At 41.1% G+C, this 72089-nt stretch overlaps 11 protein-coding genes across 11 annotated transcripts; 5 read left to right on the plus strand and 6 right to left on the minus strand.

Annotated features, from left to right (window-relative positions):
- Positions 1-1110: 1110 nt before the first annotated feature.
- On the minus strand, positions 1111-1308 carry F5147DRAFT_529415 (uncharacterized protein; the record flags this gene model as incomplete). The annotated part of the gene is made up of 1 exon (XM_041430055.1): positions 1111-1308. A coding segment is annotated over one exon (198 nt), but the record flags the coding sequence as incomplete, so codon positions are not given.
- A 526-nt stretch (positions 1309-1834) lies between these two features.
- Positions 1835-2628, plus strand: F5147DRAFT_655499 (uncharacterized protein; the record flags this gene model as incomplete). Its single annotated transcript, XM_041433983.1, has 4 exons — positions 1835-1878; positions 1996-2290; positions 2355-2428; positions 2490-2628. The coding sequence occupies 4 exons, from the start codon at positions 1835-1837 to the stop codon at positions 2626-2628; spliced, it is 552 nt and encodes a 183-aa protein (XP_041289656.1).
- A 3628-nt stretch (positions 2629-6256) lies between these two features.
- On the plus strand, positions 6257-8480 carry F5147DRAFT_655500 (uncharacterized protein; the record flags this gene model as incomplete). Its single annotated transcript, XM_041433984.1, has 9 exons — positions 6257-6332; positions 6383-6546; positions 6882-7167; positions 7228-7725; positions 7846-7903; positions 7926-8043; positions 8071-8181; positions 8265-8372; positions 8406-8480. The coding sequence occupies 9 exons, from the start codon at positions 6257-6259 to the stop codon at positions 8478-8480; spliced, it is 1494 nt and encodes a 497-aa protein (XP_041289657.1).
- Positions 8481-10362: 1882 nt separating this feature from the next.
- F5147DRAFT_776919 (uncharacterized protein) lies at positions 10363-10820 on the minus strand (the record flags this gene model as incomplete). The annotated part of the gene is made up of 3 exons (XM_041441913.1): positions 10363-10401; positions 10454-10507; positions 10560-10820. The coding sequence occupies 3 exons, from the start codon at positions 10818-10820 to the stop codon at positions 10363-10365; spliced, it is 354 nt and encodes a 117-aa protein (XP_041289658.1).
- Positions 10821-12090: 1270 nt separating this feature from the next.
- Positions 12091-12463, plus strand: F5147DRAFT_581995 (uncharacterized protein; the record flags this gene model as incomplete). The annotated part of the gene is made up of 3 exons (XM_041431626.1): positions 12091-12174; positions 12229-12321; positions 12368-12463. Coding segments are annotated over 3 exons (273 nt in total), but the record flags the coding sequence as incomplete, so codon positions are not given.
- A 2635-nt stretch (positions 12464-15098) lies between these two features.
- Positions 15099-15863, plus strand: F5147DRAFT_581931 (uncharacterized protein; the record flags this gene model as incomplete). Its single annotated transcript, XM_041431622.1, has 1 exon — positions 15099-15863. A coding segment is annotated over one exon (765 nt), but the record flags the coding sequence as incomplete, so codon positions are not given.
- A 2377-nt stretch (positions 15864-18240) lies between these two features.
- On the minus strand, positions 18241-20957 carry F5147DRAFT_655502 (uncharacterized protein; the record flags this gene model as incomplete). The annotated part of the gene is made up of 10 exons (XM_041433985.1): positions 18241-18389; positions 18418-18547; positions 18581-18742; positions 18794-18942; positions 19092-19428; positions 19528-19940; positions 19969-20322; positions 20387-20465; positions 20581-20662; positions 20827-20957. The coding sequence occupies 10 exons, from the start codon at positions 20955-20957 to the stop codon at positions 18241-18243; spliced, it is 1986 nt and encodes a 661-aa protein (XP_041289661.1).
- A 2968-nt stretch (positions 20958-23925) lies between these two features.
- On the minus strand, positions 23926-24330 carry F5147DRAFT_581929 (uncharacterized protein; the record flags this gene model as incomplete). Its single annotated transcript, XM_041431621.1, has 1 exon — positions 23926-24330. A coding segment is annotated over one exon (405 nt), but the record flags the coding sequence as incomplete, so codon positions are not given.
- Positions 24331-46092: 21762 nt separating this feature from the next.
- F5147DRAFT_776926 (uncharacterized protein) lies at positions 46093-46776 on the minus strand (the record flags this gene model as incomplete). Its single annotated transcript, XM_041441914.1, has 1 exon — positions 46093-46776. One exon carries the CDS (start codon positions 46774-46776, stop codon positions 46093-46095), a length of 684 nt encoding a protein of 227 aa, XP_041289663.1.
- A 6666-nt stretch (positions 46777-53442) lies between these two features.
- Positions 53443-54387, minus strand: F5147DRAFT_776927 (uncharacterized protein; the record flags this gene model as incomplete). Its single annotated transcript, XM_041441915.1, has 2 exons — positions 53443-54042; positions 54106-54387. 2 exons carry the CDS (start codon positions 54385-54387, stop codon positions 53443-53445), a joined length of 882 nt encoding a protein of 293 aa, XP_041289664.1.
- An 11077-nt stretch (positions 54388-65464) lies between these two features.
- F5147DRAFT_581944 (uncharacterized protein) lies at positions 65465-65824 on the plus strand (the record flags this gene model as incomplete). The annotated part of the gene is made up of 1 exon (XM_041431624.1): positions 65465-65824. A coding segment is annotated over one exon (360 nt), but the record flags the coding sequence as incomplete, so codon positions are not given.
- Positions 65825-72089: the final 6265 nt, after the last annotated feature.

Here is a 72089-nt window from a genome sequence, read left to right on the forward strand (position 1 = left end):
CATCACCCCTCCTCCTCCTTCCTTACCTTCGCCCTCTACCCCCGCTGAACCAGAGGGTGATATTGGCATGGAAATTGACTCGCTCATTGCTGAGTCCAAGCAGATGGACCTGGAGGCAGAGGCTCGTCATCACGGGTTCATGGCCGAAGAGCTCTTTGGTAGTGTCATCCTTCTAGGACTATTAACTGTTGTTAACATTACTCTCATCGTCCTCCTAGCAGCTATGGGTACCATGAATATTGAAGCCACACATGCGCCTCAGGCTTAATAGTCCCCTACCGCAGATTACCAGATGGTCCTCTTTAGAGGACCTGGAGGGCGTATGTAGCATTCCTAAAAGCCTTCATCGTTACAAGGCAACATTTCTCCATAGTTTCTCTCATTTTCTTTAGTGTTCCTTACTCTACAGTATATAAGGCTCTCTTTATCTACTGGTAGAGTAGTTGATCTTACCCCCCCAAATAACATTTAGTTTGGACAGTTTTCTCATCTGAAATAAGTCTATTCAACTATCGACTCTATAGTGTGAACATATTTGTATACACCACAAAAAGAGTACATACACATAGAGTAACAAGTGTCCACCATAGGGCCCTGCCCCACAGGACAATAAACGAGGATCCAAAAAAAAAGACGAAGGTGCACTGGAGCAGAGGATGGTTTTCATTCATATTAGTGTGTAGTTCTACAACCTCATATTGCTGTCATTTGATACATGTTCACAAGTTGTTGATCGGCGATCCTCTTTCTTACTGTTGTAATTTTTTTTTGCACTCTAGCTATAACCTATCTCATTTTCATATGCTCTGTTCTATCGTTGTCCACTAGAATGTCCACCAAAGTTCTACAGAAAGGCAGATGACATACTTGAATAACCATACAGGCAAAGAACAGGTAATAATGTTGACAAATCATGAGGCAGGTAAGCCAGCAGTTACCTCACTGGTGAGGACAATGGCGGGCAGAGCAAGAAGGCAATGACTACATTTGTCCTAATTGTGTGGGACTCTGGGTGGTTTCCAGCATCAATGCGCCAGGAGGGAACTTGTAGTTTTTTCCACTTGATCCTGGACTAATATTACTTATTTTTTAATGTCATACTGCTAATCCTTTATATACCATAAGCTCTGCAACCAACTGTCTCTGTTTTGCATCTCCTCCATCTGTGTTGTTATCAATAGGTTTATGTGCCTCACTTATATCCTCATTCTCCTCTGCACCTGTATGTGCCGCAGAAAATATACTACCTGCTCTTGCTCTGTCAACATCAATAACCAAATTATGAATAATGATGGCAATTGTAATCCATCAACAAGCCTTGATATGATCTCTATTGCAGTTGATAGTGACTCAAAGGCCACACAGGCACTGGAATGTCCTTTGTTTCTGGATGAAGTGACACAGGCTATTTATGGATAGGAATAGTGTAGTGGTAGTCCATGATGTAAAGATTAGAGGAAGTATTGCCAATCTGTTTTGTACTTGCTTGGGATTATACAGAAGGGACACTGAAACACTCAGTGTGACTCTAAGGGAGATCTCCATCAGATTATGCATCATCTTACTGGAGAATCACTTACCAGTTATGGTCTAAGATCAGCTTTGTCCACAGGATATAATAACATGAGGTGCAAGGTGAACCTTACGTAGAGATGTTGCTGTGGGAAGGAATAAGTGGCAGATTGGGGTTTGGAGGTTGTAGATGAGAAGTAGATGAAGTCTAAGGCTATGTATGGACAGTGTAATATAATATTCGATATTCAACATTCGCTGTCATGTGACAATATCACATTCATCCGGATGATCCCAGATTCCTCATCTACTAGTTCCTATCATGATCATCAGCCTCAATGGGGGACACAGGGGGGAAATATATGGGTAAATCTACTCGAAAGGTTATTACGTTGCATCATCCCACTCGAAAAGTTATTGCATCGAATCATACCACCACTATGTCTATCAGCATGGCTCTGTATCATCTACTCGTTCCCTCAGATCACAGGGACCTATCCACAACAAAGATACACTATCAAGATCAGATAGAACTCGTAAAGCTCCTGTGCATTGGACACACGATGAAGAAGCAAGATTCCTCCAGTACCTCCTCACACATAAGGCCCAGGCTGGGGACACCATGAGCTTCAAAAAGTCGACCTTTCGAGGAGCTGCTGACGATATTGGTCAAGTGTTTCCTAATCAGCGTGGAGGGGAAAAGACTGCAAATGTCTGCAAGACAAAGTGGACCAACATAAGCACAATCACCATCATCCATTGCCAGCCGCAGCTTACTGTAACTATGTCTTGATAGCTAAAGGCTTCTTACAACACCATTATCAACATCAAGAAAACATTAGGCTTTTCATGGAGTAATGAGCTTGGAGCAGGAATTATGGACGCACATGGGGACATTTAGGAGAAATATGTCAAGGTAAGTCAGCGCACCCATTTTTAACTAAACTGTCATTAAATTACCTGCAATACTACAACAGTCCCACTGTGAAACCATTCAAGACTAAGGGATTCTCGCACTTCGACACAATCAACCAGATCATGCCCCATGGGCCAAGCACTGCAAAAGGGATGCCCCCTCCACTGTATCTCCAACTCCCGCTGCAAATAATACCATGAATTTAATGCAGCTCACATCTGCTACTGATGAGATCAACATACATCAAGCATCTCCACTGGCCCAGGCATCCATGAAGCCTCCATCCTTGGGCTCACACTCCCAGCCACCTGCCAGTGGGCAGATTGTATCATCCACTTTTTCCTCTACTATGGGCAACTCGGGGCTGACAAGTGTCAGCCGGGCTAAGCGCAAATTTAGCGCACTGCCAAATGAAGGAGAATGGCAATCACAGAAGCAGTCCTACAGTCTGTAATTCAATGAGTATGATACTGCCTAGTCTTACATTGGTGCCGGTACTGCAAGTCCAAGCTGAGGTCGTTCTTCTAAGTAATCTGCCCACATGGCAGCCGCAAAGCACACAGGGCCAATGGTAAGCGTGCCTGGATATCCATGCCATACTCTGGAGGGAGTTATAAGATGCACCATTGGCATTTGACCACCCCAAATATGTGTTCGATTACGTTGCGCAGTGAAGCATGGTGAAGGTTGAAAAGTTCTTTAGCATTCTGTGGGCTTGAATACATGTCAAATGCAAGATAACAAATGAAAGAAAAAACTGATGTGAGAGATGCCTGACACCATTCTTTGAGGTGGTAGCGCACACCCCAATATGGAACCAATAATGAGTCACAGGTGCATCTGCAAGCAGGTATCTTCCTCCTGGTATCCGCTGGTCATGTTGGCGTGCATCATTCCAAAGCGCTGCATCAACAGATGAGCCATCACAGCCACAAAGTGAATAAATGAACAAAGAATCAAAATCACATATAAAAAGGCAATTCTGAGAAATATAACCCTTCCGGTTACGCATAAAGGCCTGATCAGCGAGTGTTGTAAATGCGCAGATGTGTGTACCATCGACTGTGCCAATACATTTGTCAAAAAAATGAAAGCGGGGGTCATTTTGTATCGACAAAGGGATGGGGGAATTAGTCGTCAGAAATTTAACTTGGGAGGAGTAGAAAGGGTCGTTTGAGAAGAACATCAGCATGTGCTTGAAGTATCTACATATATAATAAAAATTAGTATATACTAATGGGCTCAGAGTTTTGGAGAGGAAGACTTTACCTTGAGATTGTATTAGAAGAGCGTTGGAAATGCTCACTGATATGGCGGGTTGAGAGACCAGTCACCTCTGCGATGTCATGGGCCCGATATGTTTGCTTTGTTGGTGCGAAATCATGTCAAATACGCCATTCAATGTATGCGATTCAGGGAGAGGGCCAACAAAATCAATCCCAACCATTTCCCAAGGACGTGTTGGGACTTCGAGAGGCTCGAGAAGGCCGTATGGACGTCATTGGCCTGGACCATGTCATTCTTCCTTCCCATCAGGTTCTGAGTGTTCTCATCGGGAGTATCCGGCAATGCCTCCGAGATTGCCTGGTTCTTTGGGTCCACCTGGGCAATGACATCTAAAGTCATGTGACTTTGTGGGCATTTGTTTGTTTTAGAATCTGTCTGCTTCTTCTTCTTCTGTCTGTCGTCATTCACTAACCCACCCTCCAGTGACTCTGCTGGGGCCGGGCCCAGTTTCAGAGTTACTTTCCTGATCTTAGGTGCAGGTGCGTCCTCAAATTGATTGGTTAACTGATGGCTCCTTTGACAGTGTCACTGCCAGGCACAGCAGCCATGTCTGGCGCTACCACCACTTCTGACTGCACGGTCTCTTTGCCACCACACCGGCCATTGTTTATGCTGTTCTCACTTATGTGTTGTCAAGCAATGCGTGCGGACCATTGCACCAAGGAACAAAGGAGTTCTGGTGTACACTGGCGCCATGACAAAGTGTAAGAGTAACAAATTAGGTATGTCATCCTCTTCCACACTAACATATTCACTCACTGACCTTACAGTACCCTTAGGTTCATTGCTATACATTCTCGACAGCGCATCGGCCAGTACGTTGTCCGCTCCAGGAAGGTATGTGATTTCAAAATTGAACTCACTAAGCGCTCCTAACCAGCGTGTCTGTCTAGGCAAGAGCTTGGACTGGGTGGATATCAGGGTGCCAGTTATGGCCCTGGGAAGGTCGATGGCTTTCTGTCGAACGTTACAGTGAGTCTCAACGCAAGCTTTCACGAGATCGAACACTCGCTGATCAGTTGGATTCCAGGACCATTTAGTGGTATGCGCAGCCACTTTGGATAGGTGCTGCATATCCACCCACACCCCTTCGCATCCTGCGGCCAGGTATCCAACAGAACCGATAAACTGCATCAAGAGTTCTTTAGAGGTGGGTGTTTTCCAGTTAACGACTTTGTCAACCTTATGTGGGTCTAATCGGATTCCAGCGTTGTTGATGATGTGACTAATATGCAGAGCTCTTTCTTGAAGAGTTGCATTAAGGTAAAACTGGTGCTTGTGCAAAGTGTCTATAACAATCTTAACATGTTTGACATGATCTTCCGCAGTGTCAGAATATATCATGATATTGTCAAGATATGTGTCCAGAATGGTTTCAATATCGGGCAATGGAGACGTGAGTTTCTGAGTGTTCTTATTTTGCTGACGAGTGTCTAACATGGTGCGTAACTTTAGTGACCCATCCTTTGTAGTTTTCTTCATCATGATCATGTTAAGATGGGAGTGAAGTGGGCCGCTTCTAGAGGCTACTGAGAGACCAGAAGAGATCAGACTAGAGTCCAGAGTAAGTTGCCTATCTATTGAATGCTATAGTGAAGTTGTACAGTACCTAGAGTCCAGAGTAAGTTGCCAAAGAGGCAGTAAGCACTGGACTCTGGGATATGGGCGACGTATGGTAAACAAATGTAAACAGACAAGCCACAATCAAAGGGTAAGTAATAACTCGACCTAGGGACGTCCTAGGGAGATCAGGAAGTCATGGAAATAGGTAGCAAAGTGTAAGGAATGATACCATAAATGAAATGGCAAGGTTAGATACATAAAAGACATAGAAATGTGTACTGTAGAGGTGAATAATCATATAACTAACAGAAGCTCCTTGTATTCTGGACTTGTTTTGAAGGAGTTTAACTGTGCTGCTCAGCTGCACAGAATACCCGTAGAGGTGTTGAGCAGACGAAGGGGGGCATTGCTGAGTTTAATTCAAACTGCTCTTCGAATAGTGTCTTCTGCTTCCAATGGACAGACATAGTGTTGACGCAGATCTGCAGAACAAGATGGGCATTTCGAGATGAGGTAGTAATGTTCCATGGCTTACCTCCCGTCTTGGGTCTGATTCTATACTTCAAATATAGTTTAGCGGCTGTATGTCTCCCATTCTCAGTGGTTACATATGTAGGTTACAGTTGTTGTTATTAAGCGTCAGAACCCAAACCACTTCGGGATTCTCCGGCAGACTTGCATCACTCACTACATAAGTTTCGAAACCTTATTTTGTTGTTACAGTGAAGTAGAATGTTATTTAGATTTAAGTTGATGTGTGATATTTTATCTATCTATTTTACTTGAGAAGAGTGGAATGAACTGATATACTGATCCACACAGTGTATTTTTCCACATTGTTGGAGCCAAGTACTGGGTATGTTAATTGTCCAAGCTGTCCACTCACTCCTGACTGACTGTGGGAACAAAGTGGAATTGACTACAAATAGGCCCCGTCACAGAGAATGACTTTCTGTCTCCTTTCCTACCATCTTGAAGATGGTGAAGACGTTCGTCTCTACCGAAGCAGAAGTCAACATGGGGTCAGAAGAGGAAATAGACTATTTTGATGAAGGTGAGTCCTTGCATGGTGTAATAACCTGTGTGTCATTTTTACCTGTACAGATGACAAGGCCTTTGTAGTGTCTGACGAGGCTTGTGACAATGATCTCGATCGGACTTCTGGCAATCATTGGGCATCGGCATCGTCGGACCCTCTGAAAGATGTGGCAGCATGGCGCATCCTGAAGGAATTCCTCGATACTGATATGAGTTTTGGCGAAATGCAGGTGAGACTTGTGGCGCACCTGGGTTCGTGATATCATGAAGAGGACTGGGCAAAGCAAAGAATTTATTGTTATCAGGCGAGACCGACAACAACTTGTCCTGGTCTAATGTTTGCAAGGTAATTGAATGTCATATGATGCTACCAGCAGAATTCGGAGGACGTTCGAGTTAATTGAACCTTCAGCCTGGATGGGCTTGGCAAGACACGGTGGATAGCCTCTATGACAGATGCATTACCAATGACACCACGTCGTCATGAGTCCTTGCACTGACACCATCATCAACATCGCCATCAATTCCCTCGACAAGCGAGCTTGCACATCGCATCATCATGCAGTTTATTCGTGACGAGATTGGCTCTTTCCATGCATATGACCTTCTGGAGGTTGAATTCTCAGATGATCCAACGTCATCGGCTCACTGGGAATCTGTTTTGGACGCCATCGTGGAGGCTGAGACTCCTGAGGAAAAACAACAGGTCTTTACCAAGCTAACATCGACACCATCAGCAGCCTCAGATCTGCCTCCTCAAAGAGTTGGAGCCGTTGAAGAGCTGACATCAATTAAGCAAGATGTCGTAACGTCAACGCCTGACCTCCCCACATGGGTTGTAATGGTACCCCGTAAGTTAGTATCTCCGATAAATGTGTTGTGTCTCACTGCGAATTTCATGTCTTTCTTAGCCATGGAAGATTTCAAGGTCTACACACATTCTACCCTTCCAGGCCGTCTGTGTGTCAAGGTGGAGAACACCTATGTTATCAGGAACGCTTGGCCTTCCTCCCATGTCAACTGCTTTTTCGACATTGTCTTTCTCCCTCTGGAAGATCAGTCCTCCGTCAAACATAGCATGTCAATCCCTGGCTGGTATCACCCCATACGTGGGCCGTATAGATTTGACGTGGGCCTCGCACACTCTTATAGCAAGCAAGCTGATGCTCTCAGAGTGTTATTTCCGTTTAGAGCCCACGCAGAACGAGGTATTGGGAAGGACCCCCACGTGCCATGCCTTCACAATTCTCCCAATAGTGTTTTAACCTCTGCGGGTCGAGGGAAGACCTACATGCATGGCCTTCTGGCGCTTGACCTGCGCAGAACCGCAGTTGTGGAGATCCCACTTCCCATCCCAGAGAGCATTAGACTCCATAAGGAGTCAGGATGCAACCCCGCATTTGTGCAATGTACATTGCATGCACATGCTGCCCAACACTGGATAGAAGGTGATTTAGTGAGAGTTAGAGCGGGGGAAACAGTCGGATGCACAGCTAAGATTGACTGTGTTGACATGAGCACCTATTCAGTATCAGTGCACATGCAGGAATCAGTGCATGTGGAGAATCTTCCTCTTCAACCTCTAATGTTCTCCCTATCTGATCTGGAGAGGAAATTCCGCGTGGGGGATAACTATAGTAGCACCACAACTCAAGGGGAAAACGGGAATGGTTGTCCAAGTTGACGACAACACTGTTGTTGTACTTGACCAGTCTTCTGAATCAGAAGTAAGTTGTCCGATGAAAGGGGACCAGGTTGTTGTAACTGAGGGCATTTATGCCTGTGAATTCGGAGAAATCAATGAGGTTGATCCCATGATGCAGACAGTTGCATTCTTCTCGTTTTCACAACAGAAGACCATAACGGTGTCGATAAGCTCAACAGCTTTCACCCCTAATCCCGCCCGCCACCCTTCAATATACTCATGAGCATGGATACAATGTTGTAGCCAGTGATGTTGTTCAAGTGGTCAGAGGTGCTCTCTGCATCGGGCACGGTACTGCAGGTTGATTTGGGTGAGAAAACATTGACATTCAAAGACACGCTCCACACCGAGGTTAGTCTCTGTCAATCTCATTCATGCATGCAGTTCAATGTTATGATTATAGTTCTGCCTATATTGCTTATGTTGCGAGAATCGGCGGGTGCGGGGATCATGAGCTGATGCAGCACCTTGTTGGTAAGGAGGTCTTTATAATACAAGGTGCTATGAAATCCTACTGAGGTACCTTGCAATCGCTCTCCTGGGAGTGATTTATTTACATCATAGTCTTGATATTTCTGAAGTTCGTCTCATAAGACTTCATTGATGCCCTGATAGCCCACTTTAGTTCCTGGATTTTGTACTCCTTCAAGAAGTCTGTGAGGGAGTGTGTGCATGGGGAAGGTCTCACATTCAGATTGAACCATGTCTTGATAGTGCTTGATTTTATCTGAGATGACATTGTTGTGAGTGGTGCAACTGGATTAGTAGCGTCCTGGACTTCAAACCGAGTAGGCCATGCGGTCTTGTACCTGCAGTCTTGTACTGTATTGATTTAACCACTCACAACAATTAGTGATTGCATTGTATCATTGTAATTGTAAATCAAGTAATCTCACCATCTATTAAAAGTGTTGTGTATGTTCGTTCTCCAGTCTCCATGGTAATGATTGGACAATTGACCAATTGTTGTATCATAAGGGCCTGATAGACAGATGGTTAGCTAACCTTACATTAATTGCAGATATAATGGACCTATTCAAGTCATAATCCCGATAGTCTCCTTTAGGCAAATCAATTAAAGACAGTCGTTCCTTCTGCCATTGGAGGTCTGCTTTTGATGTACAGGACAAAATGACTTAGGGTACATTTTCATTCTATGTCTTATTGTTATTTTATTCTAAATCGTCTCATGTAGGGTTGAAATTTGAGTTGCAGCATGACGCAAGTCTGTTAAGAACGTGCTCAAGGGTCGGATCTAAAGGGCTTGGCTTCAGCTCGTGCGCTGCGCCCCTTACCCAAGTGGAATTCCGGTGGACGTTCAGGAACGAGGGATAAGACTAATCCAGACAATGTCCGAACTAGAAAGGAAACAGCAGAGGACTACCAGAGGTAGAGGCGGAGGTGAGAAGTCTATAGGAGTCGATCCTAAGACTAACGGAGGACGACGAGAGGAGAAACTCAAGTCGGACAGAGGAGGGAATGAGCAGAGTCTAAGATAATATTCGAACTGAAGAAGTACAAAGATTCTACAGGGTTTATATACTACTGAGGACTTAACGGAGAATCAGTCAGTGCAGTCCGAAGCTATGTGAGGCTGTGGACGAAGTGTATAGAAAAGTCAAACACTAGTCTATCGGAAAATAGTAAATGAAGACAGAAATGAGAACATAGTAAAATAAAGGCGGAAATGAAATGAGGTATGGAAAATGAGTATAGACTAACTTGAGAAGGAACATACAAAGGGATAAGGCACGGAAGATAGACGCGGGTCGGATCTGGATGTCCGGATGTCCGGAGATGTTTGGATATAATGCAGGATATGACAGAAGACTACATACCGTGCCTGGGTCTGATCCGGGAACAGGAGTAGGTACGATCGTACATGGCTGCTCTGAATCACTACTTGAATAGGAAAAGCTTGAGCAACCTAAATTCTTGATGAGCTGGAATAAAGAGGCCAGATCCACACCAGGGGGTGCGTCAAAACATATGACTGACGAGATAGGTTTATTCTGAACACCTATCAAGGACTCCAAGAAAATCTTGAGCACTCTCACATTACGGTCACCAGCACCAAGGAGGTCGCAATGCAGGAACTGAGGGGGACAGGAAGATGTCGTTCAAGAGTACAGCAGAAGGGCTAGGCAGGTTTGGGCGTTGACCCGCAGCCATGTCTGCTCGATGGATAAGCCTACGGAATGAAATTATAGGGGCGCAGCAAGGTCCCTTGAGAGGCGGGACACTTGGACGATTGACTGCAGATCGACCACAGGCAGATATGCAAAGATCATCAAAACAAGTTCGTTTGGAAAAGGCCAATGTGAAATTATCAGGGGAACAATTACTTGTCCACTAAAGGATGCTGCAGGAGAGAACCCCCCTGTAAAAGACAGGTATGAATAAAGGAATGTAGAGCATTGGAGCTGGCCTACATGTAAAAGGACGTGATCTGTGCTGCTTTGATTATCTGCAGCTGTTAAGTGAGCCTATAAACGAAAATGAGGGATGTGAGAAAGACTAGTAAAAGGTTGCACTCACAGTAATGTCAGCAATCACATATGAGTGGCAGAGAGCACGTGTCCTAAAGTGGGAGCCGTGTGAGGTCACCTCACTTGCTTTGTATTTCAAACACACAGCAGAGACTCTTTGCTTCTTCTCGAAAGGCAGAGTGGAGGTATCAAGAAAATCGTCCGTGGCCTTCCGTTTTGAAATTACTGGGTCCAACAATGATTGGAGTTTTGCATGTGAAATGACATGCATGGGTAAAACAGAGTGCGTAAAAGTCTTCGTGGTATCCATTGTTGCAGGCGTGAGTGATGGGGCACAAGACAAATTATATGATGTATTTATCTCGCAGACATTCGCCCACTCGCAACCGAATGATAAGATAAGCATGCAAGAACAACTGAGCAGATGGATGCAGTATGTCATGAAGGTATGGCTAAGAAATATCAAGTCAAATGGTCAAACAATAATACCATAGGTTGACTCACCAGTCCAAGTTCTAGATTCAATGAGAAGTCAAACAATAAGCCATCCTAAATGATTTATCAGCGTGCCAAGTACAGAAAAATTGAATCACCAGCTTTGCTTGAAGAAGTCAAACGGATCCCGGGGACAAGCTCAAGTCTAAACTCCTATCCCAAGTAGCGCTCGAACCCTGATTCAGCCTCCACAACAGCGTTGTTGAGTGAACATACAAATAATCTCTTATGTTCGGCGCAGACCAACACCCTATGAGTGTATTAATGTGCCTACAACATTACTACTGAGTGCACTACGACTTAAACAACAATTGCAATTGCTATACATTAAGCTTGAAGCTTGAAGTATCTAAGTTTAGTCTAAACAACTCATGGAAAATTCGAAGGAAAACTCAGCTAAGTAGTGAATCAAATTCAGTCAAAACTCCAACAGAAATATCCGATACGCCATTGTAAAGATACCACTCAGCTGTTTCGGACACCTCTGGCGGAGTCTAATTCTCATATTCACTACTTAAGCTCCAAACCTTGGTCCTAAATTTTCCCTTTCACATCATCTCCGTATACTAACTATATACTCGCCCCCAATCAATACATTGTATACTTTGTTTATATATATGAATTCTTCAATAATCTCCTAACACTAGTTAATGTTGGAGATTTTTGTTATTTAGAGGTCTTGTGATTCCCATTAATGTTCTTTTGCAATCGATATTATTGTGCTCTGTCGTTATGACATTTTGCAAACCAAAAGCATAAGTACAAGCAGTTAGTCTGATACTGCAATACTCTGATCTGCGCCCAGCTGGTCAAATAATATAATCATGTCCTTATGATGTGACTGGTAAGCTCTCAATTGCTCGCTCAACAAGTTGGTCTGAATATGCCCAAAGCCGCTCACTTTCGGTATTATTGCCACTTCAAGCCACTTACAATTCACTGCAACTTTCCCCCTGAGCGCACTTATACTCCTTTTCCTTTAACACAACACAGACTCGGCGACACCGGACGTCCCACAAAACACATCATCGGCAGCTCAGTCACTCATTCCCACCTCTCTGCCAGTGAAAATTCCGAAACCCTGAGGAGACATTTCCCATATCAAGAGGGGAGGATATAATTTATCTGAGGCACTTGGCTGGCCTTCTTCGGATTATGAAGAAACTCATGTGTGTCCTTATGCATGTCACACTACAATCTGATTTACTAATATTCAAATGCAGACATTTGTGGTGCAACTCGCCCACGAACATCTTAACATTAGCAAGTCCTTGAGTTCACAAACAAAGGCCGGTTTGACTATTGTATATGCAGAAGTAGGTATCCGTCTTGTCGATAATTTTTGTCACTCATATTTATTAGGCAAAGAAACAGTATCATGTCCTTGATCGTCATGAGGATAATTGGGTTGTTGGTGATATGCTCCGTATCTTCTTGAAAAACAGTCATAGTCGTTAGGAGTAACAGTTGACACTATTGTACAGTACACGTTCTAGGGCTCAAATCTCATCAGTCTGGAACTGCCCTGTCATTGTGACAGGGTATTCTTTTCCTACATTAGAATGGCGCGCTGGAAGGTCTGTAAACTCACTAATCTTATAGATGGTCCCTGGAGCTGATACTTTTGTGCTTAATGTAGGACATCAGCCTGCGCGTCATTATGTTGAGTATAAGATAATTGACTGCGTCCAAAATTCATTGTGTCTTGTATTGCGACTTATGAAATCAATATGACAATTAGCAATGGCATTCCATTGTAATCATAAAGCAAGTACTCTCGCCCTCTATTCCAACCCATTAAGAATGTTGACGTACATTCTTCAGTCTCCATGGTAATGATTGGACAATTGACTAATTGTTTCACACTATGCAATCTGTTTGACTGTCAGGACGGTACATGGTTAAATACGGGCAACTATTCTGATATCCTAAAGTTGATCATGAATGTAAGTTTCAACTTTAGTTAGGACCTTGCCATGTCCACTGACACCAAGTTAGTTTTCTAGCAAATACAGTGATCCCACGGTCCTTTGTACAGGACCGCTCTATTGTACAATTCAATTTCCTCGATGAGTTCCTCATCAACTCCTTGTAAATCTTGTATCATCATGTTCAGAATATATCCTGCTATTTGATAATACCAAAAAATACAGTACTCAAATTTAGAAAATCATCAGAATCTGCAAAATATCACTCTGGAGCAATATGTTTGAATTTCTCGAGCATCAAAACCTCACCATTGCATATAGTTTCACCCCTTCCAATTCATCTGCAAACAATTAGAAGTAGTGGAGATGATTTTAGTTAAAGTTTCATTGGTGCAACACGTTGTGATCCATGAGTGATGGTCCAATTTTGTTAGCCAGACTAAGCATGGACACGAGGTGTCCTCAGTTTGACTCAGTCTCACTCAACATCTACTTTTCACTGCCAGTATTCAATATACCTTCAAATCACACATATAGTCTTCCAACATGGTTGGGAGGCCAAAATCATTGATGAAGAAGGCACAGGTCACACGTGAGGAGAAAGACAAAGTCATGGCTCATGCTGTGGCTAAGTACCAAGCTGAACTTGCAAAACTGAGCTCAGAGAAGAAACAAGGCCTTCGGAAAGTGTGCATGGATGTTCAGAAGGAGTACCTCAAGGAGACGGGACGAGTTATCAGTTTAAATCATAATACTTTGGCCAATCTTGCCAAGGGAGGAGTTCGGCTTAGTGAATTCAATAGCTCGACGAAAAGTTGGCTCACACTTGCAGAAACAGACAAAGTTCTCGAATATGTTGTGGAAATGGCTAGACCAGGCTTTCCCCTTAGCCACAAGCGGCTCAAGGAGCATGTTGATGAAGTATGTCAAGCTTGACTTGGAGATTCATTCCTGGAGTCTGGAGTGGGAAAAAACTGGACTCAGCGTTTCGTCGAGAAGCACTCTGACCATCTACGAGCTTACCGAGCACATTCACTTGATGGTGCTCGTGGCCGTGCTGTGAACCCAACAACTAACAAGGCATGGTTCGAAATGTTGAAGGATGTCCTGGAGAGTGGAGATGATGACAAACCTATGGCACCAGAGTGTATTTGGGGTGTTGACAAGACTGGAATTCAACCAGGAGGAGGGAGCTCACAAGAACGAGCACTTGGTGGAGCTGGAACACAGGTTCAATATCAGCAGCGAAATGGAAATCGTGAAAACATTACTGTTTTGGTCACAATCTGTGCAGATGGGAGTACAATTGCACCAGCAGTGATCTTCAAAGGAAAAGCATATCAATCAAAGTGGAACGAAAACAATCCACTCAAAGCATTGTGAGTCCAACTCATGTGTTGTCTCGTACCTTATATAACATTGTTCCTCATAGTATTGGTTATTCGAAGAAGGGCTGGACTGACGGCGAGATTGGTGCACTCTGGATCAAGCAATTTGATGAGCAGACACGCAACAAAGCTAATGGTCATACTCGCCTACTTCTTGTTGATGGGCATAATTCTCACTACACTCGTGCATTCCTGGAGTATGCTTGACAGCACCGAATTCACATCCTCTGCTATCCTGCACACAGTACCCACATCTATCAGGGCCTGGATGTTGCAGTGTTTGGTGTCCTTAAACAGTATTGGTCAGAAGAACGTGACAAATGGGAGCGCGAGAACGGAGAGAAAGTGACAAAGAGCAACTTCCTTGTGATCTATGGTGCTGCCCATGTTCGTGCACTCACACCAGAAACAATTAGATCTGCATTCCGAAAAACCGGTGTATGGCCTTTCAATCCTAAAGTTGTCACAGACGAAATGTTGGCTCCTGCTCGTGAATCATCTAAACAGGGACACTTCCCAATCACTCCCGCATCACCAGTTTGAGCCATTTTACAGTTGTTTAAAGACCTGCAACCAAGGGCAGACACTCGTAATTGTGGTATGGAACTTGGTACAATTGCTGAAGAAGATGGTAGTAGTAATGACGAGACAACTCCAGGTAATTCTCACTGTTCAAAGATCGGATCAATAACTTATCAATCAGCAGATGAGAACACTTACGATAACAATAATCCTTCTCAGATTGATGGTAGAACCATCCACAACATCTTCGCATGACTCGAAGAAACATCTGCACGATTCCTCATATCATCATCTCCCATCAAATCAAGTACAAGGTTGCCTACCATGCCACTAGCAATAATCTCACCTGTCAAACACGCACTGAAATCGAGGTTGCACTGCAACATGTCCTTGAAGTCAACAAGGGAGAAAAAGCTCGAAGAAGAAGTGAAAAATCTCACCAAGCAGGTCACAATGCTCAAAGAGCATGTAAGCGCCCTTCAAGCAACTGTAATCCTCCAGGGATGCTACTGTGATCGAGTTCATAATCATCTCGAGACGCAAGAGAAGAAAGGCTGTAGGGACAGTGACAATATTAAGTTAAACGGAGATGGTATGCCAAGGCTACTTACCAGTGACGAGGTCTTCAAGCAAGTCCTGCAATACCAGGAGCATCAGCAGGCCAAAGCAGCCGAGAAGGAAACAAGGAAAGCAGCACGGGAGGCACGAACACGCGAGATGGAGGTGTGGATGCAAGAGGATGAGGTGAGAAAAAGCCGAAACAAGGCCAAGACTGAGCAGTGGAAGGTTGCTGTCAAAGAGTGGGAGGCCGAGCGAGTGCTTGCAAAGCAAGAGAGACGAAAACTGCAGTGGAAGAAGCCTGTTCGTGGATCAATTGAGAAGCCTTGCCCTAAGCCAAAGAATCCAAGGAAAATTGGTGGAAATATTGACGAGGAGGATGGGCAAGATCAAGGAGAGTATATTGACATTCACGAAGGGTCGATTGGTGATGACAGCGAGTGCGAGGATGATGATGAATAGGACAAACAGTGAAATGTGACACTTGTGACATATTGTAACAGGGTTCGTCACACTGCTGTACAAACGAGTCAGGAATGGGAGAAAATGGCTTGCTCAACTGTGCGAAGTGCCGCCAACTGTACAGGGCTAAAAATGCTGTAAAAACTTGGTATAAGGCAGATCAAAACCTATTCTGTCAGAGGTACCAGACCATTTTCTCTATATTGAAGATTTTCTAATTTTACACTCATTTCTTCATTTTCCTGTCCAAAGGAGCAGTTGATCACTGTATGCTCTCACTTGCCACACACAGGCAGTCAATGCATTGGCTATGAGTATGCATGGAGCATTGCTCCTTACTGGAGGTGATCAGCCATATCCTTGGCTTAACTTGTACTAACTGTGGGGACAGGCAACAATAGTTGAATAGTTGTATGGAGTCTTGTGTCCAGTGAAATGATCCAATTTTTTTTTGCACCAGCAGCAGGTTATATCAGCGCCATTATTTGGGTGGATATTGACGACCGTGGGGAATCAGCCTTTGCATTTGAGGCTTTAGATGGCAACATCCAAATATATGAAAGATCTAATGATGTAAGTGCGATAGGGGTAGCATTTTGGCTCCTGCTGACAATATTCGCATAAGGTGTTATTTGAATTCCGAAGCACTACCATTGGCCACTGTTTGGAACTTGACACCAGATAGTAAGTTGCCTGCCTATCAATCCACCATTCATGATGTTAATTGTTTTGTCAGAAACTCTCACGTCCATCATCTCGCAGCCCAATAAGCAGCCGTTGTTAGTTATATGATCATTCACCTCTACAGTATGCATTTCTATGTCTTTTATGTATCTAACCTTGCCATTTCATTTATGGTATCATTCCTTACACTTTGCTACCTATTTCCATGACTTCCTGATCTCCCTAGGACGTCCCTAGGTCGAGTTATTACTTACCCTTTGATTGTGGCTTGTCTGTTTACATTTGTTTACCATATGTTGCCCATATCCCAGAGTCCGTGCTTCCTGCCTCTTTGGCAACTTACTCTGGACTCTAGGTACTGTACAACTTCACTACACCATTCAATAGATAGGCAACTTACTCTGGACTCTAGTCTGATCTCTCCTGGTCTCTCAGTAGCCTCTAGAAGCGGCCCACTTCATTCCCATCTCAACAGCCATATATTGCGTGCACCATACACTTTTACGACAATGGAGCTTCTCTCCTAGTGTCGTTTCTCGAAAGCGGTGAAATGTCAGTTTACCATCGTGTTCTTGTTGTTACTCTAACCTTTCTGCAGATTCTGTTATTCTATTGAGCCTTGGTATTTAAAGTGGCATAAGAAGGTCCAAGGTAGAATGTAAGTTGGGGTTTCATTCCATGTGTATATTATTGACGTGTACGCTTTAGCGGTAATACCACCCTCGAGGGCAATTTTCTCCTTGTGAGCAATCTCAAGGACAGAGTGGATAAATACGCTGTTCCTACACTCCAGCGCGTACAATCTTACAGCCATGTCATACAGCAGTTGAGGCGATCACATTATTCCTGTCGTGGTAAATCATCTGAACTTGGTATTTGTCATGCTAAATAGGAGTTAGTCATACGAAGGGCGCAATGGGTGCACTGTTGTTACTGGCAGTTGCTTCAATGGACATAGTAGGTGTGAAGGTCTGGGAGGAGGGCGAATTGGTATGGTGTTTCCATACTGATTATGGTGATACCTAATTACTTCAGGCTTGGTTTGAGGACGACACGACACCCTCCTCACTCTCTGCAGGAACTTCACCGACCATACAGCTCATTCGGTTTGCTATTATCTGTGTGCTCGTGAATGTTGTCATGCATGCTCTCCACTCAGGGACATTGTCAAAATATTCCCTGGCATTTAAAGACAGTATAGTCCGTGCTATCCAAACTCCGTAGAAGCACACTATTTGACTTCAATTTCTATTTATAATGCATTATCAGTATATAGCCATGTTTACAATATGTACTACCTCCTATCCACAAAGCCTTGTGAGGAGTCCATATCGAACTTCACTATGGGCATAACATCACAGAGTAAAACTGAAGCCCCACTAAGTGCTGAACCGACAGCTCCACAAATTTTTGACAAAAATATAGGCCAGTATGGGCTCTCCCCCCTGTGCCCTCTTCATGCTCATGCTCATTGCCTTCATTTGCCTGGGTCAAGTGTCTAATGCTCGTCGAACTTGCATAAACAGCAGTAAGGTGGATTCATATTACAAATGGAGGGCATGTGGCCTTGTAACAAAGGCAATTGCAAAGAAACAACTTGTAGGAAGAAAATGTGCTTGTATTGTGAGGTAGAGTAAAGGACAGCTACAAGGCAGCAAGTAGTCTTGCCATCGTTGGGTTAATCTTCATCCTTTCACAACAGAGCCAACTCGGACAGTAATGGTGAGGTTGGACGAAGTTTCTCCAGAGGAAGGGACTCATCAGCACCCTCATGAGAAATCCATGCATTGAGGACTTCCTCGATCTCCTCATGAGTAATGCCACTGCACTTCAGATCTGCGTCTGCATCAAGAAATTTGTAGTGCCATACCTGAACGAGTGAGATCCTTGAGCCCGCCAAAGTAAGTTGTTGTAAGGTTCATCAATTCCTTCTTGCACCATGGAACGAGCACCAGCCCTGACTTATATGCAGCGGCAGCAGCGCCCATGTCCTCAACAGCCTCACCCCATCATTTGGGGTCTATTTGTCTGACCATCGGCCCATCAAATGTGGTAATGAAGTTGATCAAAATGTAGAACAGAGATTCTAGGTCATCGCTGGCAGTGTGTTCAATCATCGCACTTCCCCTGCCATTGGCTCTGTCAATTGCAGTTGCTGCATAGAGAAGGCGGATGGACATGTATGGCACAGTACCCTTCAGACAATATCAGCGACCTGAATCATATTGACTTCGATGGTGACTCACAGTACCCCATGAACGAACACTAGTGTTACTTTCCGTAATGATTTGAGCTTGGTCAAAATCGATGTAGTAGCCGCATCCATCAAAGATAATGAAATTGTTGGGGCTGAGGTCTCCATGTAGGATATTCCTTTTCATCATTGCCTTGTGCGCTGAAAATAAGTGATTAGTGCTTATTGGACACACTCAAAGACAGAAACCTACCGACTACGAAGTCATGAACTTATTGGCTCTCGTTTGGTTGAGTATGTTGATAGTGGCTCTCCACATGGTGTCAAAAGCAAGCGCCAGTGATATTTACAGCAAAACCCCAGGCTGAATGTCCCATGGAGATTATGGATCCACAATGTGGAGTCAGGCTGTCCCTCATACTCAACATCCCAAGCATCCATGAGAGTAACTACATTAGGAATGCCCCACACTATCTCAAGAACTCTTTCTTCATGATCTTTCTTTGCCTTATCCACCCAACAATCCTTCAGTGCATAGTCGCATCCATGCCGATCCTGAACACGATAACAAATAGTTCCGCAAGAGAAAAGACCCTGGCTCCTCCACAAGATGGAGATGATCAATAATCTTTCCTTCTTCTTATCCTCTATCCAGCCTATCGCCTTGTCCCCCACATCACATTGCATCTGTTTGCATGATTCGTCACACATATGCATGGTGGGATCCATGCCATGTGCTTTGCTATTCACTAATGACATGGTGTTTAGCATGTTGACGAGGCACACCAGATTCCCGACAATTGAGATGGGGCGTGTGATGATGAGGCCCAAACGGTCTGTATAATGGGTGTGGAGATTGTTTGCTGCAAGGCTGAAAATAATGACGAAGCAATGCCAAGGTTGTTCTTGCATCATGAGATAACCTTTGGTGGTCATTCCCTTGAACAACAGTATATCGCGGTGTGCGCCAAGATCAGATTCGGTGATCTCAACGCATGTGAGGACATGCGCCCAGCTTTTTGGTTGAACATTACAATCGAGCAGGACTACATTGGGCTTCTGGGTGTTTGTTGCATCCGGAATAGGAGTATTGCGAAACTCTGGTGACCACTGTCGATGAGGGTGTTTGTATTCTTGGGACTCAAAAGGGAACACTGGTGAGTGCAGAGGGTATACCTTCTTGTATGCCATACACATGACTGTATAGATGGTAGTGAAGAGACGCACCCCATTTTTGCTCTTCAGACCACTTCAGGGATGGCTTTCCGTCTGGTTTTCGGGGGTTGTATTCTTGGCAGCCCGAGGTCTGGTTGCTGGTATCAGGCACCACTGACACAAAGGATCCTTCACCGTCTTCCCACTCTTCTAAATCAGAAGAAGTATCTTGTGCCTGCTTCTGCTTCAGTGTCTGTTTCTTTGCATTTTTATTGAGTTCCCACTTGCGACCGGCGAATATAGGCACTCTGCTGGTGTAGGTAATCTTCTCAATATCCAAGATGCTGAGACTTGATATGGGGATCAGGTGATCCATGATAGAAGGGGTGATGGCAGGGAGATCTGTTTCTTCCCACAGGACGTTACCTGCAAGATCATTGTCCAAGAGATTATCCATGTGCGGTGTAGGGAAGGCGCTCGATGAGCTGACTGATGGCAAAATGCCATATGTTGACGTGCTCGTCATCGTGATGACAGATTCTGCTTAGATTGATCAGTATGAGCGACACCTATAAAAATCATGTACATTTGTGTCAGCGCTAGCTTCAAGTGTTCACGTTTGTGTTGCTGTGCGATAGCAAAGTAAAGATGCAAATAACTAGTGAATCGGACTTAGTCACTGACTGTGACTATTCCCAAAGTCACTGGCACTCCAAATACAAGGACAAATACAATGAGGCCATACAAGGAAAGTCCATGGTAGGCCCTAACACACAATGAATCTGACTGATGTCCAAACAAAAAACAAAAAGTCCAATAAAGTCCATATAAAATAACCATAACCATAACATAGGTATTGTGATTGGACATAGGAAAATACTTTGAGTACCTCTGTCGGTCCCCCACCTGCTGATGGTCTCAATTCGTCACATGGTTCCAGTCTCCTTGAGGAGAGAAAGCGTCTGATGACTCTTGATCTGGAATATACAATTAACCGCTGAGCCAAGAACAATGCCAGGCAAAAGTGTCCCCCATGCAGTAGTGGGATTGAGCGAAAACATGATATGTAGATCCTAGCGAAGCTAACAAAGGTTGGGACTGCACCAGATAAAATGTTAAAGTAAGGTACAAACCATACATCTCTGGGAAACATTGATCAGGAGATTTCCTGGGTGGTGGGCGTCACAGAATAGTACACAGCATGACATATAGGAATCAAATAACACCGAGCCATGTAAGAACGCATGTCAGTTCTAAGTTTCAGTGGTAAAAGTTATCTTACGAGCTCACCATTTTGATGACGGCCTATTTCTTGATCATTTGCAACTACAACATAGGGACTACATTGTACATCAACACTACTGGAATAGTATGATGGAGGAGGAAAGAAAACTGACTTACAAGAGTTTGAGGCTTAAGTAGTAAATGTGAGAATTCAGACTCCACCGGAGGTATCTGAAGACACAATTGCTTGCAAGTGGTCCACCTGTTGAATTGAGTGGACCTCTCATAGGGGTACTCAGAGGGCCACTTGTATATATATTTGACATATCTGCAAATTGTAAATAAATGTGTTGCATTTGTAAATGATAACAATTTTTAAAATTTGTTTTCAGACTTATTAATTGGGCAGACCTTACGTCTTATATGTGACTTGATCCTCCATATGGCCTTGAAAATGTCACATGACATATGTATGAACAATTGCAACCTCGGAGATGTCTCCATATGTGTAACTAAATTTTGGAAATTAAGTTAATATGCAATATATACAGATTATAAAACAAATTCTCCCTGTTTTTGCCAAACTTATTCTGAATTTAATCAATAGAATTTGATCCTTATGCATATCTGTGATTTTATTCAGAAACTGTCCATTATCCATACAATATACAAATAGATTGAAATATGCACAATTTTTCTCAGGATATGCAACACATCTATCTCTTTACAGAACTTTTCCGGCTGTGTCTCAGGTGTTAGATATGTCACTGCCACAAGTGGTCTGAGACTTTGGAGTCTCAGGCACAGCTATTGCTGAACTGTGAGCAGCATTGAACTTAGCAAGCTGAACTGGGTCTATGTTCTCGAGCCCATCATCAGGGGGCTGCATGAAGGTGACATGACAACCATGTGACCCAACACTAGTGGTCACAGTGAGGGGGTTGATATTTGGGCGAGTTGCCCAAATTCAGTGACAATTTGGAAAGAACGGGCTATTTTGCAGTGATTGCACCTACAGGATACACATAAAAATTACAGTAAAACAAACAATGAAAACTACAACTCACCCCAGAGATGTTTTGCTTTCATCAGCATATCATGGTCAGGACCACTCAGGGGGATGTAGAAGTCAACAATCACATCAGAATTTTCATCTGGAGGGTTCTCACCATCTTGCAACCCCTCATCAGTCCATTTCAAGGCTGCAGCATGCTTCATGTATGTAACATGAAGCCTGAATACTTACATAAGGTTAATAAAGACAACACATTAATGAAAACTCATGATTCAACCTTTTCCAAGTCCATTCTATCGCTGTCCTTTGATCCAAAGCATACAGATTGGGTAAAATGGTTTCTGCTATGGTTTTGTAAGCAGAAATATTTCAATCACCTTTTTTTTAGCTGGGAAACATCAATCCGCGCTTCAGAATGACAATGGTGGTTCACATACATCTTTGTCTTCTTTGATACCAAATAAGACTTTGAGGTTGACTGGCTTCTCAACCTCGGCAATGAGTTTCCATGCAAGGTCAGATGTCCATGTGATAGGTAGGATGCTAGTATCTGTTTTGCATGACATTACAGAGAGTGTGAAGTAACAAGCATGATAGAGATCCAAAGAGCATATATAAGTAGTGGTAGTATGCAGTGCAAGTATAGACACTGACCAATTCCGAAAGTAACTTATCTAATACAAAGTTAGGCATAGGCATAGGCGTAGGCAAAGTTAGGCGGCTACTTTGAGCTACCTTATTGATCACTAATACTAGTTGGACACAGTATGTATTGTACTAAGATAATTTTGCTTTTAATTGGACTCAATATGTCTTGATTAATAGCTGGTTGTGCATATTAAGGTTTCAATTGTGACTGTGGATACATAATAATGCTGGAAGTGTTATAGTTTTTCCTTGGCATGAGTAGATAGTATGTGAACCACCTGGACAAAAATCAAATGTGGCATGAAATTTAATGGTAAGATAGTCATGCTGTAAGGATTGATCAGTACACAAATTGCATGATAAAGAAAAGACTGACCACTAGGTCTGTATTATTGTCTGCAAATGCAAGATCTAAGTATGCTAACAGAAAGAAAGAAGTGAAAAACACATTACAGGCATGTGTTATATGACGAGATAACCAGGTGCATCATGATTGTGTAAGAGTATCGGTAAGCTACTACTGCACCTCTGAATGACATGTGCCTCATCAATGACAAAGCGCAGCACAATATTATGGAGACAGTTAACTCTGACTTTAGCCACTTCCTCCCCTCATTTGAAAAGAAGAGATAGGGAGGATGAGCATTCTCTAGATTAAATTACTATAATCAAGTGCATCAGAGTAGACACACACATATAGATAAGCCACTGCAGCTTTTGAATGACATATGCCTCATTAATAGAAAAGTACAGTGGCACAATATTATATCTCACTGTCAAAAACTTTTTCAAGACAGTTAACCCTCACCTTAGCTACTTCCTTTTATTGTTTTAAAGAGAAGAGATAAGGAGAATGAGCGCTCTCCAGATCCAGGCCCTGAATATCAAGCTTGGGAAAAATGAATCAATGGCCATCCCAAAGTCATAATCTAAAGTTCTTCACTTGTATAATATTCTTTCATTCAGGTCAAGTTCTATTTGATTTTTATGAGTAACTGTTAGCAACTACAGTGACCACAACATATGTTCCATGCAAGCTTCAAAATGTACTGCCTCCTTGCCATCTCCATCATCTAACCCTCTAATGTCTGCCTCCTTGCCATATTCACCATCTAACCCCCCAATGTCTGTATCCTCACTATCTAAGGAATTGCCCTCATCTGAGCTAGTGATGGGCGGTGACCAGTGTATCCTTCCAGGCAGTAGATGTGTATGAGGCAATCATGGTGTACAGTGTTGATTCTGTGCTGACAATGAGCTAACACATGCAATTCAGCTGCAAGTAGGTCATTTGTTGACTCAAGATCTGCAGCCGCTTGTTTCATATCACCATCCTCAGTATCAACCCATGCTTGCAACTGGCAAATTTCAACATTGAGTCTGATAATCTCCTCCTGACCATGGAGAACTTTGAAATGTTTTACTACTATCTCATGGTGAATGGGGTTTGTCCATAGTTTGGTGAGTATCTTGTGTCGTGAGTATTTGAGAAGGTTGAACTTGCCAAGTACTGCGTATACTATGACTTCACTATATTGCAGTGTGGGTCATTGGGTATTTTGCGAGACAGCGAGTTTGTTATACTTGTTAAGTGCAGAGTGGATTGCACTGGAATACTTTATAATGGCTTTAGAAATTTGTTTCCAAAGTTTATACCCTAAATTGGTGAAATTAGTAGTATAAATGAATGAAATATTGAATGTACCTGTTGATGCTAGATTAGCTTTTGATAGTTCAAACAAGCACACATATACAATTAGACTTTTGAGTTTCTCAATAGTGCAAATGAAGTGCCAGCAATGGCTATACTCTAGAGCCTTGATATATTCCACATAATCAGGTATCCAACAATCAGATACCCCAAAGTGAATTTCGAGATCTTCAACAACATTAATTTGGACTTGCAGCCTGCACTCCGCAGCATGGCAAACTGTATGTCTCTGTTTTGTAGCCTATGTCACAGAAATGCTGAGGCCAGAATTTGGTGTAAATGATAACTGATTGTATGAGACGAATTGATCTTGGCAGGAGGCATTAAAAGCATTCCTGAAATATTAAGTTAAATTGTGTATGTAATTAACAAACAAAAATAAACTCACTTGTACTTGGCCAGCTTCTCAAGTGCATCTACATATTTCACTGTCAGTGTATCATGTTGAGGCTCTGACCCCACAGTAAGCAGATATCAAAATTCTTCATCAATCCAAGAGTCAAAGTTGAGTACCTTGTCAGGGTACATTAGACAATATGCTTCAATCTCCTTCATATAGTCGGCAATTATTGTAAGCACTTGTCAGTAGTTATTGAAAATGAAGCGACCTAGTTTTTATTCAAATTATGGAACAGCATACACATGAGCAAAGGCACATGAGCAAAGCATTTACTGAGTTCAAGATATTTGTCCATGTTCTATTGATCAAAATGAAGGTTGAGATATTGGACATAATGGAAGTGTGAGACATGCCATATAAGTGATGCTGCAGTATTAGAGCCTGCAAAGATGTGTTTACAGGTCTCCAAGTCTTCAAGTCACTGGAGGAAGCTTGTTAAGGCTATCTTTGGCAAAGATGTTGGCATAGGTGTGGAGGTAGGATGGGACTAGCTCCTCACAACTTTCCTTCATTTTTTCTGTTTCTCCAGCTAAGGCATACTCTCGAGCCTTATTGCTAGCCTTTTGGTATCTTTGCTTCCACTGGGGAGGCAAAGTTCTCTGACCATATATCTTTGGTGTTGTAGTCTGTTTCATCCTGATCTGGCATCAAGGAAGGAGGTTCGTTTTTATTAGGGATTTCTTCAATGAAGGCTTGGAAAGGAGATGACAGGGGTTCAGTAGCGATTACTTTCTCTTTTTCTTTCAATTTGGAGTGCTTCCACATGTGAGAGGGTTCTTTTTGTTCTAGGGACAGTTTCTGAGTGGTAATATGAAATGAGTCCTCCTGTGGCCTCAGATCTGTCTGCCACAGTTACTAGGAAGGGTTTGGAAAGTTTGTAGGTTCTAATTTTGTGCATTTTGCAGAATTTCTCACTGATAAAAGTTCTGCATGCTTTGGATTCAATTCAGGAAACCCTAGCTGAATTCTTCGAAAATAAGATAGTACCCATCTGCTGATGATCATATGATTTGGTTAGGTGACTTCCACAGCCACTACCCCCTTTGGGGTGCAGATCACAACATGCCTCAGCACTACAAGGGCCTACTACTGATCATATCCTCATTCTTAGCATTCTGAACTTAGCAATTCCTCATGCCACCACAGAAGAGAAACATCACTTTAGGGAGACAGACTGGGACAACTTCAAGGAATATCTGGCCATCAAATTGGACAAGCTCCCCCCTACTCAACCTCTTGTCACTGATGAGGAGTTCCAGTAGGTAGCACGTACTCTCACGTTCTCAATTCTGAATACCATAGCAAGCAAAGAAGGATCATTAGATTAACTGGCTTGAGGAGTTTAAGAGTAATGACATCTAGATAGCTAATAAGTATATCACAGCAGCAGCGGGTGATGGAGGACTTTTGTGGATCCTAACACTGAGATGCTTGGACAATATCATAGCTGACACTAATAAAGAGAAGGATGCGGCTCTGGTACAAGCTTTCTTCCTACCTCCCCTGGCCACATCATCTGTCCTGTATGATGCATGCAAAACTAAGTCCATACAAAGCTCCTAGACCAGACAGAATTTGTAATATTATTTTCATCAGCTGTGCTACCTTACTGAAACCATATCTGCTTCACCTTTTCAGAACCGTGTTCACCCTCAAGACCTACTACCCTTTATAATGCAATCTCATGACTGTCATCCTGAGAAAGCCCAGCAAGCCAGACTCTACAGCCATGAAAGCCTACTGCCCAATTTGTGCTCCTAAATACAACTTGCAAGCTCCTAATGGCAGTTGTAGCCGATCAAATGACATACCTCCTCAAACAACATAACTTGCTCCCTGATACTCACTTCAGAGGCCATCCTAGTAGATTCACAACTGACTCGCTGCACCTTCTTGAGGATGCATGGTGGCAAGGGAAAGTAGTTTCAGCTTTATTCTTAGACATCAAAGATGTGTTCCTGAACATAGTTACTGACCAGCTTTTGCATAGTATGAGATCACATCGCTTGCCGGATTCCCTAGTAGGCTTCACTAAACATCTATTATCAGGTAGACGTACACAGCTCAAATTTGATGGTCACCTTTTGGCATGAATACTAATCCAGAATGGCATCAGACAAGGGGATCCACTATCCATGATCCTTTATATTATCTATAGCTCAGACCTCATTGACATTGCGATAGGGCATGGCAAGAAAGAACAAACCTTGTCCTTTGTAGATAATACGGTGTTCATTGCCATTGGAACACCATTCTAGGAAACTTACACTATCCTTAAACACATGTTGGAGAGGCCAAGAGGAGGTTATGATTGGGCCAGAGACCACAATTTAAAGTTCAAAACATCCAAATTTGCTCTAGTAGATTTATCTATGAACATTGCAAAGGAACACCCACTTCTCATGACTTGTGAACTACTCACTCCTACTGCCACTCACCAATGTCATTATTGACCAAGCTCTCCATTGGCAAGCACACATCACTTACACAGTAGCGAAAGGAACTACCTATGTCTTCCAGCTATGCCATCTTTTATCTACTTCCTCTTGTATATCACTCTCACTCATGTGTCAATTATATTTAGCAGTCGCACTCCTGAAAATGTTGTACACCATGGACTTATGGCTGTGCCCTCTCTCCATGGAAGAACATGACAAATCTCAGCATGGCTCAATTGGGGTAATCAACTATTTGTGCAGAGTCTAACATATTGCAGCCTTAAGCATCACTGGAGCCATGCGCACTACAGCCACAGACACGTTGGAGGCCCATGTGAAACTGCTCCCACTGGAACATTGTGTTATGCACTCAAATAGGTCTGTTATGCGGAGCCCTAAGAGGGGCATCATCCACTAATGTTCGTGACGTAACCGGAAGGATCCGGTGTAGCAAGTGAGACTGGCGACGACTAGTCGACAGCGATCACAGGCGCGTGTGTCATGTGACTACTAAGACAGATGTCTTTGAAGTCACTAGGCTCAAAGTAAGGACAGGCTTGTCTGAATGATGAGTGTTGATTGAGGTAGACTTAAGTGCGAAGAGCACTTAAGAAAGATACTAGAGACTGAAGCCTAGAGGTGTTCAGAGGGAAGTATGTTCCAGGGAAGATTGAGTAGATTCAAGTTAGAGAATCTAGTACAGAGTGACCGACTACTTATACCAAGTGGAGAGGATTAAGGGCAAGGTTACTGCACTGTAGGTCAAGGGTCAAGGGGAAATGAGAATGGTATAGGTGCATTGGCAACACAGCCAGATTAGTGGTGGATGGTTGAATGCGGAATGAGACCAAGAAACATTGGAACGATCTAACAGTAAGAATACAATGTGCGGGAAGCGCAGTCAGAAGAGAACAAGAAAGGAAAGCTACATTGGTGGCATGAGTTAGACCGAGTCAGAGGTGCGGGACCACATTGGTGGTCGAGTCATAAGAGGAACGTGCGTGCATGTGCATAGAGATGGGTGATGCGAGGGACAGGAACGGTCCCGAGGATCCGGTCAACAGATAGTTGGTAGAGGAGGACGAGCCGGTAGATGGTGAGGGTGAGGGTGAAGGGGAAATGATAGGAGGGCCACATGACCGATGTGACTTGTAACACATTATGCACAAAACCTATGCTACCAAGCTGCCCATTTGGCTGCACACCCCCCATCTCACCCCCTGCACAGACCAGTACATAGAGCAGCCAGAAAGTTCGTCAAACACTACAGGTCCTCTTTATACCATCTGTACTATGCTACCGAGCTTGACATAAGGTCAGTAGAAACTATCACTTACAGCAGACATTCACCAAACTCCTCAATTCCATATTGCACCACCATTGCTACATCTCTGGAGTAAGCCATTCAAGATCACAATAACTTCAAAGACAACATTAGAATATACTGCAATAGGTCTGGGATCGATAACAATGTTGGAGCAGCTGCAGTACTCCTCTGAACCAGCTAACCTCAGCCAAAGGTTCTGAGATGTCACCTGGGAATAGCAGATGAACACAGAGTATATAAGGCAAAAGCCATTAGCCTTCTTATACTAGCTGTACAGCTATTATCACAGGAAGAGGATGTCACCTACCTAGTCTCAATATTCATGGACAACCAAGCTACTATAAAATCTGGTGATGTATTCTTGACAAAACCAGGTCACTATCTGATAGACCATTTTCGCAGCTTGATAATGGATGTGAAGAAAACCAGTCATGATCGCAGGTTCAAGGTCACCGTCAGATAGATTTCAGAACATGATGGGGTTCAAGGAAATGAGCTAGTGAATGGGGAGGCAAGGAAGATAGCAATAGTTAGAGAAGAAACAAGTCCTCATTGTCACCTCCCTCCAAATCTCTGCAAGTGAGTTCTCCCTTGCAGCCTATCAGCATTGAAATAGAAGCAAAAACGAGAGTCATCTGATAGATGGGCAAGATTCTGGCAGAGGTTCCCATGCTATGAGCGCACCATTAACATCGACCCCAATATTCTCAAAGGTGCATTCATATCTCTAGCTCAACCGCTCCCAAAACATCACACTAGCATACTTATATAGCTCCACACCAAACACATATCCCTCAACCAGCACATGTTTCAAATTGGGAAAAGTCCTACACTTAATTGCATGCACTGCAGAGATACTGAGGAGACTGATCCACTACCTGCTTTCTTGCCCTCAATATACCTGGGCACAACACATTCCTGCAACAACTCTTGGACAACATGCCTTCTTGTTGTCCCATCTGCTCTCTAGTCCCAAAGCAAGCACCCCACTCATCTGTTATATTAATAGCACAGGCCGACTATGTGCCACCTTCGGTGATGTATCTCCTCCTACCTCTCATCATACTCAATTACACAGCGACTCAAGTACTTGTATTATCTACAACACATGATAGGAATCATCACAAAACACAAAATGCACAGTAACAGTCCCATGAATTGAAAGACTTGCATATCTAAAACGGCCTGTGGGAATGGCAGACTGGTGGAGGTCAACCCTCCATCAGGGCATTTGTGAAGTCAGAGACATGGTGGAGATACTGGTGTCCCCCTTTTCCTAGTTAGTAATGTCTTACATAGGGTATATCACCACAAATGAATAGAAATTGGATTTTTTTTAAAAAAAAAGATAGGAGCTCAGATAACGTGATGATGTAAAAAGGGTCAGTAGGATAGCCCAAATGCCTATGCAAATATTACTATTAAGGTATCTTAGCATTCAATGGCCTGAATTATTATTTTATATTTGTATGAACTACCTTACACACATATATATATACCTACTACTGCTTCCTGGAATGTACAAATTATGGATTTTAATATCCTAAAAATGTTTCAAAAAGGACCCCTATCACTCTTAATTATGATGGGAAAGTCCACCCAATAGATGTGCTTGGATGTCTCAGAGACATACTAAAGTTATTCCAAATGAGATTGGGAAAGATTACAAATAAGTCCTAGGGATAGTCTAGATACTTGTTCAATGTAGACTGAGATATCCCAGTACATAGGGTAAAATACTGGGAATACTATCCTAGAACACACCTACTAGGCCCTTTGCTAGCTACAAACTAATAGACTTAAGAGGTCTTTTCAAGTAGTTGACTAAAGTATATCCCTAGGCCTAGGCATAATATATCCCCAAATTGAATATCATAGAAGTGATAGATAAGTATAAAATTTTAAAGTTGTCTACAGTACAATAATATTTGTAATCTTATATCATGAGTTGGTTACTATTTGAATAAGATATAAGTCTAATATAATTAAACACAACATTCAAGTTAGTTTAGGTGGTTCATATTACATAAGAATTGCCTGCCTATAGTTTGAGTCTCATCTCTTATCTCCTATATCCTGACCTCTGTTGTGAACTAGTCCAACAACCCTTATACCTATCAAGTTAATATCCTCCACAGATGCATGATTACCATTTGTAGAAATTATAGGTACAAATTAAAGTCAGCCTACTATGTCTCTTCTAGCCTAGATGGTGAAAATACCCCTGGGTTACTTCTAACTCTTGGTCCAGAGGTAAGACCCTCTAGAGGTAGGGATATGAGTTGGATTTAAGATACTCAGGGTTTATTCCTGCTAATCCCTAGTGCTTGCATATCTAAGCTTCCCTCTTCTAGGTTCAAAATTCAAAAGTTAGCTTAGCAAAATTATCTAGTCAAACATTTCTTTTTACATACTTTAAATCTCTACTTGAGCTAGTCCCATCATACATTTATATTGTATATGGATCTATCATTCTCTGACTCTATGAAGTAGCAAGGGTTCTAACTATTGATTACCAGAATTTAACTTTGGTATTATTAACTATAAATATCATATAATCACAACTAACTTTAATATATAGCAGTTTGCATCTGTTTCTATTCATCTTCAGTTATCATTATAGATGAAATGTGATAGTCATATCTAATATTCTGGACCTATTTTTTGTCTAATCTCTGTATCCTATCTGACAAACCCTAATTCTATTCATAAACTCTGGACCTCTGGTTTCCATGTCTTAGCAAGATCAGTCCTATGACTTTCATTCTAATTTCAAATATTATCTACCATACAAACTAGAAAAGTCATAGACCATGTTAATTGAGAACTGGCAAGTCTTATCTATGTATAATTGTAGTGTCATTACATTCTTATACATCATAAAAGTGACCTGTACCATTTGAGATAGTGCTTGTAGGTGGTGATATCTGAAGCAGACATGAGTTATTTTGAGGCAATATTTTAGTTCAAGTTAGATAAGTATATAATATGTGCTTCTGTAAGAATAGTGAAGTCAAGGTTAGGTCTAATCTGCTTATGGAAAGTAATGAGTGACTTCTTGATCTTAGTCAACTATCATTTGAATATTTGTATGACAGTGTTTATGTCTATTATAAATATTAAAGCTTGCATCAGATCTGTCAAATTAATTTAAAAGATGTAGAATGACAAAATTTTATACTGTAGGCCATATCTATAGGATCATCAGAATTCAGAGTCTTATCTTTTCTCACTCATACAAAGTATTTAACTGAAGTGATGTGATACTAAGTATAATTAGAAAAACACTTAACTAGACAAGTATTATAATGTTCAGCGCCAGGCAGTAGAGTAGATGAACTATCTGTCTACTCTTTATATTTACTACCATCAAATTCTCTATCTGTATTATTACTTTGACCACATCTGTTATCTTTATTCAAGTTATCTCTACCACTATTATGACTGCTAATACTACTTTCATTACTTTCACTACCACCACTTATAAGTTCTCATCCATCACTTATACCATCACCATCACTTCCATTAGTGACTGATGCAATAAATAGATTCAAATCATTAGCTGCTATAGCACTACCAGATTCCAGATTCCAGCCTCCAACCTGAGGGTAGGACAAAGAAGGTTAAGTTAGATAAGTCATATGAGTCAAAAGATTCAGAAGAGATGCTTAAAGAAATGTGGACCTCTTGTATTTATTTTATTGAAAATTAGTACTATATTACTATAGCATGTCTTATACAGTAGCTGTAGGATACTGACCATAGAGAATAGATGTTAAGAGTATTCTCAGAGTTTGATAATAGATTTATCTATATTAGGAATTGCTAGTTATATTTAGAATACATGTAATAGCAAGAATAGCCTGACTCATATATATCATACACTAAGCCTTGTTTTTACTATGTAGCACTTTTCTATTGTTCTCAGTTTGTTGAGCCCAGTTTCATTGTTATCCATGAAACTTATCTTCGAGACTTGCCTCACATTAACAAAACACTAAATTTGGGTTAGTGTCACAGCCACTATAGTATATCATAGCGCCATAGTGATTTTTGTGAAGTTTCTAGTATAGTATTACACAATCTCAGCTCATGTATATAATTAGATAGTATACCAACAGTTAAGTTCTATAGAAAATTTGTGTACTGTACTATACTATATAATACTATGTAATGAGGGACTTTATTGTAACTTACTGTAACAAATGCATTAGTAGACATCCACTAGTCAAAGTATTGATACCTAGAAAAGGTAAAGGGAAAAAGAGAGCACATCTGAAGGGAGTTCCTTTACCTAAGATGAAGTCTAGATAATTTCAACAAGGACATTGAGATAGTATCAAATCCTTAGATGGTCATTGGAAAGAAGCTAGAGTGGATGGAGTATAATGACTAGGCCTGAATTCTAGCTGCAAATAGCATTATGGTGGAATGAGGCTTATACTTGACCAAAACACTTGTCTTATGAAAGCAGCAGTATATATTCCAGGAAGTCACTAGATTGAACCCTTACCCTAGATTTCCAGTTCTGACAGCTGGATTGAACAGACCTCAGACACCTCTAAACCTCTTTCCTGCATTCTTGAATGTGCCAGGGCCATCATCAGTCCAGGCAAGAACCACCATATCATTGATCAGACCTCTTACAGTCCTACCTAATTCTGTTTCTGAATCAGTACTGCTTATAGCAGATGAAGACAAGGAGATCCCTGACGCTCAGGAACCTCAACCCAGATATCCAGAAACACCCCCACCTGACAACAAACTTTCAGACAAAGAAGACTCTAACTCCAACTCCGATATGCCTAAACCAGTAGAAAAAAAGATTGGTGTTCCCCCTGACTTTAACAGAAATAGAAACCTATCCTCCAAATTCATTTGACTTGTCTGACTCTACATAGACACCAACACTCTAATCTATGTAAGCGACACTGAGAAGATTGACTTTGCCCTCTCCTTCTTTAAGGAAGGTGCTGCTGCAGTATGGATAAAAGATTTTATCAACCATGCTATGGAAATCGACCTTACCACCGGCCAACCTTTTGGCTATGGAACTTGGAAAAAGTTCCTTAATGATTTCTCCACCTCTTTCACCCCATTGATTCTGCAGGTACTGCATTATACAAGTTGCATAACCTTAAACAGGGCAACGATGTAAACAAGTACATCAACACGTTCAAACAGCTCTGCAACAAAGCTGGAATAATAGATTATACCACCAAGAAAGACTACTTCCTCTGTGGCCTGAAATGAGGAGTCATGCGGAAGATCTGTGACTCCAGAGATATCTTCTCCACCTTTGACAAGCTTGTCAAGAAGGTTGTAAAGACTAGAGAATTTAGAGTGCCAATCACTGTCTTATCCTCTGAACATCAAAGCAAATCACTGAAAACCACTGCCGTCATTGACACTGGCGCAGTCGTTACATTCATTCATTGGATGTTTGTCAGAAAACACAAGATCTGTATCCATGAGCTATCACAACCAATCAGAATCAGAACTGCGGATGGAGAGTACTCCAAGCACACTGTCATGCACTACTACCACCTTACAATCAAAATTGAAAATTGAGTCATGATAGGAAAATTCAATGTCCTCAACATGAGTGACAAAGATATGATTTTCTTAGAGAAACCCTGGCTGAATGTCATGAACCCTGATATCAACTGGACTAATGACATTCTTCAATTGCCTGCCACTTCCCGATCCCTCTGCCTCCAAAACATCTACCGAAAGAAATATGGACTCTATAAGAAAACTTCTGTGACAGAAGAACTTGAGAAAGAAGGATTCCATCCCATGCACAACTCCCTGCCTATGAACAGCAAAAGAACCATTAAACGAGTCAAACAGAAGGAGGAAGAATTTTTCCATGACGCCCTAGAAGAACTTCCTCCTACTGTCCCTAAACTTGCTGTCCCACCCCAGTATGACACCAACTGGGATGTATGGGATGATATCCCCACTGAACCTCTTGAATGTGACCTCTTCCTTGCCAGGAAAGTTAACAATCCTACCACATACCTCCTTAATGATGACGAGGTTCTAATAGAATGTGCCTAAGATAGTTCTGAGCTAACCCTTTTTGAAAATCTCACCTTCGACACACCACTCACTCGTGACAGCACATCTGCTGCTGAAATCTGCTACATGACATCCCTTACCCTGCTTAGGAATCATTGGATTCTTATGAAAGCCAAAGAAGACGAATATCTAAAGACCAGCAATAAAGCTCAAGGATTCACTCTCAAAGATGCTCAAGAAAAGAAGAAGAAAACCTTTGAAGAGCTTGTCCCCACTTATCTCCATGACTTTGCTGATATTTTCACCAAAGACAGCTTAAATAAACTTCCCCCTTCCAGACCTGGTGTTTATCACAGAATCGAGACCAAACCAGGCTTCATCCTGAAATCTGCGAAAACCTACCCCCTATCCCTGAAAGAAACTGAAGCTGTGAAAGCCTTCCTAGATGAACACTCTGCCAAAGACTTTATCCAGCCTTCCAAATTGCTGCAAGCAAGTGGCTTCTTCTTTGTTGGAAAAAAGGATGGTTCCCTTAGACCCTGTCAAGACTATTGATTCATTAATGAGTGGATAATAAAGAACATCTATCTCCTTCCCTTGATTCCACCCCTTATTGCTGAAGCTTCGCAATGCAAAGTACTTCACCAAGATGGATGTCTGCTCCAGATATAACAACATCCTGATCCACCCCAATGACTAGCTGGAAAGCGGCATTTACCACCTCATTTATTTTCTCGAAATCCCTAGAAGAACACTGGGAAAGAACTTGCCGCATGCTTGAAATTATCTGCAGAGAAACCCTGGTTTTGAAACCCGAAAAATGCCTCTTCAATGTGCAAGAAGTCAACTACCTTGGAATGATCATCCTGCCCTGGCCAAGTGGCTATGGACTCCACCAAACTCTCTAGAATAAAAGATTGGCAGACTCCCACCTCTGTGAAAGAAGTCTGATCATTTCTTGGATTCTGCAACTTCTATCATCATTTCATCCCCCACTACTCCAACCTCGCCCTGACCTCTGATTAATCTAACCAAGAAAGATGTGAAGTTTGAATGGATGCTACCCTGCACCAAATCTTTCCAGAAACTGAAACAATGCTTCCTCTCCAAACCCGTTCTTAGAAACCCTGATCCCTCTCAACAATTTGCCCTTGCAACTGATGCCTCCCTTGTAGCCACAGGAGCAGTCCTCCCTCAGACCAATGAAAATGGAATGTATCACCCTTGCAGATACCTTTCCCAATCCTTTAACCCCACAGAATGAAACTATCAGGTATATAATTGGGAACTCCTTGCCATTATCCATGCTCTGAAAGTGTGGAGACACTATCTTGAAGGAAATCCTCACCCTGTCATAGTATTCACTAACCACAAGAACCTCCTCTATTTCCACTCCTGCCCAGAATCTCACCTATCGCCAGGCACACTGGCAGTTAACTTTGAATGAATTTGACCTAGAACTCCACCACATTGCAGGAAGTAAGCTTGCCGCTCCTGATGCTCTCTCCTACCGCCCTGACCACTTGGCTGAAGCCTCTGACAATACTGATGTCACGCTCCTCCCTAACTCCTTGTTCATTTGCATCCTTGACACCGACCTCACTCAATCCTTGAAGGATTCATCCCTGACCCTCTCCAATCCTATTATCCTTGCCACTCAGCAAGCCCTTGACAGGCTGAATGCCTTCCTATGAAATCTGTACTCTCTGATTGGAAGGTTGATGACAAAACTCTATTCTATAAGAACTGTGTCTATGCTCCCTCCTTCACTCTGCCACCAGATCCTATCCCTTCACCATGATCACTCTACTGCAGAACACCCCGGCTGCTTTAAGACAAAAGAACTTGTCAAGCAAAATGACTGGTAGCCCGATATGGGTACATTTATCTGAAAATACGTAGAGGGTTGCGCCCTTTGTCAGCAAATGAAGTCTAACATGCACCCCCCTTCCCCTCCCCTGAATCCCATTCCCTTGACTATGCTTTGCCCCTTCTCACAGATCTCCATAGACTTGATCACTGACCTCCCTGAGTCAGGAGGCTATGATTTTGTCATGGTCATGGTAGACCATGGTCTTATGAAGGGGGTAATTCTCTGTCCATGCAAGAAAACCATAACTGCTGAAGGAGTCATCCAACTCTTTTTCAAGACGGTCTTCCTTAGATTTGGCCTCTATGATAAGATCATCTCCGATAGAGGACCACAGTTTGCCTCGAAGCTAGCAAAAGAGCTTGGTAGACTTCTCCATTACAAAGTCACCTTATCCACCACCTATCACCCTCAGACTGATGGACAGACTAAATGTCTGAACCAAGAACTGGAAACCTCCTTCTGCATCTATTGCCAATCCACTCCTTCTGAATGGGTCAAGCACCTCCCTATGGCTAAATTCAGTCCATAACCACTGAAATCATGACTCCCACAACACTTCCCCTTTCTTCCTCATGATGGGCTATGAACTCTGAGGAATCCCTTATGCCTTCCCTGAATCTTCTATTCCTGCAACAGAAGACCAAGTCAAGCACCTCAAGAAGATCCGAGAAGAAGCAATATCATGCCATAACCTCGCAATGCAATGCATGGCTGACTGGACATTTGGAAAGAAGTTTATACTGTAGAAACCTAAAGACAAGGTTTGGCTGTCTGCTGCACATTTTATCACCCATCTTCCCTTCAAGAAACTCACCCCTGAATGATGTAGACCCTTTGACGTAGAAGCAGTTCTTTCCCCTATCACTTTCAAGATCTGACTTCCCCCCTCCTGGAAATCACACCCTGTCTTCCATGCCTCTGAGCTATCATTCTATCAGGAAATAGAAATCCATGGACCTAACTACCCTGAACCTCCCTCTGACCTCATTGATGGACATGAAGAATACAAAATAGAAGCCATTCTCACCCACAATGGAAAGGTAAAAGGAAAACACCACTTCCTCGTATTATAGAAAGGATACCTGTTAAGAACATGCTCAATGGTTTGGATCCGAAGGGCTTGGCTTCAGCTCGTGCACTGCACCCCTTACCCGAGTACGTGCCCCTAACTTCCAAGGACTAAAGGACGACGTCCGGAGTCTGGAGTCTGATGCGCGGGAATTCTGGCGGACATTCAGGAACAAGTGATAAGACTAATCCGGATGATGTCTGAACTAGAAAGGAATCCGACCTGGTATAGATCACTGTATTGATTTGAAACCCACTTTCATTCCAAAGACATCTACAATTTACCCCCTGTCTGGAAAAGAGAGGGAAGTGGTGAAAGCATTCATCAATGAAAATACCAAGAAAGGCTTCATAGTACCTTCAAAGTCTCCACAAGCAAGCAGTTTCTTCTTCGTAGGAAAGAAAAGTAGGGAATTATGTTCCTGTCAAGATTACCAATACCTAAATGATTGGACCATATGCAACCAATACCCGCTCCCATTACCTAAATCTCTCATTGAACGGCTCTATAATGTGGAATATTTCACCAAGATTGATGTCTAATCTGGCTACAACAATATTCAGATCCATCCCAGCGATAGATGGACGGCAGTGTTCAGTAAACTACAAAGCAAGGACTATTTGAACCAATGGTGATGGTCTTCAGTCTGACAAACTCCCCTGTCACTTTCCAATCTTATATGAATGATCGCTTTCAACCTGAAATAAATCAGAGATGGCTTGTCATCTACATGAATGATCTCCTGATTTTTTCAAAAGTGTAACCCACTGCCTTATCAATCTTCACCATCGTCTTCTGCAACCTTGAAAACCCTCTAGAGCATGTTGGAGTTATTGTAGAGTGTCTGGATCAAGAGGTGTGCAAATTTGCAATATATGACATACACCTGTTGCAACTTCAGAGGCCCCCCCACCCTTCTGTCACAGTGACAGTAATGCCAATACATTCATATATGGTGGCTGTTTGATCATTTTCATCTAGACAAAGAACAAGTGCAGGGATTGATTGCGAAGAAACAGCACAAGTACACAACAATGGAAACTATTATAGCTTTGAGTGTATGTTGTAGACTATGTACGAACTAATAGAGAGCATCAAGCAAGTAAGGTGGTAGGCTGCTAAAGTAAAGTGCGAGAGCATTTAGCAGGCTTGTAGCCAGTGTTAGACGGAGTCATAGAATATTTAAAAGCTCACTTCCTGTGCCTTCCTGCACTCTATTCTACCCATCCCTGAGCTTTGCATCACCCTTGCTCCATGTCTGCTGAGACCACTCCACCAAGTCACCTGCTATGCTGACAGAGGCCAACTACTCTACCTGGAAAGGAAATACATGAAGCAACTGGACTTGTGCTTCTACTGGCTGCGCGATGAGATGAACAGACAGGTAATATCCCCTACCTTTGTCCCCACTGCAGAACAGCTTGTAGATATTCTGACCAAGGCATTGCCTCAAGTCAAGGTGGACTTGTTCTGTCAGATGATGGGACTTGTCCAATTAGGGGGGAGCTCATGATTGTGAGAGGTGCACAATCAGGGGGGAGTGTTAGTTATATGATCATTTACCTCTACAGTACATATTTCTATGTCTCTTATGTGTCTCATTATTACACTTACAGTGTCATTTCTTACACTTTGCTACCTATTTACATGACTTCCTGATCTCCCTAGGATGTCCTAGGGCAAGTTATTACTTATCTTTGAATTGTGGCTTGTCTGTTTACATTGGTTTACCATACATCGCTCATATAGTGTTCCCTGCCTCTTTGGCAACTTACTCTGGACTCTAGGTGAAAGGTTCAGATAGACAAAGAGAAAGTCAAAATGAAGGCCAAGCTTGTACCATGTAAGTTTGGCACTCTTCTTTCTTAGTTGTCATGTCTAATTAATTCCTCAGATGATGCAACAGATGATGCAACTGCTTCATACCTGAATAAAGCTGTATCTGACTGTGACAAGTGGTCTGATATAGATCACCCTTACATGTAGCCGATGAATTCTTTGTTCAAGATAGCATTGGAGGAAGTGAAGAACTAAGCTGGCTAGAATGTGCATCTTGGGTGTGGAGCACATAAGAAGAAGGAGGTGAGGAAGAAAAGGATGGAACTTCTTCATAGCATCTTCCTGTCGAAGTTGTTAGAAGTTTGGAACAAGGACTTACCTCAAGAGAATAACAGACTCAATGCACAATCTTCCAATGCTGCATTACCATACTTTGAAAGTTTCTGCAAGGTGTTATCAACATGGGAACACTTTCCCAAGTCCCTCAAACAACTTCTCGATGCCACCGGATATGAGCATGACATATGGAAGAGAATGAAGGAATGCTGTATCTTCTATGTGCAGTCTTATTTTAACAATACTGGCCGTCCACCTATTGTGCCTCATATACTATTTGGTTGCCTAGATCTTGACGTTGTATACCCTTTTCTCATTGTAAGTTTCTCAGAATAGAGTACACATGAATAGGTAGAGTTCCTTCCATCACATTTGCTAGTCTTCATCTGCTTCAAAGGTTGATTAATATATTCACTCACTTTATCTTCTTTGTATTTGATGTAAGTTTAGGACTTCATGTTGATGCTGACCTTAGTGCTGCCTTCGACTATCTTGTAGTTGACTTCATGTTGACCTTCCTATAGCCCCCCTCCCCCCCCACTACTCATACTTCCTGGAAGAAATCACCTCACACAACAATTGCTCAATAATTAAGGAAGGTTGCAGCAGCAGCAGCAACAGTATCTCCACTGCTGATTCACTCCCACCTTCCTATTTGAATGGCCACCAAAAAAAGATGAATCAGTGGTAGTGCTAGATACACAAAGTCATTTCTTTCTTGATCACTCCACACCTGCCATACTTGTGGAAATTGACCTCTCTTTATGATCAAATTGGACTGCAGCGAGATGAAGTTGCTGCCTTTCAGAGCAAATCCTCTTGTTGACATTGTCTACGAAGATAAAGCAGATGGTGTTGGAGTTGACATTTGCAGTTGTGCATATGGCCATGGAAATCATTGACAGCATTGTTAGTGATCTGTTTGCCTAGACATAAGCAAACATCATTCTTGAATGCATCAACATGTTCTGATGTGATCATGTACCAACTCATACACTTGCAATAGTCTGCATGGCCTGCAGTTACCATTCACTTGGCTGAGTTGTTGCCATTCATGGCCCTCAATGATTCTGGATATAATGTCGGTTCATCAGGTTGTTAGTAAAATAATGTTAAATATATTGAAACCATAATAGAAAATGCTTACCTTAAATGTGCGTGCTGGACAGCTGTGATGGAGATGCCAGTTTGGTTTGGTTTGACCAAGGACAGTGTTTGTGCATGATTGGATCTCATGAAGAAGGGCAAGATAGACATTGAATATGTTAGAAAATTGTTCTCAGAATGATTGCACATAAGTGACCTATTGATCTATTAGCACAAAGTTTTAGCTGCAAAGCCACTGAGACAGAAGAGTACAGAGTTGATTGAGAGCAGTGATGAAGACTAGCCTAGTTTTTTTTTCAGAGACTTGTTTGTTTCAAAGACCCAGTGTCTTCTTACTTGAGGTGTCTTATATAAAGTGGTCTGATAAGACTAGATGCTGGCAAGCAACCTCAAGTTCGCGGTCTATGACTTTTCTTCTTTCATAATAGATAATATGTTGTTTGTAGGAGGTTACCTGCTTATACAGCCTGGTAGTGTGATTCTACCTAGAACAGTAGATGTTCTACAAGAGAAATATAGCTTTATCTGGCAAGACAGATAATGTAGACTTTGTAGAGAAATATCTAGCCTTTTCTCTAGCTAGATGGAAAATACTTGACACGAATAAGTCTCTCTAGTCTTTTTGTTGACTAGACAGATAAGTGATGTGATGTGCATACTATTGTGCAACTGGTTGCAACTGAATGTAGCAGATATTACTAGAATTTCCCCCACCTAAATATGAAAGGACTTGTTGATGGGAAATAGGAGGATTTGTATAACTATGCGATACAAATCAAAAATGCTGGTTTGGACTCCCTTGAAGTAAAGTACAAATGATGTATCCAAAATAATAGAATGATAGTGTATAACCAACCATGTGTTATACAACTAAAAAAAATACCATGGGTGCATACAACTATAAGTTATACAAGATAGTCCAATAAAGGAATCTGCAGGCACAGATAAATTGCTTGACTTGATACTCCTAGTCCTTTGAAATGTATGTTAAATACACACTAGACAGTATAGGTACAGTCAAGAAAAGAGTAAATGATTTTAGAGCAAGTCTAGATACTTGGTCTGCACTTTTTGGCTAACACAAGAGTGTCAATATCAGAGAAAGTGGAAGAAGCTGGAGGTTCTTTTAAATAATAAAAGAGATTCTTGTATTTTTGAGTGGAGATTGGCTCTCCTTTTATACATGAGATGGGAGAAACTGTATAATACCAAGAAATAAAATTGAAATGAGAAATGACATCAGAATTGCATCATAAATGACCTCATTCTGGAGCAAAAATGGAGCCAAGTGGAGCCAGGTGGAGCAGAACATTCTAGCATTCAATGACATCATACCCTGTAAGTACATTTTATGAGGCATCTTGGATGTTAATGAATCATATAGGTAAAGAAATGAAAGAAAAACATAGAGAAAATAAGGTAGGAATAATCATAAAAGAAAGAAAAAAGAAAAACACAAGCTTTTTTGATAAAGTTTTTATAGGCCTCTAAATTTTTCTCCTTGGTTATTTGTAGTCAAAGTAAATGAGCCAAAAGTTAGGTAATAATCTGAGCTTTTATACACCCATTACTTGGACTATGTCAATATATAATTTCTTCATCATATTTGACTTTTCTTCAAAACACCATACTTTTGTGTGATTAGAGCACATAAAGCTTTCTATTGCACTTGAGTCTATACTCAAAGTATATTTTGTGTAGTCTGAGGACAAGACTAACAGACTATAAATATGTGTTCTGCATGATTCCCATATCATGCAAGACAGCGTACAAGCCTTTTCCTTCTAATTAGTAACACCATAACATATGTACTAACATTACTAAGTAATAACATAAGTGGTGTCACACAGGTGGTTTATCACCTCTGTATTTCAAGGAGATTTCCTAAAAGGGTCATTTCAGTTGATGGCAATGTTATCCAAATGTGGTAGCAGACTTTCATTGTCACAATTAAAAGCTTAAACAATTTGCAATGGGGGGAAAGGTATTCTAAAATGAATGTTAATCAGATATTATTCACATGAAGCTCTCCAGACATATGTGTAAATGATTCATGGTACCCTACTTTCCAGAATGTTTTCTGTGTGGGAATGATATTAATTGTCCTCACCTTCAGACTTGGTATCATCTTTCACTGCTTCAGAGTGTTTCTTAGCATGAGGATTGTGAGAACATGTAAAAGTGATATTCTTAATTTTGTCTGCTATCCATTCAATCATAGCTAGTGTCATGGTATTGACTGTATTCCTGAGAGCTGGCATGACTACCTTATCAGACAGTTTGACAAACTACTCATGTACCAGCTAACCTAGATAATGTTCTGTGGCAGGTGACAATGACAGATGTCTCTGTCATGAGGGAGTTGTTGTAGGTGGATGGTGAGCTAGTGGTAAACAGTTTGAAGGATTTACGAGTGGAAACAGAGGATCTATTCAACTTCTTCAAGCAAACCTGGTGATTTAATTCCTCTGGACTTGGCATGCTGATAACTCATTTAAGATGACTTATTGTTCAACTTCTCATCAAATCTAGAACTTGGACTAGTAAGTCAACCTATGGTATTATTGTTTGACTGTTTGACTTGATATTTCTTAGCTATGCACTTCATGACATATTGTTCTTACATGCTTACATTCAGTTGTGAGTGCCATTTCGCTGTTAGCAGACACATGAAATAATAATGAATTGAGTAGACCCCTGATAGGATACTCAAATTAGACTGTACCCACTAAGTGATACACTCAACAGGGCACTTGTATGCACTATGTGCATTTTTAGGATCATTGTCACAATGCAATGTTAGAAATATTAGTGTACATATTCTTAATTTTTCCTCCCTATGCTCACTGAACATAGCTGCACTCTATTCTCCCACTCAATTTGAATCAGAGTTTAAATTGATTATACATTTGATCATGTGGTGTATCTACCATTTATTTATGAATCTCATTGTTTACATATATTTGTTATTTTCATTATCTGATTATAAATTTAACAATAAGGCAGACTCATGCCAACTAATTCAGTATTTATATATATACAAATTCCTCATTTGAGGATGAATCTGGAGTCATAATTGATTGTTGACATTTTCTTGCTTTGATCATGCATCTTAAAGTATACTCAATTATTTTAAATATTAACAATTTGTCCCTGAATTTAAATGGGATCTGTTACCTAAATCTTATTTTGCCATGTCTCAGTGTAATGACAAGGATGAATTGATGACAAATGGGATTATGACATTGTACATACAATCTAGAGTTTTATGTCAAATACTGATACTTACTAATTATGGTACACGCTCCCATGCTTGAATCTTGGTACCTTGAACCTTCAAAACCACAATTGAGTCACCAACAAGACATATCTTTGACAATTGCCTCAATGTCATTCAAGGTAGCAATTTGGAGCCTCTTACTATTTGATTCAGACATGCTTGCCTCACCTCTCATTATCTTTGTAAGCTGCTATTTAAAAGACAATAAATGGAAAGTACAGCATTATTCTTGAAGGAACATGACCAATTTTTGCATCACATCCCACACACAGAAAATTATTAATATATGAATTACTGTTTCTAATGTTTTGACAGGCAAAATGAAGAGAAATTTCTATCTTTCAATTAATGTATTTTAGATGTTTGGTGAAGGAAAATGGGAAAATGCCTGTAGTGTCATGAGCTCCTGTTAATATAGACAGTTATTTATCAGAGTCAAAAATACACAGTGGATATTTCCAAATAAATCATCTAATTCCTGGGTTGTCTTATAAGACCTCAGGATTACCTTTATCATCAGGATAGATAGTCTTTGGACCTTTGACTGGAAGGTTGTCTATAAAAACATTGGCTGCATGTGGAATTTCATCCTGTAGTATAGAGCTAGTACATTTCTGAAATTCTGTAGGTACATTTGTATAGCCCATTTATAAGGCTTTTAAGCATAGCAGTTCTAATGATGTTAGAAAAGCTGTAAGATCTCTACTTTCTGGGTGCATTTTACAATCCTGCAATATAGTTTTTGTGAATAGGCAAGAGCGCTAGAGACAATAAAAACAAGCAAAAACAAACATATGAAACAAGATACTGAGTCTGAAACTAACATAAAAATGGAGATATAAATACATAGGCACTAGTTTGAAGATGTGAGAGTTCATGTTTTTGGGATTATGTGAAATTTGACATGAGCCAATAGAAGTCAAAGGGGAAACAGCCATGATGGATATATATGAAATTTTAAAACTTGAAGATTCAGCAACAAGTTTTTAGATTTTCTATTAGAGATATTGATAAATCTAGAAAATAATAATGAAGGGTAGAAGATTACTTCTAGAACACTAGAGAAAAAACTTCTTAGCCTTAGATTTTAGCTCTTCTTCTTTGGCAATTTTAGAGAGAATAAACTATTCTTGTCAATAAAAAGGGTCTTCAAACATCTCACTGTAAAAGGGAGAGGTTACAATGGTAGTGAGGCCTATGCACATGATCCCAAGGACTAGGTCTCTGTCTGATGTAAGACAAAGGATGTCCTTAACAGTCCCAACATTAAAGAGTAGAGATTCAGTAAGGACACTGACAGTGTCCTTATCAGGAAAGAACATAAGGAGGAGATCAAGAATCTTAGTTGCTAACTCTCCTTCTCCATAAGCTTCACTCTTCAAGAAAATTGGATTGATGTTGTTGTAATATCCAGTGTAGACTTTGTTAAATAGACCTTCCTGAATATGTAAAGTTTGGTCACATTTGATGGTTCCTATGCAAGAGCATGCTTTAGTAAGTATGCAAATTGAAAGGACAGTTTCAATGACATAGTCAAGTGCTGAGTATATATCCTATAATCTGAAAGTTCTCAGACCCATTCATGCCAAGTTTTTTTAGAACATGGACCTCCAGTGGAGAGCTTGATACTTTCTGAAATGACAGGATGTCCAGGGTAGCTTCTGTCTCAGAACATATGGTAGTTCCAATCATTAGCAACAATTTTATCTCAGCAGAAACAGTAGGACTTAATAGCTTGAACAATGTTAGGAATATAAATAGAACAGCAGTCGTTATACTTTGTGAATTTAGAGCTCAGATATTCTTTAGCCTCAAGTCTTGTTAGTCCTTCAAACAAAATATACTTCCTTTCATCTGGTTGACTTGGGCCTCAATAAGGGATGGTCCCTTTTATAGGTGTAGGTACTGCTTCAGATAGACTTAATATAGGGATGTCTTTGTTATCCTACATAAGCTTTGAATTTCTCAAAGTGGGCTTAGACAGTAATTGAATTTAAGATCACCCTTAAAAGGATGAGAGGGCATGAGTGAGGGGGCATATTCATTATCCCTAGGTAAGCTCACATTAGAATTAGGTAGTGCCACTAAGAAGGCACTGAATGGTAATGTGAAGGTCAAGTTTGCATAAGTAGACTTATCATCAAATGATGGATAAATGAGGAAAACATCAATGGAGTCTTGAGTATCAGTAGGAGGAGGTGTGAGCACTGCTGCAGAGGATGGTATGGACATGTTTTCATTTGCATTAGCAATATCTGCTTCATTTAATATAATGTTAAGTATATTGTAAAAGGTTAGAATCTGAATGCTCTCATCATTAGAGGCAAGGAGCAAAGGTTCTTCTTCATCTGGGTCAATAGCATGTACAAATTTGTCCTTACTAGGTTCATCTGGCAAGGAAGCAATAGGTGGGATCAGGCTATCAGAGAAGGTCTCTGTTTTGTTAGAAGTGTATAGATTTTGATCAAAACAAAGTTTATTTTCATCAAACAATACATATATATTAGTCCTATTATGAGAAGGACAAGGTAAGAGTATAGCAGCAGCCATGTTAGGCATAAGTAAGGTTAACATAGGTATTGTGTCGGACATGAGTGAAGTGAAGGCTGATATCATATTGGGTGACACAAAGGAAGAAGGTGCAGACATATTGAGTGGCACAAAGGAAGAACATGCAGACATGTTAAGTGGTTTGAGAGAGAGAGAGCATAGAGGGCACTGATACATTGGGTGTCATAATGAGAGACCACAGAGGGCATGGACATAATGAGTGGTACTATATTGAGAGAAGATGCAAGGGTAGAGAGGGGGCATAAGTGCTATACATAAGGTCAACATTGGGAGAAGAGATAGAGCCGGCTATGAGCAAAGTGTCATTGGGAGGAAGGGTGGTGATAGCTATACCAAAGATAGCATTAGGAGGAAAGATAGTGCTGGCAGGAGAATGAACATAGTATTACATACTCAAATAAATTTGTTATATAGAGCCCTAAGAGGGGCGTCGTCTGCTAACATTCATGATGTAACCGGAAGGATGTGGTATAGTGAGTGAGACTGGTGATGTCTAGTCGACAGTGATCACAGGTGCACATATCATATAACTATGAAGAGAGAAGTATGTTCCAGGGAAGATTGAGTAGATTCAAGTTAGAGAATCTAGTACAGAGTGACCGACTACTTATACTAAGTGGAAAGGGTTGAGGGCTAGGTTACCATACTGTAGGTAAGGGGAAATGGAAATGATATAGGTACATTGGTAACACAGCCGGATTAGTGATGGATGGTCCAATATAGAATGAGACCAAGAAATGTTGGAACAATCCAATGGTAAGAATACAATGTGTATGGAGCACAGTCAGAATGGAACAGAAAAGGAAAGCCACATCAGTGGCACGACTCATATCAAGTCAGAGGTGTGGGACCACGTTGGTGGTCGAGTCATAGGAGGGAACATGCGTGCACATGCATAGAGGAGGATGACATGAGGAACAGGAACTGTCCTAAGGATCTGATTAACAGATAGTCGGTAGAGGAGAACAAGCCGGTAGATGGTGAGGGCAAGGATGAAGGGAAAATAATAGGGGGGCCATGTGACCGATGTTACTTATAACACATAGGGAGAAGAGATAGTGCTAGCAGGTGTAGTGGCATTAGTCAAAAATTGTTGAGGAGGGCATGAATAGAATGTAGTATTAGATTTTGTTAGATTTTATAGATATTCAGATTGAAAAAAGACTTATCCTCCTTATCCCCCAGCTCAGGGATACCTTCCTCTTCTCCAGTGACAGATGATCTCTTTCATTAAACAGGGAAATAGGAGGGAGAATAGACATCCAATTGTAAGAGGTTAAAAGGTGAGAATAAGGATGTGGAGTGAACAGAGAGTTAGACTGATATTCTTAATAGAAGTTGTGAATCAGAAGTTGCTAGGATTCTAAAAGAGGAAATCAGCCACTTCAGCACAAGGATTGTTGAATACATGTTTGAGCATATTCTAAGAATGCAATAAGTTACTAAAATTGAATGTATGTGTGATTTGTGGATGCCTCGCACTGTATTGATTAGACATGAGGCTAGTGGATGCTAGGTATAGCACTGGTTCTGGCACTTCTTTTGTAGATTTTATGAATTCTGTTATTTCAATTTTGGCTGACTAATCCAGATCATTGCTGATAAGTTTCTTGGCTTGGAGATCATTTTGTAATTGTTTGGTCATGTGATTTTTGCGTTTAGAGTTTTGTGCACCAAATTCTGAATTTGGCAATTGTTTATTAATCTTGCAAAACATAGTTGTTTTGCCTAGGTTCAAAGTCCCAATTAGAATAATTTCTATCAGAAGTGCATAGCAGTTCATAACAGACCTCTAAATCAAGTGGATTTTTGAATAATAACCATGTCCTGTCCTTTTTTTCATTAATAGAGACATAGTTTCCTTTCTGCCATGCATTAATATGTTGTTGTATTTTTATGATCAGAGTTTGAGATTGATTTATAAGGTGTTTTGTTGGTCTTTGGGTGTTTCTCATTAACCTTCCTTTCATCTACATCATCCATGATGATGTCTTCACTATCTCACACATTATCTAAACTTTTTTTCCATCTCTTTCTCATTTGCAGGCTTTGTCTTTGTGGCTGGAATGGATTGTGTAGACTTAGGTTTGGTATGAGCATCAGCCTTCTTGGCTTGAGTAGTGGAAATATTATCTTTTCCTTTATCTTTTTCATTTGTTTTCCTTAGAGTTTTGTTTCGACCTGAAGGGAATACCTCCTGGAACCTTTCATATTTTTATTGTGTGGATTTTCATGTGACTCTTTTAACCAGGAATGTATATGTTTTTTCATTAGTATCACTTTCTTCCTCTTCAGTCTCTTCATACTGGTTAATTGAATTGTCTGTGTCATTATCTTTGCTATTAGAACACATATACATACTTCTCAATATATGTAGTTCTAGACTCTTAAAATTTATTTTGCTTATTTGCACCATAGCTTTGTATGTCTTCGCTATTCACTTTGATAAAGTAAGCTACTGGCACACTGTCATTTAGCTTTAGTGCTTCAATAATTATTTCTTCAGATAACCATCTTATGGGTTTTTTATTTGGTTTTCCTATTTGCCCATAGTGTGTATACTGTATTTTACCATCAGTGATTAGTTTATTAATTTATGGACACATTGGAATACCATGCCCCTTTTGCTATAACCAAAGCATGTTCATTCATTGAAAGGAGTATTTGATGGATGATAGAACCTAGTACCTGATTGTGGTCCTCTGAATGTCTGATTTGTGTTACTGTTTTGTGTTACATTATTTTGTCTATTCTGATTGTTATAAGGTTTATATTCCCCTTGGGTAGCATTACCTCTTTTCAAAATAGAGGCTGCTATTATATCTGTGATAGTAGGATCAATTTGTGTTGCCTTGTAGTAATACAAAGCATAGTCTGAATCATTAAGTAAGATTGTATTAAGTCTCTTAATGAGTCCCTCCATTTCATCTATAGTTTCTAGTGAAGTAATACTAGGACTCTTATTATCTTTTGAGGAAGTCTTAGTCTTGGCTTCCTCAATATGTCCTTTCACTTTCTTTTAAGTTTTCTTTATTTTTTTCTTATCTGTTGGCATTGGAGCCTTCTTGTTTTTGCAAAAAAACTCAGTTTCAGACTCACTAGACTCTGAGTCCATATTGACATCAGAGTTTTCTTCAGTGGAGGAGCCAGTTTTAGACTTAGTCTCTACTTCAGAAACTAATAGGTCTGCATTAAACTGGTCATGGTGTGGCAATTTCTCTGCTATTGCAATAACTTGGTCTATTAGGAAGGCTTCAGATAGATCCCTGTCTGGATTCTTGGCCATGAGGTATGTTTCAATTTTGATATAGAGTTTTTTATAAATTCTCTCCTAGAAGTAACTTGCATATTCTTTACTTGTTAATTTCTTGGCTTGTTCAAGCCATCCTGCAATATGAATAAACCCTCTCACATACTTTTTTCAAGCAGTGAATATAGGGATTTTCTTTCCTCATGTTGTTCTTACATAGGATAATAAATCTTTGCATCTAGATCATTTTGTGTCAAGGTCAGCATTATAACACTTCAGAATGTTAGCCTTGAGTTTGCTCTAATTATATGATCTAAAGCTTGGTAGTCCCTCTACAAATTTGGTTATATAACAGGACATATACTAGGTAATAGATTCACATTTCTCCTCATCAGAGATTACTCATACAGTTTTTCATAGTGTTTTAGAAAGTCCTTGACTTCTGAAAATCCAGCCTTGAATGCAGCTGTATCAACTGTATGAAGGATATCTTTATAGCTGAATTTGTGATACATAATAAGAGCTTGAGCTTAAAATTAAAGGATGATCTCTTGATCATCCTCTCTAATTAATATACACTGATTAGCAGAGTTTGAATTTTGGCCATGGTTGGTATGCAAAGTCTCACTTGTGAACTTATTATGGATGACAATAAGAGACCTCTTAGGTATGCTGGGTGACACCTATACAGTGCATCACTCCTTGAAATCCTTTTCCTTTCTCCAACATCCCCAGCAACAACACCATCTAACTATAAGTGCAGAATCACTTGCACTGAATGAATTGAGAGATATATAAACTTACATCAAACTACAAAATCCCCAGTCCATTGGAAACATGAAGGATGAAGAACTAACCTTCATCAAAACTACCTTCCAAGCCACCCACCCATACCCTAATATTGCTCGTCTTCCCCTAAGACTTCTTGTGCAGGACTTAAGTTCCTCTCTTCCAATATCCTACCATACAATGACCAGATGGACTCACTACTAATGAAGGTCACCTAAGCAAGTGGACATGTATCTATGACTACTCCCCTGACCACCATACTATCTCCCTCCACTCCAGACACTCCAACTTCTTCTGCTAGAGCAATACCAGACTATACTCCCTCCCCTACCATTCTCCTTGTACAAGAGTCACCATCCAGCCATGACCTATACTATGTTGCTCATGCTACAAGCAACCTTACACAGTCGATGCACATCCCTAACACTGTATCGGACAACCACTAACTAGATGAGCATGACATTTCATTCATTCCCTTCCTCCTTCTATACTCCTAATAAGGAGGAAAGTAATATTTTAACTCACTTTGCACTTGCAAAAAAGACCCACTCTGCTGTCCACCACAATGGATCCAATCACTGCACAACTCTTCTACAGTTCACACCGACACCTGTAAGTAGCTTCCTGTGAATCTACATATCAGCAAACTACTAATTTCAGATACAAAACTCCCACAGCCATACAGCCACCACAGAGCCCTACAGTGTGTGCAGTGTAATAGTGTGCAGATACTACACTTAGTTTAGTTCTATGAAATCACAAAGAACTTGATGTGCTACACATTTTCAAACATTTGCAATAGTACAATTTAAAGTGAGACAAAAAACATTGTGATTTCAATACATAGGACCCTATTACAACAGTACATCTTTGGAAGAAAGTACTTGAAATATATATATTAGTGTCATATACAAGTGCAAACTAATGACATACCAGGAAGGATGTCAGAGCAAAATGAATGCTCTGAACATTCATCAAGAAAAAGGGTTTGAGCTTATTTTTGCCTAAGTTACTTTTTGTAGCACTTTTAGCTATAAAAGCTACAATAGGCTGTCATTGACCTGATGAAATTTTGACAATTGGTTAGGATATGGATGACTTAGTATGGTAGACCATTTGACTTTGGTATTCCCAGTCTTAATAAGCAAACATCAGTCACATTACTTGTGTGCCTGAACTTTCTTGAACACATCACTTTCTAGTATTTTGCTTATAAGTCATTAGAATCTTAACCAAAAAATATCATGAGACCATGGATAGACTACCCTTGACAAGGGCTACAACTTTGGTTTTTATCGGAAATTTTCCCACAGTCAAAGAAATGTGAAATTCTTCCAAAGTCCAATGTTTGGCATTGTTTGGTAAGCAAAAATGCAGTCAACCACAAGTCTTTTCCCTTCTTTTCCTTCTCTCACCATCTTCCCTCAAACAATCTTCTTCAACAACTCTTATTCTCTTGCTCTTCAATTGGAGGTTGGTGTTGATCTTGGTGTATATGTTAGTGCTGGTACTGGTGCTGGGGTTCTTCTTTTTGGTGACTGTCTTTTGTTATACTTTGTGTTCCTCTCTGATCATGTCTTCTTCCTGCCTTTGGTGAGTCCTTCTTCCAATTTTCGCTTTTTGACCCTTTTCTCTAAGTCTTTTGCTCCTGCTCCCCCTTGCTCTTCCGCTCCTGCTATAGGCTTATCCTCTCCAATTTGCACCTTTTTGGCTATCTGGTGAGTCTCTTTGTGTTTTTTTTTCATCCTTTGTTACAACTGCTATCTGTTTTCCCTTTGTACTTATACAATATGCTTTCCTTTCTTGGCTTGTACGATATATCTCACAATTGTCTTGGTCTGTGCGCACATAAAGGCCTATTTAAGCACAGTGTATTACACTTGTATTCTCTACTGGAATCTTACTAGGTTTTATCAGAAACATCCTTCACTTAAGACCCCCAATCTTAAGGTGCTGTTTGGACAGCAAACCCTGGTTCGAAAATCTCAGCTCAAAACAACATGTGATGATGGCACGTGATATATTTTATTAATAAGAGATATCGATAGTGATCTGACATGTAGTATAGGAATATATAACATATGAATGTTTGAACCATGCACTGATGGTCACAATTATTGCACCCACATGGACCTCGAAGCCCAAACAGCAAACAATCTACATCGATGACGTCAAATTACGATGGTCATCATCACCATTGCAGTCACTCAGATTTCATGCCTTTATAACCTCTTATTCTTATCGCGCACAGAAAAGATCCCATATCACACATCAATTCTCACAGAAAAAGTCTGGGTGTATGAACTCATCAGTAGTCACCCAGACCGAATTAAGCACAATCTTGGCATCAACTTTCAAACCTTTGAGGAGCTCTTACAAGTTCTGTGGCAACATGGATTTGTTCAGTCGTGCAATGGCGTCACTATCGAAGAGCAGCTAGGTATTTTTTAAGACATTCGAGACAAACCAAGTGCCAGACGTAGAATATATTGAGACAAAATGAGCGCAAGACGACACTTGATATTTGAGACAATTGTTGAGACAAAATGAGATATAGTATAGTATGCTATCAGACTATCATATGGTGCTGTGAGTCAGCTGATGCCTGGCATGGTGCGCCACCACAAAGCACTCGCTTCTCCTCCAACCACTCAAGCCTTGTTGCCTCATCCAACGAGTAGAAAATGATGGCTTGGTTCTCATGTTCAGCTAGGAAGTTGGCAATGGAGAGGTGCTCTTTGCTGGTGAGGGTTGTGCACTTGTTGAGCAGGGCGATGGCGCTGCCAACATGTGTTCCAGGCTGCACTGGCTGTGGCATTAGGGAGTGGCGGAGGAGCTAGTGTGAAATCCCTCTGCATCTCGTGCACTACTTCTACAAGACTCTTCATTGTCTCAGTACCCTCCTGTTGTGCCAATAATGTGGCAGATGGTGGCTGACTTCGCTTCTGGGAGCTTGTGGCTGAGCCAGGAGCAAGTGCGCTGTACTTATGTTTGCTATGGCTGATGCTCGTCCATGCTGAGTCTGTGGTGGAACCTTCAGTAGAGGGTGCGAGATAGGTAGATGGAACGGGTGGCTTGAGGGAATCTGGATTGATTGATGATGGTGGCCCTGCTGGTGGAGGCGCTGCACTTGGTGCTACACTCTCTGTTGCTGGGGGAATGGAAGTTGAGACAGCTGTTGTGGTGGGCCAGAAAACATGTGCGCCCTTTGACTGGTTTGGCATTAACTGCTCCATGATCTCAAAGTGGTCAAAGTTCTTTATTATAAAGGGCTTTGCATGAGGTCTCAATGATACTGTGATATGCTTTCTTTAACTATAGAAATATATGATGATATTGGCGGTGGCAGAAAAGTTCACTAGACGTACCACTGTCCATTTATTCTTACAAACTACACCAGTCTTTTCTGCACCTCTCTGCTGCATGAATTTTTCCTTAAGGTGGGTAGCTGCCTGATTGAAAGTGGACGTCTTGAAGCCCCTGTCGCCTGAGGAAGGAAGGGCCTTCAAGAGGAACTCAAGAAGGGCAGTCTCCTCTGCCTTTGACCACACTGCAGGTGCCTTACAGGATGTTCCAGATGCTGCTGCTGCTTCAATGGTACCTCGAGAGTGTAGGGAGTGTGAGGATCCGCTGCTGGATCTATCAGACATTTCAATGATGATGATAGTACAATGATCAAAGGTGTGTATCTATGACAAAGATTAGTCAGTTATTGACAGGCTGGCAACATGTGCCATCATCATGTGTTGTTTTGAGCTGAGATTTTTGAACCAGGGTTCGCTGTTCAAACAGCACCTAAGTCATTCAACACTTGATTCTTAGTCAAAGCACTCCTTTGACTAAGTCCAGAACTCTCTCTATTTTGAGAGACTTAGAATCTCAATGATTGTAACTCTGTCAAGTTGTCATTGTTAAAACTATCCTAGTTTGTAACAAAAGATTCAAGTCGAAAGACACCACCCATCTGTGTGTGTCTGATACCACCGAAACCCGAACTCAAAGAAAAGACCTGGCTGAGCAAGACAGCTAGTGCAGGCAGCAAATCTGACATCACTCACCCTAAGACTACAAGCCCTGAACCTCGGTACCCCTCCCATCGCTTAACATGTCTACCACTATGAGTAGTGTCAAAGAATTTGAATACAAAATAAACCATTCTCCTATCTTCAATGGAGATAGAGAACTATCCAGATCATTCCTGCTCTCTTGCCATGCTTACATGGACATCAACAATAAGCTTTACAAAAAGGATAAGCACCACATTATTTTCATCACCTTATTCATGAATAAAGGAAATGTCAGACTATGGAAAGAAGAATTTCTGGAGGATGCCCAGTTTGTTGACTCCTTTGGACAAAAGAAAGAATATGGATCAATGAAGGACTTCTTAGAAGCTTTTAACAAAGCCTTCTCTTCCATTGACCCTTCTGGAACCACGATGGCAAAAATTGGACTCCTTAAACAAGGGAATGGAGATCTGCAGACCTATATCACCAACTACCAAAGGCTGCTCGCCCAAGCAAAGATTAAGGAAGAATCCGCCAAGATCTTTCACTTCCAACAAGGGCTCAACACCAGAATACTCATCAAGTTATTCAACGCAGGAAACATCCCAAAGAGCTTGGACGATTGCATCACAGCCATTGTAGATAGTGACAACTGTTACATGCAGTTGCAATCTATCAGATCTCACCTCCTGGTACAACAAAAGAAGAAAAGATTCGGAGACCAGAGATTTGTACCAACCAGAGATCGTGATGCCATGGTAATTGATCAACTTACTGAAGCAGACCGCCAAGAGCATATGCACATTGGAAAATGCTTCACCTGCCACCAGGTTGGACATTGTGCCTGGGAATGCCCTCAGAAGAAAAGAGGACTGCCTTCTGTTCACAAAGTAGAAGAAGAAGACGAGACGAGACACATCCAAGAGGATTTTTAAATTGGAGAACCATATGGACAATGGAATCTCCAAATGAATCTGTACATTTGATACAAGCTGTTAATGAAAAGAAAGAACTTCATGTTCCCATTACTCTCATTTCTCGAACACATCAGAAAAATGTCAAAACAAGCACAGTGATTGACTCTGGAGCCTCTGGAACATACATCTCCGAAAGTTTCGTGAAGAAACATGGAATTAAATCACAGAAACTAGAGAAACCCTTCCATATCTGAACCGCAGATGGAAGTTATTTTAGCAGTGGGCCGGTTGACCAGTACTGCACTCTTATCATCAAAATTGATGAATGTACCATGATAGGAAAATTTAACATTACCAAGCTGGGACCAAAAGATCAGATCCTTTTAGGAATCCCTTGGCTCTGGGTGATGAATCCTTCCATTGATTGGACCAAACAATCTCTCTCCCTTCCTAACACCCTAAAATCAATCGAGATAGAAAAAAGTATTACTAGGTCCAGACAAACCAAATTTCCATAAAAAAACACTTACAAAAAAAAGGGAGAACTCTAGACTGAAGAAGGAACCATCAAAATTTTCTGCCTCCATAGAGGAAATCCCCAAAGATGTTCCTTCACTAATACCCACCAAAGACGATGACTGCTTCGACACTAAAGAAGATGTCTGATTCACTCCACCTGTGTGCGAAATCTCTACCTATGAACTCGATGATGGAGAGTTCTTGGTAGAGTATGATGCCAACAGGGAATTCATGAGAGTCATAGAAGAAGTCTCCCTTGATACCCTCTTACCAAAGACGGAACATCTCTATCAGAACAATTACCCATCATTTCCCCTCTCAAGTTTAGCCACAAAGCACAAGAATTTGCTGAAGATGAGAAAGAGAAACAGAAGAAATCTTTTGAAGAACTTGTGCCCGCTTATCTCCATGATTTTGCGGATGTATTTTCCAAGGACGGACTAAATCAACTCCCCCCAGAAAGACCGGGAATTGATCATCATGTAGAAATGAAACCTGGTTTTCTCCCCAGGATGTCCAAAGTATACCCCTTGTCTCCTAAAGAACAACTCGCTGTGAAAAAGTTTATTGATGAAAACTTGGCAAAAGGTTTTATTATGAAGTCAAAATCTCCGCAAGCAAGTGGATTCTTCTTTATAGGAAAAAGAGCAGAGAATTATGTCCTTGCCAAGATTACCAACTTCTTAATGATCAAACAATAAAGAACTCTTATCCCCTCCCACTTCCAGCATCCCTTATCGAAAGATTACATGAAGCAAACTTCTTCACAAAGATGGATATCAGATCTGGCTATAATAATATCCATATTCACCCTGCGGACAGGTGGAAGGTCGCTTTCACTATGGAACATGAACTTTTCAAGCCAACCATAATGTTTAAGCTGTACAATTCTCCAGCTACCTTCCAAGTGTACATGGATGACAAGTTCTGACCAGAAATCAATGAAGGATGGCTAGTGATATATATGGACAACATTCTGATCTTCTTGAAAACACTTGAAGAACATTGTATTCAGACAAGAAGGATTTTAACAAAGATTAGGGAGGAAAAGCTATTCTTAAAACAGGAGAAATGCACCTTCAACTCCCATGAAGTCGAGCACCTAGGCATGGTCATCAAACCTGGACACATAGAGATGGATAAAGCAAAAACCGATGGTATAGACAAATGACTGGTCCCCACTTCTGTCAAAGAAGTCCAGTTGTTCCTAGGATTCTGTAACTTCTACAGAGCCTTCATAGCTTATTATTCTGACATTGCCCGACCTCTCATTGACCTAACAAAGAAAGATGCCATTTTTCTTTGGACCCCCCGGTGTCAGCAAACATTCAATCGTCCAAAAACTTGTTTTACCATCCATCCCATACTTCGCAATCCTGATCCGCTCAAATGTTTCACTATTGCTATGGATGCTTCCCTAGTTGCTATGGGTGGAGTCCTGCTGCAAACTGATGAATAACCCAGCTGAATGAAATTACCAAATCTTTGACCATGAACTTCTAGCTATCATTTGTGCTCTTACTGAATGGAGACACTATCTCGAAGGACACCCCTCTCCTATTATAGTATTCACTGATCACATGAACCTGCTCTATTTTAGGAAAGTGGAATGGTTAACCTGTCGCCAAGCACGCTGGCAGATGCTTCTCACAAACTTTGATCTAGAACTGCATCACATACCTGGTACTAAATTAGCTGTACCAGATGCCATATTGTGCCGACCAGATTATGATGATGGATCCTCTGATAATCAGGATACTATCCTCCTTCCTGACTCCATGTTCATCAGGCTTATCAATGATGATCTTTGATCCACCCTCGCTACCTCCGATCCTCTCAGTGACCCTATCTTCACTACTGCTATTGACACTCTTAATGGCATCTGCCTTCCCCCCATGAAATCTGCTTTGAATGACTGGAAAATAGACTCTGGAATGTTGTTCTACAAAGATCATGCCTACATTCCTCCTGATCATCGCAAAACTATTTTAACTTGTTACCATGACCATCCAACCACAGGTCACCCCGGCCACTTCAAGACTGAAGAATTAGTCAAGCGCAAGGCCTGGTGGCCTGGTATGGGAGCTTTCATCCGGAAATATGTTGATGGGTGTGTCATTTGCCAGCAAATGAAGGTTGACACTCATCCTGTAACTCCACCTCTCGTTCCTATCTCCTCTGTTTTCACAAGGCCTTTCTCACAGATTTCTGTTGACCTCATCACCAATCTTCCAGTATCCTCCAGATTTGACTCTGTCATGGTTGTGGTAGACCATGGGCTTAGTAAGGGGGTGATAATTACTCCTTGTCATAAAACTATTTCCTCTGAAGGGGTGGCCAAATTCTTCCTAAAACATGTTTTCAAATACTTTGGGTTACATGACAAGGTCATTTCAGATTGCGGACCTCAGTTCCTTTCAAAATTCTCCCTAGAGTTAGCACAACTTCTGGGCTATTCTATTGCTCCTTCCACCGCATACCACCCTCAAACCGATGGACAGACGGAACGACTCAACCAAGAATTAGAAATGTATCTCAGAATGCAATGAATGGTGGGAAGATCCTTTGGTCAGAAGTACCAACCATGGAAAGTAGGCAATAAGGTATGGTTATCTGCAACCAATCTCCGATTAAAACTCCCTTCCTGGAAACTCGCTCCAAAATGATATGGCCCCTTCCCAATCTCTGCAGTACTTCACTTTCACACTCCAACTACCTCCACAATAGAAGATACACCCCACATTCCATGCTTCAGTTATCATCCTATAGCAAAAATGATGTTCACAGTCCAAACTTCCTAGAACCCCCACCTGATGTTCTAGAAGAAGAGGAGTTTGAAATCAAAGCCATTCTCGCCCATAAAGGAAACAGCAAATGACACCAATACCTAGTGTCATGGAAAATATATTTTTCTGCCAGTAACAAGTGGATCCCTGAAGAAAACTTGGAAAATGCTGGAGAAGCCCTCTCAACTTATAAAAGAAAACACGTGCTCTAACTTCAATTGCTATTCCAACTGCACCTCTCTAAACTCGCCTCAAACAGAATGCCCTTCCCAGTGTCTTATACTCTCCCCTATGAATCCACCTTCGCTCCCATCGACATCTCTTCTGACAAAGGAAGGTTTGAATCCTTCATCTCAGAAATTGAAGACCTCACCCTCATCAAGGCTGCACTCCTCTGCCCCCAACACACAATCAAAATCAACAGAATCCTTATCCACCGAAATGCCTTCTCAGTCAACCTCATCATCAATATTGTCAGATCCACCAACCTCCTTGAGAGACTTATTTGACATGTGGAGGGACCATGTGTCCAGCATGGCATCATGCATTTACAGAAATGCATTCGCGCTTACGCTTTGCATCTTATTCCTGAAGAAGTTAAGTCTGATATCCAGATGGCTATTCATGTCGTTGCTGAACGACTCGCTGGAGTCGCTTGTCCACCATCTTCACAACCAGCTGAGAGAACAACTGCAACTCCCTCACCTTCCTATGATGGTGGAATTCCTATTCCACCTCCTCGTGTGTCTGACGAGTTATTGGATGCTGTTAACAGCCTCACTGTTAAGACCATGCACAAAGGGTAGGACTAATTCTGAGGGGCTTGGCTTCAGCTCGTGCGCTGCACCTCTTACCTGAGTATGTGCCCTTAATTTCAGACTGAACTCTGGAGAAGGTCCAATGAAGTCTGAAGGACTTCCGGATGAGTGCAGGAAACTTCGGAAGGACCATCCAGCCAAGTGTGAGAAACTTCTGGAGGAGTGCGGGAAAGTTCCAGAGGAGCTTCTGGAAACTCAAAGGAGTTAAGGATCAGAGGAGCGGAGCTCCGGCCTAGGGAATTCCTCCCTAGGCCTGAGATGGATATTGACTAAGTCAGAGGACTAGAACTAGTATGAGGACTTAGTGTGAGATCTAGTGCAAGGACTAATATGTGTAATATTCAGACTAAGGAAATACAAGAGTTTCCACAGGAGTTTATATACTGGAGGCAAGTATGTGCAGATCAGTAAGCAGAGGGGTAAGGCTATGTATGAGCATGTGGAAATGTATTAGTAAGTGAAATGGAACATAAGGAAATGAACTCGGAGATGAAACTTGTACAAAGATCAATAAGCAAACCAGAAACAGAGATAACCAAAGACCAGAGACAGGTGATTACCATAAGGGGATGGGCGCTGATTTAAGGTTTGGCTTTGGATATGAAGCATAGGTCGGATCCAGGGATCCTGACGAGTGGATATCAGATTGGGTGTCCAGATATTGGATCTGGATGTGTGGATATGCAAAGGTACAGGGATCTGGACAGATAACAGACATGGACAGGGGGTCCAGAGGTTTGGATGAGGTGTGGGAACATTGTCGGATGTAGGTCCGGAATATGAGATATGACACTCATGGAGATCACCAATGCAATGATTGCTAATTTGCAAGAAGAAACCCAGCTAGCACTACGGATAGTTGTGTCTGTCTCTGCAACCTCGTCTAGTACAGTTGTTGCTCTGGAAGAGACCATAGAGCACCCAGAAAACCTTTACACCACATTCTCCGCCACTCATGAAGAAATCGTAGCCCGAGAACCTGTCCCTTCCTCAGACGAAATTATTGCACTCATTGCAGCACTCAAAGCACTTCATATTCACCTGCCTATGGTAGTTCTGGCTACACTTACCCCTCCTATGTTCATAGACACCTTAATCCTCATCCAAGCATTAGGACCCACTATTTCAGCTGAACACAATGAGCTGATCGCAGAAGTAGAACAGATTCCCATGCCAGTAACCGCTGCTGTGTATGTTGTGGCTAAAGAAGAAAGAGCCCAGGTTAAATCTCAGACCATTCGCAAAAGGAGGTCTTTGAGACAGGGATACAGAGGAAAAGAAAAGAAAAGAGCATTGAGCGAAGATGAGGCATTCAGTTGTACCCCCGCTCCACCTATTATTTGACCATGCATCCCCAACTACTCTTACCTGGAAGGATAACGGCTTCTATCAGGAACTAAGCGCTTGGTAAAAGATTCAGGATGATGCATACCTTCTCCAGTGTGTGGAAGAGGAGGCCCTCAACCAAGCAGAACAACTCAGAGGTAGAGACGACCACCTAGACTATTCTAATGACCCTATCCATTGGGCTAACCAGGATGAGTAAAGTCGGTGACTTTACACTTAGTAAGGGGGTAATGTTACAACCGCTATCTGTTTTCCCTTTGTACTTATACAATATGCTTTCCTTTCTTAGCTTGTATGATATATCTCACAATTGTCTTGGTCTGTGCGCACATAAAGGCCTATTTAAGCACAATATATTACACTTGTATTCTCTACTTAAATCTTACTAGGTTTTACCAGAAACATCTTTTGCTTAAGACCCCCAATCTTAAGTCATTTGACACTTGATTCTTAGTCAAAGCACTCCTTTGACTAAGTCCAGAACTCTCTCTATTTTGAGAGACTTAGAATCTCAACGATCATAACTCTGTTGAGTTGTTGTTGTTAGAACTATCCTAGTTTGTAACATCCTTCTTCTCTGATTGTTCCTCCTCCTCCAATTTTCACATTTTTGGCTATCTGGTGAGTCTTTTTTTATTTTCCTATCTTTCCTGTCTGGTTGTAGTAGTTACTTGAAATATAACTTGAATTTTCGCTTTTTTTGTGTTTTGACTGAAAAAGCTAGAATAGCAGTGTCTCCAGAATTTTTTTTGACTATGCATATATAGCCTTATTTGCATATAAGAAAGAATCCCTGCTTTACTAGCTTTGCCTGACTTATAGTAGCTCAAAAAGAAAGCACTTTGCCATTTGAGCATTTTCAGCTTTTGAGTCTTTTTCAACTTATTTCAGCTTATTTTAGCTAAAAAGGCTCGAACCCTTTTTGCTGATGTTTAAAACCATTCCTTACCACCAGAGCACACATGCACCCTATGTTCATTTCTTCATTCCTGAATTGTTTCCTTGCTTTCCTAGCCCTAAGTTGCCAATAATGTGTGTGGACCTGAAGCTGAAGGAGGAGCTGATCAGTAAAGTCTCTTTCAATACATTAAACTTCCAGATCTGCCTGTGCCATCTCCAGCAAGTACATGGCCTTCTTAGCACTTTCAGGATAAACTACATTAAAGTTTCACTGAAAGTCAGTGAATATATCTTACACTCTATATAAAGGAGTCACCTTATTGAGTGTTTCCAGACATTCAGAAGAAGTGGATGATGAATCATCTGCATAATCGAAGTCTGATAAAATTAGACATATTTTTCTGCTATATCTAGGAGTTTGACTGAAGATGAAAAATACCTTGGAGGTGAATGAGAATTTAAATGGATAGGTAATTTGTCTGATGACATTGTAGTATTGTTGAAGTTGTACCAGAAATTGCTGGACATACTTCAAATCAATATCACATATTGGGTATACAGTGCCCTTCCTGTGAAAAGTGCTTTCAGAATGACAGAGGTGTTCTACAACATTTAAATCAACCTACCTCATAATCTTCAATTGGAATGATAACTTAGTTTGCTTTTCAGGCCCACCAGTACAAACCCTACCAGTGAAACCTTAAATCTTTGTGCCAGAAGACAGAATGAATTTTGACAATATATACATGATGGAAGATCACCAGGGGCCAGAGCATGAGGATATTGTTGTAGAGGCTGATAATAAGGAAGAAGTGGTGTTTTATGTTGGTGCAGCAAAGACCTGGGATAGAGGAATGATGTTCATGAAGCAATTCAAGTCTGATAAGTATGCTGAGGAGAGGGTGGGCAATCTGTATTTTCCATTCGCCAACAAACCAAACTGGGAGATGGTGGCATTTCTGTCTCAGTCAGACCTCAGCTGTTAGAGCCGTTGTAGGTATACAACACAGAGTGGAGCTATACAAAGATGTCTCCAAACTGATATCTTTATGTTGTGGTCTTGCACTGCCTATCTGCTATACTTGCGGACAAGTGCGTTCGACCCAGGGGTCTGCGGTCTGGGAATAGTTTTGGGGGTCAGTGGGTGATGTGAGGTCAATAATCCGAGCGCAGGAAACAATGTCCAAAGGTATAATTACGATATCTGATGCAAAAGCGTTGGGTTCGATGTTTTTCGGGTTTCGGGTTATCGGAAACTAATAGTAACACTATAGCGAGCGTCGGGAAAGCGAGCGATGTGCGCAATAATAACAATGATGGATACAGACGGTGAGGGAACGATGATATTCGCAATGTCAACTAAGAGCTACGAAATATCGGGTTTGACCCCTAAGCATCGGAGACGATTCTCCTCTACTTGGATGATGATGATGCTATGGGGAGTCCAATATTTAAGTAGATACGTAGAAATCCGGAACCCTATAGGCGAAAGTAGTAGCGCAATATTTCGGATCCGATGTCCTATGTAATAAGACATGATGTACTGTGGACTATGAGAATACATGTAATAACATGGTTGACAATGTTAGCGATGTAAAAACAAGTAACTACGCACCTAGTGGGGCTAGCGCAATGAGACTGGACATAGGTAGGATGAGTGCGCGCAATATCCGATCGGCCGATGCGAAACCCGATGTTCAATATCCGATGTTTTCGGGTTTGGTGCGTATTGAGTCGGATATGGTAGGGAATGATTTGGGCAATGATTAGCATTCACATGCATCGGAAAATAGACCTCTACGAGGCCACAAGGACTCTAAGTCCTACACCATGCTCAGAGGGTTGACAGATTCAAAAGGGCTTTGGCCTTAGCTCATGTGCTGTGCCCCTTACCCAAGTATGTGTCCTTTAATTTTGGATGAAGTTCAAAGGGGAGTTCTGGTGAAGTTTAGAGAGAAACTCTGGATGAACTCTTGGGCTGGATTGCTCAATAGAGCACCAATGGACTTCCAGATGAGTGTGTGAAAGCATGCTGGAACTACTTCCAGAGTGAGGGGAATAATAGTAAGACTACTGGAATGAGTTTCAAGTAGAATAGATGGAGGAGTTGACCACTGGACGAAGTCCAAGGCAGGATAGGAGCAAGCTCCAGAGGGGAAGGAGATCCACAGTCGGAGGACATGATAGGATAGGTCCGAAGGTAGGAGGAGCGGAGGATCAGATGAGTGGATGAGATGGATGGATGGATGGACAGATGAAGGAGCAGAGCTTTGTGGATATAAGGGGTAGTATAAACTACTATAGTGGAGTAGGTCTGGAGGTTGTGTAAGGATAGTGTAGACTACTTTGAACAAGATATGGAATAGAAACAAATAGGATAAGACTACCATAGGTAGAGTTGGAGGTGAAACGGAACAAAGACTGGAATCAGACAAAGTCTGAAAATGATTACAGGATAAAGAATTAAGGCTCCAGAATAGGGAATGATCCCATAGCCCAGAGCCAGAGGCTTACAAGGGCCGAAGCCCAAGTGCCAGAATGGAAATGAAGTTATATAGACAGGAGGTAAGGAAGATACAGGATAATAAGTAACAGGGTAAACAGAAACAAAAGCAATGATCAGACTAAGGTCTACAGGAGTTGTACTACAAGTTTATATACTATAGCATAACAGAAGATCAGTAAGCATAGTCCGAGGCTATGTATGAAACACATGGAAACACATTAGTAAGTACAACAGAATACAGATATGATGAACTCGGAGATGAAACTTATATGGAATACATTATCAAGATGGAAGCAGAGATAACCAAGAGCTGGAAACACAGGTATATCCTAAATGTGGTAATGTGCAGGTGCATGGAAATAGTTTCAGATAGGACCATGAATAAATCCAAAGGTCCAAAAGCCAAGGGTTCAGATAGGACATGGATAAGGATCAGATGGAGTATGGATTGAATGTGTGAACTGGATTGGGTGGAGATCATATGAATATGTCTGGATATATGAGGATTTGAACAAGATATCATGGTGGAAGTGGTGTGTAGAATCTGGTATATGACATCAGCATAGCAGATATTGACAAGTTTCTCAAGCTTAAATTTGTGAGTCCATTTGTGTTGCATGAAAGAATATCTGAACTCATGTGAAATTAGACCAGAAACCTATCATTTTCATTTTGCTCTTCAAGAGAGCTCCAAGGATGTGCCAAAGTGCTACTATTCCCACCTCAGTAGAAGTATCAAGTAGTTCCTATGGAATTCCCAACAATAAAGACTGCATATTTTTACTAGGACACAATTGAGTACTTCCAGTTACTTCTTAGCTATCCTATGATGGCTGATAGTTTTGACTTCATCTCACGAAAAATTTATGCCAAGGCTGAACATGCCATTCATGTTTACTATGATTTCATGATGGGTGACCATGCTTCCTCATTGCTTATGTAGCTAACACTCCAGAGGAGCTCGTCATTGCTTGCATTACCATAAATGCATCACCCATCACTGTGGCTACATGTGCCAACTTTGGGGACCCAGACCATCATCCTCTTTGTAAAGACTCATCTACACTTGCTAATATTCACAAAGTCATCATATCCATCTCTCCATCTGAACTTGTGGCATTTTTCAAGAAGTGCAAACAATATCACCTAAATGGTGTCCAACAGCCATTGTGGATGGATTGGGTCACTGTGGATCCTTCTTCTTTCCTTATGCTGGAATCGCTCCATCACTTTCACAAGATATTCTTTGACTATGACCATGTCTGGTGTGTTAACATTGATCAGTAGGGATGAGATGTATTTGTTGAAAGCAAAGTTAGTTTATAACATTGTGTGAATCTGAATCTGCATGCCTAATTATATAATGTACTAGGATGATGTATTTTTCATGCACCATGGTGCTCATCATATACTACCCCCACCTAATTCATGATCAAATGACAAGCAAGATATCATCTGTGATCTCAAGCAAGCTCTGTTTCCTCCCATTCCCATGATCTTTATTTATAGTTAATGCTATACCCAGTTGCATCTACTTGGAGGATATCTTCACTATCCCTGATATACAAGTAACTTTGACTCCTACCACCTCAGAGGCATTGGAGACTGAGGTTCTTTGGTACACAGAGACTGTATTTTCTCAATTCAAATGTGTTGCACTCAAAAAGATAGAGAAAGTCCTTCTTACTCACCACAAAATCATATTCATTCTGTTTATTCCCATATCTGAATGAACTTGTTATGAAGCACTTGCTGACAAATCTCTGTGTCCATACACCTTTGTTTCACCACATAGAGATGCAGACAAATTATTTGGTCCCATTAAAGCGATGGACCACAACTAGATTGATGTATCTAAGATTGAGTACTTTATTTGGCTCAAGATAAACAAAAGCACCATCAATATCAACAATCCTCACATGGCTTATGGAGTGATTAATTTATTTGATATATTCAATAGGTCCTGACATTATTTTTCAGACAGTTCTTAACACTTAATATGGGCCAGATCAGCATTGTCTTGAACCAGACATGTGAACTGTATTGGCATTCATTTGAAGGTTTAGTTAGAGTGGAGAGGATATAGTATCCTTATAAGCTAGTCTCATTCCCACTGTAAGTGCATTGTCATCCACATCCACCTCTGAATTCAAACCAAAGTGGATACCCAAGCATTCCTCTCCATACTACAAGAGGGCCACTTCTATGTGTCTCTATTCTCAAACACCTTCACCCTCACACTCCTCTTCAGATTCTTTTTCAGATAGTGACTCCTCAACTTCAAGCATAGGTGTATCAGAAGACTTGAAGATACCTAAACCTGCTGTGAACCCAGGCGTCCAGGATGTGGGGGTACACACTTTACAAAGCTTTAAATTGGAATCTAAAGGCATATGAAAAATTCAAGGTTCATAAATTGTTATTATACCCTCATTTCAAATTAACTTACTAACCCTAAGAAATATATGCATAGTCTCATTGAGGAGCACCTTAATACAACAAAATGTACTTCTGCTTAAAGTTCAGCACTGTTAGAAGTTGTGCATGGCAAGGTAAACAGTTTCTATTAGTCTTGATATTGACAATGAACTCATGACATCTCAGGCTCTCAATAGCTTCCCAGACCTTGAAAATTATAGCAACTTGTGGCCAGTCAATAATCTGATTATGACATGCCTGAAATAAATGTCGGGTCATATGAGACAAAAGGTGAAAGAAATGGCTGTGGGCAAGAGCAAGGCCAAGGCCAAGGCCAGGAAGTAATAGCCACAGCATTAAATATCTCTGTCATTTACCACTGTATGCATTCTCTACTCAGCTTGCATTCCAAAATTGAGCATTCTCATTGATGTCTGGTACTAGACAATGCCAATATGAACAGCAAGCTGCAAGTGAGGGCAAATTCAAATTGAAAATCTCCAAATAATAGTTAAATTCTGTGCGCCTTCAGCTTGAAATAAGATTTGCAGTCCAGCTAAGAAATTCTGGTATGTTACAATGTTTTCATAGTCTAGACAATTATACTACTACTCCACACCTCATAGCCAATTAGCAATTGTTATGAGTGCTTAAGGGTTTTACAAGAGTAAGATCGCACAGGAGCCTAGCTCTTGGATGTCCACTTATGCTCTGCACAAAGCTGAAAAGACATAGTAAGCTCAATAAATCATGAGGTCTACTACTTACTCACTGATCAATTATGAAGTCAGCAAGCGCATTATCTCTGCCTTGCATGTTCACAACTGAGAAATTGTTGACTCCAATCCTTATAACAACTACATCATCTTGGAACTTATGATCACCCTTGCTAAGAAGCATATTGGCTCTGAGACAACAATGTCACTTGAAGAATATGCAGAATTAATAGACGTGTCTCCCTTCATGCACCCTTATGAAACAGTTGTAGATATAAGGCTGCATGGTAGCCTCCTTGAGAAGACTTTCAGGCACAAGAAAATGCTAAGCAGTATGTAAATGGCCAAAGCATTGCATCATCATAGTGACCTGATGGGGTCTAGTCCATGATGTCAAATATAGCCTACACCACAGGTGAAGCTCTGGGGTCTTATTTTGAAGGTAAACAAGAGTGTGAGCAAGTGAGTGAGTGATAACTTACAGAAGTTGTTGGAAGGATATATGTGCAAGTGTTCATCATAATGATATATACAATTAAGGCAGTAATGTCAGAGATATGTGATGAAGGCAGGCAATGAAGGTGGGCAATGAAAGCAAGGTGAGGTAGTGGTTTGGCTTTTAAAACTTGACATGCTAAGTCAAAGACAATAGTCTGCATTAGAGGACATAGTCATCAGAAACAGTGGAGAGCCAAACCAAATGAAGGATGACAATACTATACACTGGTCATCAAGGGTAATTGTACAAGGGAATTGTACAAGGGAATTAAGCAACAAGATGATTAAAAGTGATGGAGATAGACATGCAATTGCCATACAATAAGATAATGACTAAAAGAATAAAGATAGTAATGCATGCACAAGACTTAAGAAGACTCTGGAATATTATTTCATAAACTAAAGATGAATTCTTACCCTGCCTTGAGTATTGATAACTTCGAAGAAGATGTACAAACATCTCATGACACAAATTTATTGGAGACGACAATGAGAGTGATGCTGGTAATTGAGCCCATTCAGTCACTTTTCCGTGTTACACAGACACCCAAAGTTGAGATTCTTCCAAGTGAGACAGGCCATCCAAACGGGCCCAGATCCAACTGTAGGCTGAAAAACATGGGTGGGCCTATGATGTTTGTGATGCCTCAGCATTGACAGCTGGGCCCATAGATGACAACTGACAATGGAATGATCGCACGGTTGGGCCGAAGGAGGGTGTTAGAAATTGATGTTTGGGCCCAGTGTAATGAGGTGGAATCTTTCAGATGGACTGAAAGGTGATGATCTCACATTTCACGACCAGGCCCAAGGGTCTGATAGTGGAAATTCACTACCAAAAATGATGAACCAAACCAGATGCAGATGAAATAGTTCGGATGTCATCAATAAATCATTCTTGGTCTAGTACAATGACCTCTGGAAAAAGTTGCATTTCCATATTTTCCAGGATTCATCCACTGCCAGATGGTATGACCAAAATGTCAAGACCTTGTATACTGCCCCATTGTATGACCAAAACATCAAACCTTGTACTGAGAGTGATGATCTGAACTGGAAGTGTGTTGAATAGTTTGGATAATATCAATGAATCATCCCGGGTGCAGTAGAATGACCTCTGGACACAGCTTCCTTTCAATATGTGCTGATATTCATATACCGCCCAATTGTATGATCAAAATGTGAAACCTTGTACCAAGTGTAATAATCTGAACTGGAAGTATGTTAAATAGTTTGGATAGCATCAATGACTTATCTTGGGTCCGATAGAATGACCCACAGAAGAAGTTTTCTTTCAATATGTGCCAATATTCATCTACTGTCTGATTGTATAATCACATTGTGAAACCTTGTACTGAGAGTGATAATCTAAACTGGAAGTGTGTTGAATAATTTGGATAACATCAATTTATCATACCAGGTTCAGCAGAATAACCTCCGGAAAAAGTCGCCTTTTAATATGTAAGTGCCAGGATTCATTTACTGCCCCATGGTATTACCCAAATGTGGACCCTTGTACTGAGTGTAATGACCTGAGCTGGAAGTGTGTTCAATAATCACATTGGATAACATCAATTTATCATACCAGGTCCAGTAGAATGACTTCTGGCAAAAGCTACCTTTCAGTATGTGCCAAAATTCATCTACCATCCTATAACAATCCTTAACTATCACTGCAGGCATTTTCTCATTTTCCTCCACCAAACATCCAAAAAACATTGATTGAGAAGATAGAAATTTCCTCTCATTTTGTCTGTCAAAATATTGCAAAAAAGTAATTTATGTTTCAATGATATTCTGTATGTGGGACATGATGCAAAAATTGGTCATGTTCCTTGAAGGATAATATTGTATTTTCCATCTATCGTCTTTGAAATAACAGCTTAAAATAATGTTAATTTTCTTCTCTGTGTTTTTCAAATATACACAGAACATTTGAAAAACATAGAGAAGAAAATCAACATTATCCTTCAAGAAACATGACCAATTTTTGCATCATGTTCCACACACAGAACATCATTGAAACATGAATTACTTTTTTTCAATGTTTTGACAGACAAAATGAGAGGAAATTTCTATCTTCTCAATCAATGTTTTTTGGATGTTTGGTGAAGGAAAATGAGAAAATGCCTGCAGTGTATGTACATTTGATGTGTGATGCTAGATATGTGAATCAACCTGTTTGTGATCACAGTTGCAGTCTTGGTAAACTATTGTCTTGGATTAGTAGTCTAATTGTGCCATAAGGTTATTGTTTGCAATTCTTACACTATTCTAGTGACATATACTTACCTCTTTTCTCAACATCAGCTGGATAGTCTAGTGGTAACTTGGTCCCTATTGTGATACAGTGCAGGATTTTGGCCAGGAGACTGCTCTACTGTTCAACTTTCCACAGTGCTATAATTAATTATCCATGTTGTGATAATGTCCAATACTACCTGTTCAACCTTTGTTGTTGTTGCTGTGCTGGTGTCTCCTTACATTTTTCCTTATTATATAAGCTATAGAAACATGCATTCTGGAGGTCATTCTACCAGATCTGGGATGATTCCAAACTATTCAACACACATCTGGTTTGGATCATCACTCTTGGTACAAGGTTTCACATTTCGGTCATACAATCGGGCAGTAGATGAATATTGGCACATATTGAAAGGAAACTTCTTCCGGGGGTCATTCTACTGGACCCAAGATGATTCATTGATGTTATCCGAACTATTCAATACACTTGCAGTTCGGATCATCACTCTCACTACAAGGTTTCATATTTTGGTCATACAATTGGGAGGTAGATGAATATCGGCACATATTGAAAGGAAACATTTTCCAGGGGTCATTCTACTGGACCCGGAATAAGTCATTGGTGTTATCCATACTATTCAACACACTTCTGGTTCAGATCATCACTCTCAGTAAAAGGTTTCACATTTTGATCATACAATTGGGCGGTATATGAATATTAGCACATATTGAAAGGAAGCTGTGTCCAGAGGTCATTCTACTGCACCTGAACCGTGCAATTATTTCATTGTCAGTTGTCACCCATAGGCCCAGCTGTCAATGCCAAGGCATCACAAACATCATGGGCCCACCCATGTTTTTCAGCCTACAGTTGGATCTGGGCCCGTTCAGATGGCCTGTCTCACTCGGAAGAATCTCAACTTCGGATGTCTGTGTAACACGGAAAGTATTTACTGAATTATGTGGATAATTTCATGGATGCTGTCAGTCAGCTTACCACTGGTGTGCCATGACTCAATAAGAGGACCAGAGATGAAGTGGTATGTGCAGATTGCATAAATCAACTTCTGTGGTTCATAATGTCCTTCTAGGTGTCTGGGAAGTATCACTTTCATAAAGTCAACTATTTGCAGACACTTCACCAGAAACTCATTGAATATATCACTGCTGATCATACTGGCAGATACACCAAGAAGCTCAAGACTGCATTAAGGAGCAACAATCTTGCAGAAGAAGAGCATGAGCACTACATGTATAATTTCAACAAGACTTGGACATGGGAAGTGGCTGTGAGAAAGCAGGAATGAGAGAAGCAAGTGAGTGAAACAGACATTTCAGTCAGATAACACATACTTACAGGCTAATAGGAAATTCATACATGGCAAGATCGGCAGGAAGCACAACTGAGGAAGAATATTGCTGAAGAACTAGCACAGTATGAGGCTAAAATAAGTGCAAGAAAAACCCAAGAGGTGAGGAAGAACAACCAATCAGGGAATTGCTAATGATATTGAGCAGTTAGCTGAAGAACTGGCATGATGAGAAGCAGAATTAATTGTCAGAAAAGACCAAGAGGTGAGCAAGAACGACTGACTGGGGCATTGCCAATGATGCTAAGCAGTTAGAAGAACAAACTGAAGAACAATGGTGTCTTGCCAAAGAACTGGCACAATGCA

Source organism: Suillus discolor (genome assembly GCF_016758755.1).
Source record: "Suillus discolor strain FC423 chromosome Unknown F5147scaffold_53, whole genome shotgun sequence".
Lineage (NCBI taxonomy): Eukaryota > Fungi > Basidiomycota > Agaricomycetes > Boletales > Suillaceae > Suillus > Suillus discolor.